Genomic DNA, 72,089 nt, shown 5'->3' on the forward strand with positions numbered 1-72,089 from the left:
AAGTAAGAAGGAGAAACAAAAAGAACATAAATGTAGAAAAAAACAAAGAGAGGAAAGTGGGGTCCTCTGTTTATTTCTCTCTTAAACTTTTCAAAAAAGATCACCTTTTTGAAGTGGTGAATGTTGTTGGAAGCAAGAAGCTCTATCTCTGGATTGTGGAAGAGGAATGAATAGTTAGAAGAATGAGAAGAATTGGAAGTGTTATAGGATAGAAAGGAGGGAGAGAGTTTAAGCAAAAAAAAAAAAAATAAGAGGGTTAGTTAGTTGTAAAGTGAGGGACAAAGAGAACAAATGGGGTGTTAATTTATAGAGCCAAAAAGTGTGTAAGAGAGAGAGGTAATAATAGATAGAAGCTAAGAAGCAGAGAAGAAGAAAAAAGAGCACAGACACAAAGGATGAGAGAGAAAGAGAAAGCGAAAGAACAATGGGAGTTGAAGAGAAAATTTGTTTCAACATTTAATTAGAGTAAAATAATATTTTAATAATATTATTCTTTAATAATATTAATTATAGAAAATATAATTTAACTTAATATTTATTAAAAATTAGATTAGTTCAAACATATTCTATTTTTTATGATTAAAACTATCAATATTTAAATTTTTCATAATTGAAATGTGTAATTACTCTGTTTAATTTTATTGATTATCAAAATAGAATAAATTGATTGAAATTTTAAACTTTGTAATAATATTAAATATGAATAATTTATTTATTTATTAAAAAAAACTATATTATTGTAATCACTAATTTAAAAATATATATTATAATATTATTATTAATTATAAATATTTTGAAAAAATAGGTATGAAATAAAATTGAAGATAGTAATAAGGATATTTTGAGAAGAAGGAGGGGGGACGTGCCCCTTCTGTGTCTGACACAACAATCATGCATGTGTAAGCATGGAAGGCGGCCGGTTAGTAAGCCTAAAAGATTTTATGTTTTGGTTCTTATGATCATCATCATGCTTATGGCGTCATGTGAATGATGATGGTTTCTTTTTTTTTTATTTGTGTTTGTGTTTTTTGTTCATTAACTTGTAGAGAGATACATGATAGGCTGTTAAAGTGTGAAGAATAACTTAGATTATCTCGTTAACTTGGACGAGTGGTCAGTTCAAGTAAGTATCAGAGGTTCAAATTTTATTTTGTGTATACAGTAATTTATTGACCAAAAATAAATCTTTAAATTAAACTCAGATCTACAATAAATTAATTCTTGACCTATCGAATTAGAGAATATTGTGGCCAACACAAAGTGCGAAAAAAAACTTGATTATTTCATTTAAGATATATAGTTACCTAACTTTAATGTGTGTCTAGTGTGTATAAGATGTTTCACTTACTATATATATAAATTAGGAGAAAAATGATAAAGTATTATCTTAGTTCTCATTTTTGGATTAAATTTTAATTTAATATTTAATATTTTAAACGTTTTATTTTAATTTAAAAAAATTAAATGTAACTAATGTTATCATATTTTTAAATTTAATATAAATAATTAATAAAATGAGTAATGTGAACGTTAACGATATTTTTAGTTAAGTTATATCTTTTTATTTTTGTGTATTAAAAAACACAACCAAAATTTTGTTGTAATACTTCTTTTTTTATTCTTTTTCGTATAAAATCTCAAACCTAAGCAACCAATCATTAAGGTTTCAAAATCTAAAGAAAATTATTTATATTGGCGATAGTCGAAGGATAAATTTTTTTTACTATTTTACGCACTAAAATCGAACGATATTGCATTTTTAATGTGTTAATTATTTGTGTCAAATTTAATAACGTGATAACATGAATCTATTTAAAAAATTTTGAGATTAAAATAAGATGTTTAGAACATTAAAGATCAAAATAATACTTTCTCCTATAAAAAATATTGACCATAAGTATCTTAAAGGCACCTCTAAGATTTTGAAAATGAAAAAAATATTGGACAACTAAATTTCTTGAAAGAATTTTGCTACCAAAATAGGAAAATATTAGCTATAATTTTCACATAAAAATGAGTATTATAAAATTTCTTTAGATATAAAAAAGAGTAAAGATTAATAGTTTTAATTTATTTTTTTAATTATTCTCCAAAAACAGAAAAAATTTAAAATTTTTATTTAAAAATTAAGAAAATAATTAAAAGTATGAGTTAAGAATTCCAATATTTTTCATAAAGAAAAAAAAATGGTGCCGAAAGAACCAAATATAACTTTTTTATGAAATATCCAATACTTGAATAAAATTGCTTCTAAGAGGATACTTAATTAGCATGGGATTCTACTAAAAAAACATAAATTTGATTTTGTTTGTTTGTATGAGAAGAGGTGGTAAGGGCAATATGGGAATAAAATGAAGGCATAATGGACATGAGAGGAACAATAATGGGGGCTTTCAGTTAGGGGTTTCTAAAATGATGATGGGCTAGGCCGTCCCAAGATATGCAATGATGGTTTGGATTGGGTCCAAAACACACCATCACTCACTCACTCACTCACTCACCACCCCCTCTCTCTATCATCAATTACTCTCTTGTTTTTATTATTATTTTCTTCTATTTTTTAGCCCTTCATAATTACTATTATATATTTTTTTCTTCACTTTCAATCATTTTCTTTTGTAATTTTTATTTTTCTTGTGTTGGGAAGTGTTGGTAGTAATCATTTTAGTTGCCGTAATGTTATTCCTTTTTCTTTTGTTGAAATAGGTGTTTTTTGTGTGCATTGAGACCTCAAGAGAAAAGGAAGACACTGCCACTTGTTTATGGAACGATCGAGTTTAATTTTGATATACTGACGGTATATCGATTAATTATTATTTTTGAAAATCATTTGTGCTGTTAATATATGATGTAATTATTTTTGTTGATATATTGTTATGTAATTAAATGTACGTGTAAAATTATTTTATATTAATAATTAATAAAAACTAAATTATATATGTATAAAATTTTTTAATTTTCCTAATATATTTAATGATTACATTACATATTTTTATTTTTGAAAGAAAAAACAAAATCTTTATGTGTGTGTAGAGCTGAGGTGTAGTGTTTGCCAAGAACCCTCTATTTATTCTTTGTTTCTATGTGGTGTGTTAGGATTAGAAATTTAGAGGAGTACTTTTCTTTTAAAAAACAAACTCAATGTGAAATCATTAAAAGGGTTCCGCCACAAAAAGGGAAAGAAAAAAAAAAAAGATAGGGAGGGTGTTGTGCATTGTCATTATACCACTAAAGCAAAGCTTGTTCCAAAGTACATGCTCCTTATAAGAATCTATTCTTACTCCTAATGGAGGGTTTTGCATTAACATCACTTGGAACCCAAAATGACCTATCTTTCTCAATAATAACATGTGACTTATGAGCTAATTAAATTATAGTAAAAACTCAGGTGTAGTCGATTTTACGTGAAGTTGATAATTGAGAGTCGTTAGATAATTTGACTGATTTGACTAAATTTTCATCTAACGATTCTCAATTATCAACTTCACATGAAATCGACTGCACTTAAATTTCTACCTTAAATTAATTAAACAATAATGTTTTAACCAATTAGCCTAGGTGTATAGTAGTTGTTTTAAAATTTTAACATAAGACAGAATTTGAACTTTTGATACTTACTTAAACAGACGAGTAAGTTAACTACTCGACTAATCTAAATTAATTATTTTATCGTCCTAATAATATAATTCATTTCGAACAAAATTCTTTTAAATTCTAATTATTTCTGTTAACACTCATTTTTTTTCTATTTCGATATTTTAAAATAAGAATTATTGAAAATATGATAACCTAGTTATCATTTGACTAACCCTAGTGTTGATACAATTGATGGTCATTTTACTTTACCTTAATACATAATCATGGTAATTATAAGGGAAACCCTAGTAGTATTATGTTAATTAAAGCACTCTATATTGCAAAATTGAGGAATAGGAAAGAAAATGTTGGAATAAGAGAAGGGGACAAGCAGCACCCAAAAACCCTCATGGGTTATGAGTGGCATAACGTGGAACATCATGGTTGACAGTTGGTAATATGTTGGATTGTGTCTACTAATATTTTCCCATGTTAGAGTGAATTTTTGTGTTAACCTCTTACCTCTTCTCTTCATGAGTGCCTTCCCCTGTTTTAGGACTTTTCTTGCATCAAACTATGTTGTCCCCTGTTTAGGGCTAGCTCTTTCCTAGATTACCCTTTGGTCCTTAAGGATTATGTTCCTTTATCTCCATATATAAAAAGAATACAATTATATTATGTTTACGTGGAATTAATTTGGGTTGATCGAGTGGTCAACTTACTCGTCAATTTAAATAAGTGCTGGGAGTTCAAATCTCGTCTTGTGTATATAGCAACTCATTGGCTAGCGATATACCTTTGCTAATCAATGACTTAGTATAAAAATATATATATATATATATATATTTAATATCTCATAATTTTTTTATTATATTACTGTAAAAAAAATTTAATTATCTATCTATTACATATTTTATTATTATAATATATTATTATTCTGATGGCTGATTATTTAGTTAAAAAATATAAAGGGTAATATGTATAAATATACATAAACATATAGTAGCTAGTTTAGTGGTTAAATTATAGTGTACATATAATATTTTTTTAAAAGACTACATAGGGAGATTAAAATGTATTTCTTAAAGAAAAAGTAAAAATACATATTAAAATCCATGATTCACCACAGAATCAATCAAAATGCTAATATATATAACATAAAGAGTGATAATATAAACTAAAATACTTTTCAGCCAAAAGACAAAATTCAAGAAATTAGTTCAGTTGATAAAGAGAGATTTGGCATCTCTTTCTTTAGATGATAGAGTAAGACAAATTCAGGCTACTATTAGGTATATGGTCCATTCATATGAAATCTTATATTTAAACTCAAATGACAACTCATATATATATATATATATATATATATATGCAAGCTACTATTAGGTCAACTAACTCATATTAGTGTGTTTGGTTTATATGACACATTGACACTTACCTTTTATTTTTTTTAAAGTAAATAAAATAAAACCATATATAAAATTAGATGGGAATAAAATGAATTATTTTAATTCCTATTTCATCCTTTTTTTTTCCTTAATACATGAGAGCTAATATAATAATTAATACATATGTGAATTTGCTTTAAGTTTAATTTATATTTTACATTTAATATTTTTATTTTCTACTATAGAAGAAGAGGAAATATAATTTATATCCAAAGGATATGGTTGAGATTCACTTAAACCAAAAACTTGTGTTAAAGTTAGACTTGTTGATATTTAAAATATTTAATCATATACAGAAATAGTATGTTGGAACCCGAAAATTTATGACTACAACTACCATGCACCTAAAATTATCTCTTATAATGATTATCTGTTTTGAGTTCTAAACTTTTTCTTGTGATGTTCCCTTTACCCACAAATGGAACATAACACATTAGTGCCTACCTAGCACCTACCCATATCCTCGTGCTCTGCATAACAAGTTTGCCCCAAAATTCATCACATTTTTTCAAGAACTTTTTGCTTGCATATACCAATATCCAGAGTATTTGCTGTGCGATTTGGATCAATTTTAAATTAATAATTTATTCGATTCAAATAATAATTTTATTTGTGATGCGATTTATATTTAATAATTTTTTTAAAAAAATTTGATTTAATTTTAAACGGTTAAAATTGGATTAAATTTGTAATTTTATAAATTAAAAAAATTAAATATATAACGTATTTTAACATTAAATTTTAAATAATTAATAATGTCATAACCAGTCTCAATAATATTTTAAAAAACAACTACAATAATATAACAATAAAAATAAATTATAAATTAATTAAAATAAATAAATAAATCTCATTTTAAATCTATAAAATATTTACTAAATAATAATAATACATGAATAGCATAAAAATTTATAACAAATTAAACATATTATAAGTAAAATTTTAAATATAATAATAAAATAAAAATATTATAACACATTGTGCAGTTTAAATTTGTTTTGAGAAGTAGATTCGAAATTTGATCTACCAATTTATGCGGTTTGCCAAAAATAAAATTCAATCAAATCCAACTTAATACGATTTTAATTACTTTTTTATTTAAATTGAATTGAATAAGCGGTTTAATTTGAATCGATTTAGATTTAAACACCCTTACCAATATCTAACAAATTTGTATATTATTTTATAATAAAATTGTTGAGATTCGCAAATACTATATATAGTCCCCATATTTTGAAAAAGTTTAGTAAGACTAAGTTATATATTATCAAATATAAAACGAGTTTTATTATAAAAAAAATAATTAATACAATTAATATTAAATTATATAAAATTTTGAGTTCGATTCTCAATGTTAAGATTAATAAGATGAGTGATGCCTAAGCTATCTAAGCTTTAATTTGAACAAATAAAAAAATATTTAAATTAATCTATAATTAATTTAAATTAAATATTTTAAATTTTAATAAATTTTTACTTCTATCCGACAAATTAATTTCTCTATTATTTTTCATGAAATTTAATATGCGTATTTGACAAATTAAATAAACAACTAACAAATTTTATTCTAAATCAATTTGACATTTAAAATGATGGAAATATCAATTTTTTTTGTTTTCTACTGGTATCCCTTAACCTGACAGGTTAAGGACTAATTCGTCGCAATATTAAATTCTATTTAAGGGTTTGTTGCTGGTCAATAAATTGCTGCATACACATAGAAATATCAATTTATCCGATATAAATAATCATCTAGGACTTTTAAACAATAAAAATTATTGAAAAAAAAAACAAAATGCACTATCTAAAATTTCTTGAATATGACTTTTTTTTTGGTTTCCCACGGTATTCCTTGTCCCGACAGGGCAAAGACTAATCTGTCGCGGTACTAAGCTCCATTTAAAAGTTTGCTGTTGGTCAATGAATTACTGCATGTACAAAGCGGACTTTAAATATGTAAATATATATATATATATATATTATATATATATATATTGAAATTCTAGGTCCATATTGCAATGATATGGGCCCTTCTTTTGACCTCAAAATGACATATATAGCTACCACCAAGTGTATGGTGAAAATAAGCAAAATCAACTCAAAGTTATAGCCTTCATGAGTTGCTATCCTAATTCCTATGATGACATGTTCAATAAAAACATATTCACTATCCCAACATGTGCTTCTGCCTTCTTCTTTGGTCAACAACTCCATATATCACATATCTCATCAAATTAATTTCATAAATCATAATAAATAATAATAATTATTATATAGTCAAAGAAAGAAATCATAGGGAGGCAAAAGGGTATCTCTTATTATCTAAGGCTAAGGCTAAAAAAATTGTGGCAGTAAATTGGTGTAAATGCGTGAGTGAATCTAATAAAAAAGGGAGTTATAAAATCTCGTCAGAAACAAACAATGATGGCAAAGGCCCAACAATAATGGTTCTCTTCTCCCTTAGTAGTAATAATCCATTCAAACCCCCCTCTTAAATAACCCATTTTCCTTTTACCCCTGCAAAATATTGAGTATTCACTATTCACTCACCCCTTTCCTTTTTTTTTTTAATTTATTATCAATAATTCAACACTTTTTTTAACCTAATTTAATAATCAAAAGTAAAAGGTTTTTAGGGAATAATAAAAAAGTTTAATTACTCCGTTGGTCCTATAGTTTCGTGAAATTTCCAATTAGATCCCTATATTTTTTTTTAATTGAGTTTCTATAGTCTATACTAATTTTTTTTTTCAATTAAGTCCTTCTTAGTAGTAATTGACTTAATTTTATAGGGACCCAATTAAAAAAAAATTGGTATAGAGACCTAAATAAAAAAAAAAAGTGTAGAGACCCAATTAAAAAAAAATTGGTACAAGGACTCAATTAAAAGAAAAAAAAATATAGGGACCTAATTGAAAATTTTGCAAAACTTAGGAACCAACAGAATAATTAAACCTAATAAAAAAACAAAACAAAATTTTCAATGATGATAAATATATAAATATATGAAGTATATTGAATAAAAATTATACTTTTGAAGTTTTAACAAAAAATGGTCTTAAAATAAAATATCTTTAATTTGAAACACTTGTTAATTAACAAAATCAATAATTTAATTAATTAGTGTTCTAAAAATATTGATTTTGAAAAATAATTATTTCAATTAGTATTATTAAGAAAAAGTTATATTTATATATATAGTCACATAAATATAACTGGCACTCATGAATACCCATCATCATACACCTTGCTTATAATTACAATTATGCAGAGTGGTAATGACCCATCTTTATTTTTCACCAAAAGGAAAGAAGAAAAAAAGAACAAAAAACATTAAAAGAGAATAGGAGATGATTGCATCAGCCCAGTAGTGATGAGAAACCAAAGCAAACTATTATTATTATTATTATTATTATTATTATTATTATTATTATTATTATTATTATTATTTTGTGGAGCATCATCAAGCTAAGGACCAACACACGTGAATGCCTTTGAAATTTCATCACCCTTACTTATATCTTTCTCATCATTCTTCAGCGTGTGATACTATTGGCAATTCAAAGATCTTAATGTGACCCACAGGGTAATGAGTTAATGTGCAACAAAATTAAATTTAAAAAAAAATAAAAAGAGGGAGAAAATTATTAAATTAAATTAAATTATTTATATTTTAATTTTTTTAAAGTGTGTAATTTAATATTCTAAAGTTATCAAATAAAGTAAAAAACAATCTTTTATCAATTTCTCTGTTAGAATTATAATTTAATTAAAGAATAATTTGTGTAAATTTTAAGAAAATTAGCAAATTGTCATTTTTTAAGTTATTTTATAACTTTATGAAGTCAAATCCAATTATTATATATTTTAAAAATTTTAATTTTAAATTAAACATGTACAAAAAAATAGTATTTTATTTGTAATTTAAAAAAAGTGAAGAAAGAAAGAAAAATTATATAATAGAAAAAAGATTACAATAGAGTATTTAATTCGCTTAAATAAGCGTTGAGAGTTTAAATTTTGTCTTTTACATGTAATAATTTATTAATTAATAATAAATTCTTAAATAGAATTTTAATTTACGACGGATTAATTTTTATCCTGTTAAATTAAAAAATACAAAAAAAATAGGGCATTTAACAAGGGGAAGGGGCAAATGGCATGCATGACTTCATCAATGAATATATATAAATATTTATATTGTTGCAAAGTAGAGCTTTTAAGTCTATCCCTTCATTACTTCTTTTTCTGAGGTCATTTATAATGATTTCACATAATACCAATCCCTGCACTACTAATGATGAATTTTTACATTATTACGGTCCGTAAGTGCATTGAACCCTACACGTGAGCTTATATATAGGCCTTTGATTTTTCTCTTTTTTTTTGTTCAAAAAAAAAAAAAAAACTAGGGTTGGCATACAAGACTCTCTCTTTGGGGGACCACATATGTAGGAAAAACATACTTCAACATATATTGTGTTCACACATGCAAATTGAATAAGTATATTTTAATTAGTTAATATATTAAATTTTTATTATAACTTTTTTAATTTTTATGTTTTTGAATAATTTAGAATTTAGAATTATGATAATTTAAGATTTAAAATTTAAAATAAAAAATAAATTAAAAAATTAATAGATATTAATTAAAAAAATAATTCTCTAGTTGAATTCTTCCAAATGTTACTAAGATCCTAAGTAAATTTATCATTTGAATATTTATGAATGGAAAATGATTGAGAGTTATAATTTATTTTTTAATTTTAAATAAAAAAGCTTTAAATATTTTTCTAAAAATTTAAAACTTTTATTTATTCAAATATTAAAAATATAATTAAAATGATAAATTAAGATTCTTAATTATTACTTTTTTATATGCTTTTGGTTTTTAAATTGTCATTACCAAATCAAATTTAATATATAAGAGAATATTTATTGGATTAAATTATTTTGCTAAAGTAAATAAGTATGAATAATGAGAGGATCACAAAAATTCTCTTTACTCAAAACTTTCATCTTATATTTTCTTTGTAAACAAACTACCAACTTGGTTGCATGTGTAGAAAAGAGAGTTTGTTACATTTGTAGATGAACTATCTATAAGTTCTTTTAAAAATAAAATGAAAGACAATTTTCTATATGTTTTTGTATTTTTTTTTAATTTTGCATATTTTAGGTAAAAACAAAATTTTGTCTTGTTCTCACCTAGATTTAGCCTTTTCAGATATAAGGCACGCTTTCTTTCCTTCTTTAAGACATGAGCCGCATTTATAGTACAACAAAGGATTAATCTATGCATCACATTCTTGAATACTTTCTATTAAAAGTTTGAACACTTATTTTAAAATTTTAGGATCAACGAGTTCAAAATTGCAAATGGACCCAACTGGGTCTAAATTCATGATATATAAACCCTTCACTCAACCAATTTCAATTCATTTTTTTCTCTTTTTGAGTAAGAGGGATGGTTAAAGAGAAGAGAGGTGGGAGCAAACTATTTTTAACTATTCATCACTATCTTCAATTGCTCACAACTTTTACAAATTGTTTCTGGGCACGCGTCATTCTCGACTCCCTCTTTATTTTATTTAACTTTTATGGTGAGTAATTTCAAGAACCCATCTCTAATTCTCAGTTTACTTTCGATTTTGAATTTGGGTTTGAAATATTGAAAGAATGGTGATTTTGATGTTTAGGAGAGGATTAATCTTGCGTCCTAGTAAAATTTTTGTCCAAGATTTTGTTAAAAAATATACTTCCGTTGATTTCTCCCATCATATGTGAAATCCTATGTTAAAATGTATGAAATTTGGTATTATTAGATTAAATTAAGATGATTGGGAGATTGGTTTGCAATGTGGAGCTTTAGTTGAGGCTAGATTGGATGGTAAAGGAAGTTCAAGAGGTTGAAAACCGCTATCAATAAAATAAAATAAGAATTGGTAAAGGAAGTTCAAGAGGTTGAAAACCGCTATCAATAAAATAAAATAAGAATTTTTCTTAAAACTATTTTATTACTAAAGATTGTTATAAATTGAAATCGATATGAAAATTATATTTTTGATGATTATGTGAGTCTCATGAATTGGTATGTGTAATTTATGATGTGTTTGAATGATGAATTAGTGTAAATATTGTGCTTGACAATAGTTGAGAATGTATGTTTGATTAGTAAATAAATATTGTGATTTGGAATGCTTTGTGATGAGCTATGAAATTGAGTTGAACGATGTTTGATATGAGAGTTTGGGCTAAGGCCAAAATAGGGTGAGGAATTTCCTATTTGATAAGTCATGATAAGTGGTGATTACCATATGTGAATTGATTGTTAAATTAATGAGTTTTGAATGAATTGAGAAGTGTTGTGTGTTATTATTGTTAATGGGTGTATTTGATGGAATGTGCTAAACGAGTTAGAATTGGGTTGACTAGGTTTAGAATGGTTTGAACTTGAATTGGATTTTGAAAATTGGTCAAAATGAGCGTCGTGTGAAATTTAGTAAAAATGGATTTTTGACCAACTTCGACTGGTCATAACTTGGCGCTCGGAGCATGAAATTGAATGAAATCTATCTTACATTAAAGCTAGTTAAATGATCTTCAAAACAGTCCAAGAACATGTGAAAAACAAATTTTGTACCAAAAGTTATGAATTTTGAAAAATTGGAATTTAGAACTAAATTCTACAGAAGTTGCAGAAAGTTAGGGTCTTGCATACGCACGACCCATGCGTACGCAAGGCATGCTTTATAGAATTGAATTTTTTTCGTTTGCGTCCCATGCGTATGTGCAAAAGTAAACTCGTGCTTACGGATAAGGCATGCGTATGCACGACTGTCCTATTTTTGAAAAAAATGCTAATTTTAACTGTTTTACCATTTTCAACCAACTTTTTGACCCATGTAACCCTCGTATGAATTTTGATAAACTGTTTTAAGACTTTATATACATTAGAGTTGGATTTTAATGAATTAAACTGAGTTTTCTATATAAAACTTGAAAAGGTCTTGAAGTTAGTTTTAACTTTTTAGTTGAGTAAAAATGAGAATTTAACTTGCCTTTTCAAAAAAATGAATTTAAAAATAGTTTATTTTTTGAATGCGCTAAGTTTTTAGGTAAAAGTAATTTTTTGGTTGAACCAAAAGTGAGTTTTATTCAATTAATTCTAATTAAGAGTTATGTTCTTGAAAATTTTAAATGAATTTGAAAGAATTGATTATTGAAGTTAGTTTGATAATCCAGTTAAAGAAAACTACAATATTTATGATTTTATTAATTTGGGAAATTGATTTGTGAGTTTCAATAATTATAAGGAAATGGTGAGGATCTTAGGACTAATTTAAGTTAAATCTGAGCAGTTTGAAAGTTGGGTTTAGTTAGCTCCTAAAATGATTAATTAAAGAATGATATATCAAAGTGAATGAGAAGAATATTAAAGTTAATTAATAATGACTATGATTATGAATTGAGTTTGATTGTGATAATGAAAATATGATTGATGTTGTGAGGACAGTAATTTTATACCGTTCACGGATAGAAAAGTTGAGGATGGAAGATTTCCTCTTTTGTTGTGGTGTAGATGTGAAAAAGGTGGAAAGACACACTCTTTTGATGTGAAAAGGCACTCTCTTTCGTATTATTTTTCCAACATCTCTCTCTGACAGCAAGGTAAAAAGACACATTCCTTCTATGTAGAAAGACACTATCCTTCGTTTGTATTCCTCTTGGGGATGTGAAATCTAGAGATAATGTTCGGGTTAACTACCAGATATGTCAGGTTCTGACATTTTAACCGACATGTGAGCTCATGACTAGTAGAACAGTAATGTAACATACTGCATTTGTTTGCATTTTCTTGGGTTTGACTTGGCTTGCCTAATTGATATCCTGTTAATTGCTAATTGTACTATTTGTCTTACTTGCTCTCTATGTGTGACTGTCTGCTTGTCTGTTTGATTACTTGAGTTTGTCACTTGTTAGTTTGGAGTGTGGTGGCATATAATTGATTATATGTTGGGTCAGAGGCTGAGATTTGACATTACTTTGAGTTGGAGGCCGAGAATTAATATTGATGTAGGCCATAGGCCAAAATTTGATTATTTGGACCAGAGACCATAACTGGCTAGGACAGAGGCCGTAATTTGATAAGTTGGTAAAGGTTGATACGCGCGTTAACTTGTGGTGATTTGTGTGTTGATTGATTTTGCTTGTAACAGGGGTCGTAATTGATTATGTGATGGGTTGGAGGCCGTGATTGATTTATAGTTACGGCTTGGTAAAGTATGAAAGATCAAACTAATTCAACATAGACTTAATGGAAGTATGAATTTGGGTTTTGAATAAGTAACTCTTGGTTTTTGAAAAGATTCATGAGGCGAGCGATAATCACTGTGGTTGAAATCCATTCTTTTTTTTACACATATCTTCTTATGACAATTCTAAACTTTTTGTTGAGACCGTGTGGTTAAGTTCTCACCCCTACAGACTTCTCTTTTCAAGAAGCGGACGAGAAAGCTTATGCTGTGATTTCTATACTTCATGGTTGTATTATTGTTGATGTCTTTTGCCTCCCCTTGTTATTGAGATTTATATTTTTGTAAAGAGATATACGAGCTATCATTATAATGATTATTAATGTTTGTAAGTTACTTAGCTTGTTTAAAAGATCTTTGTATGTGTGTGTGTGAAGTATTGTGATTGGTATTGTATGTATGCATGTTTGTAGAACGAAAGAAAAAAGTAATTTCGATTTTTCAAAGAAAACAGCGATATGGTTTCGAATTGAAGGTTCCTATTTTATTATTATATATGTATGAAAATGGAAGTCATCATAATATCTGCTCTGTCAAAGTAGCACAATCGAAAACGTGACATTCTGATAATAAAGATGTTACAGAAAAAAAAGCTTAATTATTAAATCATTATGAGTAACCTAATGGTAAAAATTTTGTATAGTAGCCTAATTAAATTTTGAATGGTATACCCGAATTATCTGATAGTGTATATTTTTTGTTTTTCTTTGATATTTTGTAATTTGATAGATCAAAACTTAATGTGTCGCGGATCGGAGTTTCAATAGACTATTATATACATAAGACGAGATTTAAAACTTCAAGACTTATTTAAGTGAATTAATAAACTAACTATTATATCAAGTCGAATTAGTTGATTTTATAGCGTATATAACATGGGTAAAAAATTAAAAAATATTAGTATAGGTAAGATTATAAGTTTGAATTTTTGTTAAAATTTAATTTTAATATATTAATAATGTAAATAAAATATTTCTCATAAATATTATATAAATAAATATATTTTAAATATATTAAAATTAAACTCTTTTATTATTGTGTTTATAGATTATCTGTATATAGATAGGCTTATCCATGCCCTAAATAATTATACTTGATGTGGGACTTTTTACCATGTTTATTTATTTCAAGAGAATATTCTTGCTTCTTTGAAAATGTTGTCCCTATGCTAGTTCACCACCAATTAATAAGGGTATATACTATGGAAAAGTATGAGGAGACAATAGTCTTATTGTACAACGCATACAATAGAATTTAATTGTAATTAAAATTAAATTATGGGTCATTATTTAATTTTAATTTTTTTTTAATTTGAAATTTGAATTAAATTAGAATTACCCTCATTTATAGAATCAAACCTACGAATCCCTCTTTCAAGACGGTGTGACCTCCGTTAACAACGAACTGCCGTCTGCATCTGTTTCAACCGCACAGCATAGGTCACCGGCAAGCACTGCGTCCCGTTGTTCTATTTCCACCGCCCTCTTGGATCGCCCAGTCCACCGCCCACCGCCGGCGCCCACCCTCTCTCTCTTCTCTTTCTTTCCTTGTTCCCCATTTCTCCCTGCCGTGTTCACTGACCCACGCCCCTGTTCGTGCCTGCCAGCTCCGGCGAGCAACACCCCGTGCAACCCAGCAGCGGCTAAGTTCTGTGCCGCTGCGACACCATCACTGCCCCGTTCTTCTTTCTCTCCTCCATCAACACAGGTTCCATCCCTTTCCTTGTCCTCGGTTCTTTCTATTTTATTTATTTCATTGCTTTTAATTATGGTTTCTTCATATAGATTAGGCTTAGGACTAGTTAATATCTGTTGCTAGATTGAATGTGTTTGCTGGCTGAATTTTATGGGTTGATTGCTGCTTCCATTGAACTTAATGCTTTGTTTACACATGATGCACACCATATGTTCGATGAAATGCCTAAAAGAAATCTTTTTGTTTAATTCTTATGTATGGCTAGCATTTGACTTAAATTCTATTCTCATGAGGCATTATAATTTACAATTGTGCAGTTTTATGTGATTTCTAATGATGTTGAGCTTGAATTTTGTTATGCACTTGTTTGTGATTTTTTTTATCAAAACACCAATTTGGTTAAAAATTCAGATGTTATTAATTGTTTGGTATATTTTTCATTATGGCATTACCATTTGGGTATATACATATGCACACGTCACCTTAATTACACATAATTATATTTGTTATATTATCTTTGTTTTCTTTAATCTATCATGCAGTCACCTTCACTTCTTTGTATATATTATGAATAATCATTGTATGTGATTCTTTCATTGTACTACAGGTTAGAGAGTGTGAACATCAAGTGCAAGAGTGGGAGAGCAAAGATTCTTGGGACATTGGTGTGCATAGGGGGTGCATTGTTGTTGACACTCTATAAAGGAAAGCCCTTGTTTAACTATGCTTCTGCAACTTCTATAGAAAAGACAGGAACAAGTAGTAGTAGTGGAAGATGGACCATTGGTGTTGTGACTTTGATTCTTGGAACACTGTTTTGGTCATCTTGGTACATAGTACAGTTAAGCATAAGCAAGAGGTTCCCATGTCAATACTCAAGCACAGCCCTGATGATCTTCTTTGGATCCATTCAAGCAGCTTTCAGAAGCTTGTCCATTCAACACCATGATTTCTCCATTTGGGTTCTCAATGGAAAGCTTCCGATAATTGCTGTTCTGTTCTTTGTGAGTCACTAAAGGAGATGTTCATTTTACTATGATTGTAGATGATTATTTTCATTCTAAAGTGGATGATTATTTTGAGTATACCATTTGTTGTATAATTTATTACCTTATTGTGTTGAAATAAACAAAAAATTAAAAGAAAAACTAAAATAGACCGGATGTTCATTTTACTAGGTAAGTCAATGGTTATTTGCATTGTAATTTAGATGTTTGTTTGATTTGGATTAGTTTTAACATAATTTTTCTGGATTAAAAGACTTTATTAAAAAATATTCTGGACCCATGTCTTGTCCTTTCTTTTAGTACAAAATTTGATCCTTTCACATCTAGCATCTTATATATATGTTCTATATATAAATAAACTAATTAAACATCACATATAAGAAAATTAATTTCTTTATGTAATATGTTCATAATAAAATTAAAGTAAGTCATATATGCGATAGTAAATATCTAACTTGAACTTCTTCAAGTAAATCAATGGTTAATGTTCCAAAAAATTAAACAAGTTGGTATTTTGCATATTAATATTATTTTTAATTTTAAAAGATTTAAGTGTAGTTCAGTCCTATAGAAAATTATACTGAGGGGTCACTCTGATGAAAAATAACCTTCCAAACCCTGCTTAAACTAACCATCCGATTTGTATGGTATAACCTCATGATTAAAATGAATTATTAGCCAATCCAAAAGCAACCATACATCTAATATTTAAGGCAACTTGTTTAAATTCAATTATCACCAAACAGAACAGCAAACTTATATTTAATTGATTCACTTATTCAGTCCAAAGCTCAACATGATGATCCTATTCACGTTTACAGTTATTGGAAGAAAAAAAAAAATTAAAACTAATCAGATACCAAGCTTAGTTATTTATAATGTAAAAACGTGTCAAATGACACGGGCTTCAAACATGCTAAAACTTTGTAACACAAAATATCAGTCCTTATAATATACACCAACCATCCAAGAACATACTAAAGTAACCATCCAAATAGTATCCAAATAGTGTCATGTAAACAACAATGGTCAATTAATTTACGTCAGGTTACATGTAAAGGTCTACACAACGAACGAACAATACTACACTATTTAAACCAAACTTTTGAATAACTTTGCGCGCCAACATAAAATCAACAGCAAACAAATACAACAGTAACTTATTCTACATGTTCCAGTCCCTTGAAATTGCAACAATGAAGTTTTTCCTTATGAAAAATCAAACAGCTTGGCAGATTCATTGCAAGTACAACTAGCAGCAACACAAATAGTTATAATCGCATTAGGAAATCTACCCACTAACCTCCCGTACATTCCCGACAACGCAAGGTACTCGTGGGTCGCAACAACAATGACGTTGACGTAACGGGCTTGGACGGAGGATGGAGGCCGCCAGGTGCACACACAGGGGTCCCGGTACTGGCGCCGAGTCGAGCAGCGACCCAGCCTCATGCGAGGCGCAACCCAGCCGACGTTGAGGCCGCCGGCGAACTGCACCCGTGTATCGCGACGGAGAACATCCAGGGGGGACGTCCTTGCTGCTGTCGGCGACCGAAGATGCTCGCGCAGAAGGGTGAGCAGTCGGCGGGTGCAAGGCGCTGAGGAAGGTGCGGGGTCAGTTGGCGCCGCTGCAGTGAGATGGTTATCGGAGGTGGTGACGGTGGGGTTGAGAGGGGTGCTGTCGGTTCACCAAGAAGGTATTGGGTGAAATTTGAAATTAGAATTAGATGGTTAGGATTAAAGTGAAACTAAAGGATTTTGTGATAGTAAGTTAAAAAAAATGGGTCCATTTTTAATTTTAGCTTTAATTGGGGCAAATAAATTGTTCATTGTATATATTGTATAGCTATCCCATTGTCTCCCTAGCGGGACTCATATACTATATACAAAAAGTCTTTGTAATTAAAGTATCCTAGAAACGAGCATGGTAGGAGTTTCCAAATGAAAAATAAATAAATATTTTTAATATATTAAAGCCATGCATAGGTGGAGGAGGAAGAGAAAATCACCTCTCTTTAATAAAAATGATTCACCCTTTTAATATTATTATGCTTCCGTGGGTCCAATGCAGATTATAATGTTACATTTTTATCCAATTATATTTGGTAGAGTAAACTAGTTGTCAACTCAAAAAGATTTAAATGTCACATCAACAGTTAAATAATGCTCAATAACAAAAACAAATTGAAGAACATCAACAATAATAATAATATATATTTGACTTATTTGCAAAACAACATCGTTATAGTACTAAAAGGAAATTTGCTAGTGTTTTAGGATGCATAAAGAAAGGAACAAAAATGCCTTTAATTAATTACCACATGGGAAATTATTATTGCAACCCTAGATAGCTATGAATGAATGAATGAATGGCATAGTATTACTAATAGGGAAGCAGGGGAATTATGCTTTATCAACTAGAAACAGTAACTATATTGATGAGAATAATTAATGAGATGAGTAGTTATGCTTCAAGTTTTATATTTTAGGGTTCAATAATATAATAATGCTTCATTCTTCATTGTTTAAAGGGATTGATATGCCATTTGCTAATTAATGCTTTGAGATATGTTAATTGCTCTCTATCCAAAAAGAACAGAGAAATAGTGTATCATCTTTTTGTTGAAGTCAACTCATTTTAATATAATATTATTGGAGAGGATGAGAGAACATTTACTTAATTTATATGTCACACTTTATCATTTATTTTATGTCAAATCATACAATCACCTTTAAATTTACCCCGTGAACAATAAATTAAATATAACTTCGTGCACATTAATATTTGTTATATATTATTTTTTTATGAATAATAGATTAATGAGAATATAAATTAGACTTTCAAAAAAATACACTTTATTATTATCTAACAGACTAAGAACTAATTCATCGCATATCTTAACTCTATTTGAGAGTCTGACCAAAAGATTATTGTACACACAAGACAGAATTCGAATTTCTAATATTTATTTAAAATTTAAACAGACGAGTGAACTGACTACTCGATCAACCTATATTGATTAAAAAATACACTATTGCAGTCTTGGATATCTCATCTATGTTGAGAGGGTTTTTTTTTTGTTCAAAATTTTCTTTTTGGTCTGGCATTTTTTGTTCAAGATGATTAGACCTCACCTTTATGCTATAAGTTGTATTTGGGCTTTTACCAAAAATTAAATGTCATGCCAAATTATTAGGTTTTTGTTTTGTACACAACCATGTCTATACCAGTATACCTATTCATTATTGGTAATACATACCCAAGAAAAAACATTATTTGTTATCATATATAGTTTTGTTTAAATTAGATTCGTCTAATAATTAGTTTATTAGTTCATTTAAACAAGGGTTGAAAATTTGAATATCGTTTTGCGCTTGCAGTAATCTATTAACCACCAACAAATTTTTAAATGAAATTCAAATTTATAACGAATTAATTTTTTACCTATCAGGTGAGAGAATACCAACAAAAAAAAGAAAAGATAATTTATGCAACAATATTCTCCTTTTCAAAATGTGAACTCAAAATTTTAATATATCAATATTCTAAATATATTAAAATGGACAATTTTCTACTCTAGCTCTTAGTCTCTTTCTGAATAACCATGTGTTTTTCCGGTTATTTATTTCTTGAAGTATATTCGGAAAGATATATGGATATTCCAACAAAATAAATAACGATCTTGTTGAGATTATGTTAATTAACATAGAATTTCCAAAGTCTTTGTTTACATGATACGTAACATGATCTTAAATACAATATTTTACAGTCTTTTTGTACATATGCTATTGCTACTTAAGCTAATCAAGTAACTAATTAAAAAAAATAACTAACACAAACTATCACTATATAAAAGAATTATATTTTAACGACGGTTAAAACCGTGGCTAATATACAATAATAAATATATAAAATCAACTTTTAATTAGTTAATATTAGTCAGTATTTTTTTATCATAAAATTAATTTTTTAACTCTAAGTTTTTTATAATCTGTTATTTAAAATTTAAATTTAAAAATAAAAAATAATTGATATTAACTGAAAATTAATTAATTTCCTAGTTATATTCATTATAACTTATTTAAAAATGATAAATTATTACATTTTTTTTCCAAAGGTAAGTTAACTTTTATTTTTTCAAAAAAGAAATAATATTGTCCAAAGAGGGACATACACATAGCAATTGAGAAATCCCACTCAGGATAACATAGCAAAAACAGATGGCTATTGCGATGATGAACAAAACATTAGGAAACGTACTAAATCCTTAGTAACAACTCAACAGTATCGAGCTACTACCTCAGTTATCTCCTCCACCGTCATCTTCTTTCCTTCAAACACTTCTCTATTCCGAGCTTTCCAGAGTTCCCAGCAGATAATCACAATTCGAACAAGTGTTTCGGTGCCCTGGTTTTTGGTGATGACGCGCATCCACCACGTCGCAAAATCAGGAGACCCATTTCGAGCAACAGTCTCAGCAGGGAAGAGGGTGTTCCAGGTTGCTGCTGCAGGGCCACAGCGATGGAGGCAGTGGGTGATTGTTTCATCTTCCACTCTGCATCTTAGGCACAGGGGCGATGTGTTTTCAAATCTGCGGTGGATGACATGCATCACAGGTAACCTTTCATGCATAGCCCTCCATAGAAATATCTGTAGCTTAGTTTGAATCTTTAATTCCCAAATCTGCTTCCAAATTACCTGATTTTGTAACAAAGGAAAAAGCTGTGCTGTTGGAACATGATAAAAATTGTAGGCGATTGTATACCCAGTAGCGACATCATATTACTTTCTTTTGTTCCAGATCCACTGTAGCTTGTCAACACCATCAGCATTCACCGGAATAGAGAGGATACGAGTTGCTGTCTCCGGAGGAAAAATTTCTTCTATCTGCTCTTTCTTCCATTGCCGATCCACTGTAAGTAAATTCTTGACCCAATAGACTTCTGTACCTATGTTGTTGCTGAAACTAGGAATAAATGGGTATGGGGGAGGTAACCAAGGGTCTGTCCTTATACGAACATTAGAACCCAAACCTATGCTCCAGCTAATACCTTTTTCCACAACTTTTCTTCCTTCTAAAAGACTTTGCCAACCCCAAGAAGGCTGTGATCCTTTATCGGCTGAGAGTGTGTTTGCATAGCGAAAATATTTTTCTTTTAGCATTCTGGTCAGTAGAGAATTTGGATTGATGGTAACCCTCCAAAATTGCTTTCCGAGCAGTGCTAAATTATGTACTCTTAGGTCTTTAAAACCCAGTCCTCCTTCTTTCTTAGGCCTCGACATCATATCCCAACTAACCCAAGCCATCTTGCGCTCTGAACCCTTTTGACCCCACCAGAATTGCATCAAGATCCGATGGATCTCCCCCAATAATGAATCTGGTAATCGAAAGCAAGAAAGAGTATACACCGGAATCGCTTCACCAACTGCTTTAATGAGTACATGCCTTCCACCTGATGATAGGAGATTTCTTTTCCACGCTTGAACTCTCTTCTGAACTTTATCTTTAATGGCTCCAAAAGTCGCTCTCTTCGAACGCTGGACCACTGATGGCAGTCCCAGGTATTTATCCTAGGCACCCACATGTCGAATATTAAGAGAACTTGCCAATTCTTGACGCGTATTAGTAGAAGTGTTATGACTGAAGAAAATAGCAGATTTATCGAGATTGACTTTCTAACCACTGGTTATTTCATAGTAATGGAGAAGAGTCAAAATGTTAGAACATGTCTCCTCTGAAGCTTTACAAAAAAGGATAGAATCGTCAGCAAACAATAGATGATTAAGACTTGGACTCCTCCTGTGAATCTGAATCCCCTGAATAGTCCTGTTTTGCTCTGCCTTGTGTAGCAGATAGGAAAAACCTTCTGCACAAAGAAAAAAAGATACGGTGACAAGGGATCTCCTTGACGAATACTCCTTGTTGGCCTAAAGAAGCCAAATGGTTGACCTTCCACCAGAACAGAGTAAGAAACAGTGGTGACTAACTCTTGAATCCAAGAAATCCACCTAGAGGCAAATCCTATCTTTTCCATGATAAACCATAAAAATTTCCATTCTATCCTATCATAAACCATAAAAATTTCCTGATAAATTATTACATAACCTAATACTTTGGAATAAATCATATTCCTATTTTATTTTGGTATATTTATATTTAAATAAATGGTCATTTATACTTATAAAAAATAAAAATGCTGACATATGTATTCATACTAAATCGAAACTAAACTTATATCCACGCAAGATGCCTTCCGTGTGACAAAAGTACCCTACATGTCACTCCAATCCTCCAAAGATAAAGTACTTTTGTCACACGGAAGGCATCTCGCATTGGTACAAGTTTAATTTCGATTTAGTGTGGGTATATATGTCAGTATTTTCATCTTTTATGGATACAAATGGTCATTTATTCTTTATATTTTATTAATCTCCTTGCATTAAAAGTTAGGGTTTAATTTACAGCAAAAGAAGAACATCATCGTTGGCATTGATTGGCATGCATCACATAATGTTATGTGTGCGTGGAAGAGAAGCAAAGAATAGTAACCCAATGAGGATTATTGATCTTTGCTGTAAGATTATCCAACTCATTTCACCATTTTTTTTTTCAAATTGGAAATTGCTTGACGCCATTGCAATCACACACCCTCCACACAAATTAAACTCAATTTTCAGTTACATTATTTTATTAATTTGATGATACCTTGTATCACTAATACAAGGCTACTACAACCTTATATATATACATACAAATTGAAGAGAAAGAATTGATTAAACAAAATGGAAGGCCAAAACAACAAAATGATTAGGAATAATAATTCTCTTCTCCTTCAATTATTTTCCTTCCTTTTATTATTATTATTCCCACAGATGATACAATCACAGGAGAAATCTTTTTCTCGCCAACCTTCTGGTCAATTTATTTTCACTCCTCATGAACGCTCAGATTCTGAACCTCAACAGGTTGGTTTTAATTTATTGTTAAAATTATAAACGATAATTAATCAACATTTCATGTGTCTCTCCAATTTCATGCATTTTTTTTGCTCTCTTGGGTGAGAATTATAGTTTTTAGTACTTTATGCATGTATGTATATCAATTTTTGACATGTGTTACTATATTAATTGTGTAAGTTTGTTAAATTTTTTCTATCTCTTACCTCTTGGCAAAAGTTTGCATATGTCAAAAGATTGATTTATATGTCTAAAGTAAGAAGTGTATTTCCAGTTAGGATCGGATTTTTTTTATATAAATAAATAATATATAAAATTGATTTTTTATAATATATATATATAAATTATAATTTATAAATTATGTTTCTATTATTTGAGCTAGCTCATGAGCTTTCGTTGAACCAAACTTAAACTTATAAAATAAGCTCGATTATTAATAAGGCGAGTCGTGAGTCAAGCTTAATTTTTTTTAGTTGAACTTGAACTTAATTTAGCTCGACTCAGTTTGTCTCATTTCTAGCCTAATTATAGATGTTGTCTTATTTCCCATCAAATTAAATAAGATTTTGATTGATTATGAAGTCATAAATATATCAACATGAGAAATCAATATGTCTCTTTTTTTTTTAATAAATATGGACTTTACACAATAAATTAAATATTTTTATTTTATTTTTTATTATAATATTTCATAAAAGTAGAGGATGAAGATAGTATTCTAATGAATAATGTTTAAATAAAATTAATCAAATTACGTATTTTTCAAATTTTAATTAAAAGACCGAAAATACTTTTTTTCCGTTTTAAAATAACTGTCTCTTTTACTTTTTAGGTTTATTTAAAAATTAGTGTATCTAAATAATAAACATTGATTTTTTAATAAAATTCAAAAGTGGAAACAACAGTTATTTTAAAACAGATAGAGTATTTAAATAGTCAAAAGTATTGGTAAACTATATGAAAGAGCAAGGATACTAAAAGATTACAATAGTATTCTTAGTATAGGCTTGAATCTAGGCAAATAAAAACCCTAATTGAACAAAACAAGAGCAATACACTTTTTATACACTTTAACAATTTATGAACAAACCAAACTTGAATAAGAACCCTAATTATTCATCATATTGTGATATTGTTATATGTTGTAGGTTCACATATCATTGGTGGGGAAAGATCACATGAGAGTGTCATGGGTAACAGAAGACAAGCATGCAAGATCAGTGGTGGAGTATGGAACAAAACAAGGAGGAGAATATGAAGCAAAATCAAAGGGGGAACACACTTCATACAATTATTTCATGTACCAATCAGGGAAGATCCACCATGTGGTTATTGGGCCTTTGAAGCCCAATACCAATTACTTCTATAGGTGTGGTGGTTTGGGCCCTGAGTTTTCCTTCAAGACTCCTCCACTCAATTTTCCCATTGAATTTGTGGTTGTCGGTAATTTATTTGCTTCATCCACACATTAATTTGTTTTTGAATCGTGTTATTTGTATTTTATTATATCACAAAATTATTTTTAAAAATTTAAATTTTTAGAGAGAGATATATAAATAATTTTAAGAAAATACTTTTTTATTCTTTTATTTATCAATTTGATTTCATAGGAAATAATAATTTTGTTTTGTATGGAATTTTTTAACATCTTCTTTATTTTTAACATGGATAATTGTTAATATAACAATTAAGCCTTTTTTTTCTTTATTCGGAGATCAAGCACTTAAATATTCCATTATCAAGTAAAGCTCCTAAATTTGTTCCCTCTAAAAAATAGTTAAGCTCCTAAGTAGCTAAGAAACTTCTTTTGTTTTGTTTTGTTTTTTTTTTTTTTTGAAAAAAAGGTTTTACGATAATTCTTAATCATTTAGATTCCTTAGAAGGGAGGTGATCAATGTCTGCTTAAATCCAAAGCAAATTAAGGTGGCCTTGGCATTTCAGAAAGGTCACTAGCTAGGACATAGGATATGGTCATCAAAGAATAATAACACTTTAAAGGCTTTAAGGTATTTGTCAGATCATAAAATTAGATGCGGCAAGTACTATATGTTACATACAATAATCAACTACTATAGTCATATATAAGTTTAATCCATTTAAATAAATATCATAAATTCAAATATTATCTAATATATACAATAATTTATTAATTAAACTTTTAAATAAAATTTAACTCTACAAAAAAATAGTCATTAATTTACTAAGTTCGAGATATGCTGGTGAAAAAAATCTATATGCTACTATTTTTGTCTAAGATAATGATTCATTTAGATAAATTAATATAAATTTAATTTTAAAATACTATCAGTAATTTTATATACGTATTCAATCACGTAATGTCACATCAATAAAAATAATTATATTTTATATTGACCGTGTGAATGATCATAAAAAAAAAACATATTACACGAGAGTGTAAAATGCATAAAAATTAAACTCAATTAATATCTTATAAATTATTTCAAATGTTTAACATTTTTTTAAAAGAAAAGAACTTGGATTGAGTAACATTGAGAACAAAATATTTTCATGCATGATGTAGGTGACTTGGGACAAACAGAATGGACAGCATCAACCTTAAAACATGTTAACAGCAAAGACTATGATGTGTTTTTATTACCGGGTGACCTATCCTATGCTGACACACAGCAACCACTATGGGACTCCTTCGGTCGCCTGGTGGAACCATACGCCAGCCAGAGACCATGGATGGTCACTCAAGGCAACCACGAAGTTGAGATCTTACCGATTACCGAGCCAACCGGTTTCAAGGCCTACAACTCCCGATGGCCCAATCCCCACAAAGAAAGTGGGTCCAACTCAAACCTCTACTATTCCTTTGAGGTATCTGGGACCCATATTATTATGTTGGGGTCATACACTGATTTTGATGACCAATCAGAGCAGTACACGTGGCTTGTAGATGACTTGGGGAAGGTTGATAGGAAGAGGACTCCATGGGTGGTTGTGTTGTTGCATGCACCTTGGTATAACACCAATGAAGCACATCAAGCTGAAGGTGAAAGCATGAGAAAATCCATGGAGGTCTTGCTTTTTGAGGCTCGTGTTGACTTGGTCTTTGCTGGCCATGTTCATGCATATGAACGCTTTGTAAGTCATAATAATCATACATATATTTCATATGCTCAAAACTCAGGTAAAGTCGACTTTAGATCAGGTGAAGTTGATATTTAAGAGTCGTTAGATGATTTAATTGATTTAACTAAATTTTCATCCAACGTCTCTTAAATATAACTTTACGTGAAGTCGACTTCATTTGAATTTTCACCATGTTATTTCAATATAATCAAAATAAATATAATTTTTTTTAAATTTTTTTAATTATTAGTTAACAATAGTCAAAATTTTTATTATTATAAATTTATTTTTTAAATACAATTTACTAATATTAACAAAAAAAGAGTAAGCTCTTTAGTTAAACTCATATAATATTTATTTATTAGGAAAGAATGTTTTAAAATGAGAAATTAATAAAATAAGAAGTTACTCACCATTAAATTTGTGATTTTTATTATGCGAGATTCATACAATCTTGACTCAAAGATGATATGATAATTAGAGTCTTATTTTTTTATTTTACTAATTTTTTCGAAGGAGCTTGATTCTATATATATTAATACCATAAAAAATTTTGTTGAAATGCCTTTAAATTATGTTTGGGTTATTATTTGTTTACAGACTAGGGTTTATGACAATAATGCGGATCCATGTGGTCCAATGTACGTGACAATTGGAGATGGAGGAAATCGTGAAGGACTTGCATTATCGTGAGATATTAGCTACTACTCTTGATTAATTAATAAGTTAATTTTCCGTAATTTCAAATGATTATTTTTATAGGGTTGTTAATTAATTGTGATTTTTGATGGAATATAATACAGGTATAAGAAGCCGGTAAGTCCACTCTCATTGTATAGGGAAGCAAGCTTTGGTCATGGAAGGTTGAGAATAGTGAACGAAACACATGCACACTGGTCATGGCACCGTAACAATGATTCTGATGCTTTTGTAGCTGATGATGTTTGGATTCAGAGCTTAATTAGCTTCAAAGAATGTTGGAACACACAACAACATCACCTTGTTGCTCATCAAGAGCTATGAAAAGATATATACACATAAGAGTAATTAATTTTAATTCTCTTAATTGTATTATACACAGCTAGCTAGGACTTAATTTATTATGTGTATTTTGTATATACACATCCATTTTCCTTCAATAATCACACTTAGCTTGTATAACCTTCCATATTTCTTTTTTTCTTTTTCTATTCTAGCAATACGTATTTTAGAATTGAAGAATAATCCTACCATCCTTGTATGTCCCAACTAACACAATTTCTTCCTTTTTTTTTGGATAAATAGAAGAGTTCTCCTTTCTCAATCATTTGAAAAATTACTGTATTTCAAGTATTTTTCCAATTTTTTTCAATAATTCAAAAAATAAAAAGACACTTTTTTGTGCCAATATAAAAAAGAAAACATATTAGATTAAAAAATAAGGAAATACAAAAATAGGTCAATCATAAAAACAAATAAAAAAAAACAATCTACGCATACATCAAAAAATCATAAAAACCTCAAATCAAATAGTATGAAATTTCTACATAAAAAAGAGTCATTAGACAATAGACATCATATTTTATGACATTTCTTCATGTTCTTAAACTCTAGCTAAATATCTCATATTTTTATTATTCCTCTTCACTTGATCAAATTGATTCAAAAATTTTGACTATTGTTAACTGATTACAAATTAATTTTTAAAAAATTTTATATTTATTTTGATTATGTTCAAATAACATTGCCAATTTATTACCATCAGTCAAATTTTTGCTATATCGGGAAAGGGGAGCACTAACCCACCAAGCCCAAGCCCAACAACATTTTCTCTCTAAACTTCTTTGTTCAATCCAACATTGACCGCTCAGCTCAAAAAAAAAAAAAAAAATCCAACATTGACCGCTAACATAGTTGTGAATCGTATTGTATCATAAATCATAATTAACAAGGATATAAAAGTGATGAAAAAAATAAGCCACTTGCGTGCAAATAGCCAAATATGATAACTTCACTTTCGCATTCATTATAGAAAGCAACACAAAACGCTCCACTGGGCTTTTGCCCACTTGTAGACCCAACAACAAAACCACCAAATTCTCATTTTCAACTACCTTTTTAATCCCTAAAGATGGTGTAGTAGTGGTGGATGAAACTACAATCTTTCATTCATTTTTTTCTTGCTTTTCACACTTTACAAAAGCTAATACCACATAAAAAATCCATGACTTATTCAACCTTTCTAGTGGAGACAGCCAAGCAAGCAAAGCAACCAAACTGTTATTATTATAATATTAAAATTTAATAATAACAACAAAGATAAGATCATTACATCATAATCATATTTTTTTATAGTACATCTCTCAGTTGCACCGGATGTCCAGGTGGACGGCCACGATTAACTCATCTAAGAAGGACTTACTCAACAATAACCATCTGCTTTGTGTAGGCCCATACGTCTGATCCAACGGCTGAGAAACAATTCCCATATTTCCCATCAGATCCTATCGAGTTTCTCCGCCTTGATCACGGGGTTGGCACGTGCTATCTCCTCTCTTCCCACCGTCTTAAAATCGAAAGCGCACGCGTGTTTCTCCGGGTACCTGTGGGCCCCGCAGAACGTGACACCGCACCTGCACTTGAACCCGGTCAACCCGACTCGTTTACGGCATGTAGCACAACGGTTCGGCTGAATCGGAGCTCCGGGATTCGAGCTGGTCGTTACAGAAACCGTTACGGAGCTCGAAGCTTCTAGCTCAACCGGTTGAGGAACAAAGGATTCGACGGCGGCTGGCGTTGGCGCCGGAGAAGACGACGTGGACGGTGACGGAGATGGAAAGGCGGCGACGCAGGAGGTTGCGGTGGCTGTGGCGGTGGAGAGAGCGTTCTCGATCGTAGATTTTGCGGATTCTTGTTCTCTGAAGCATTTGGAGCAGAGATTCATGGTGGCTGAGCTACCGAAAAACCCGCAGTTGTTGACACAGAGCCTGTGACCTTCAGGAGCTTGGCATGGATGTTCTTCCGCCATGGTTACGTTTCTAGATCTGAGCTTGAGCTTTTCGAATTTCTGCTTTTTCTTGTTTTTTTCTGTTTTAATTTTTTCCTCGTCTCCTTTCTTTGATGAGAAAATTCACAATCAGAACCGCTGTGAATGTTTTGAACCTGATCGGAATTTACAGAAGTTCATAAGAAACGTTAGCTATCTAAAATTTAGATTCAGAAAAATTTGAAAAAGCTTATTGAGATTCAGAGACTAGAAATATGATTTTGGTTATGGAGTGTTGGAAATATCTTGAAGATGAAGGAAATTTATAGAGAGAATTGAAGAGGAAAAACAATTGAAAACGTTGAGTTAGTTTGGATTCCGAGAAAATCGAATGGAAAAAATTGGAAAGATAGTTAAGAGTTATAACGAAAAAATACGGTATAAAAAAACTGGAAAAAACAAATACAAGTTGCAAAAACCATATACGGTTTTTTCTTTTTGGGTTATTTTTGAAAATTTTGTGGCCCGTAACCAAATACAGAAAATAAAGAGAACAAAAAACGACATAAATTTAAGAAAAAAGGGAAATTGCGATACCTGGTTGTGGTTTTGTTTGGGAAGAGGTTGAGAATTGAGGTTGAGAATGTGGAGAAAGAGAAGGGAGAAGGAGAAGATAATAAGAATGGTGTGAGAAAGAATCTTAATGGAGAAGGATTATTATTAACCGAGTGGGAAAAGGATTATGAGAGAAGGAGGAAGAAACGGCGAAACTAGACAAAATTGTAATAATTATTTTTAATTTATTAGTGTTAGTATTATTTAATTCTGTTTATATGATGTAGAGACTAGAGAGAATGGTTGATCTTATCAAAATAAAAGAAATGATAAAATAAAATAAATGGTTGATGATGCTGAGGTGAGGAAAATATGCATTATTGGCAATTTTTTTAATTATACAGTGTAAAAAAAATTAATTTTATTTGAGAGAAAGGGACAGGCTGGTTGTGGTGGTGCTCAATATGGATTTGGTCGCCACTTCAGCAACTTTTTTCTGATTCACAATTTCCTTTTTCTTCTTATTTTGGTTTCTAGAATAAATTCTGCTTTTCTTTATATGCTAATTTTTTTAAAGATGGGGGTAAAAGTTATAAAATTAATAAAAAAATATGATTCTCAGATTTTATAACAATTGAGTTATAGATTTTGTAAATATATAAATTAAAGAATCTGATTTTTGTTAAAATTTAGTGAAACATAAATTTAAGAATTAAATTTATATATTTATAAAAATTACAAATTCAAAACCATAAATTTAAAAGTTAAATTTGTGTACTAAAAAAATCTGATTTTATAATTTGTTGATATTCAACTACACATCATGATAAGATATATCAAATTCTAATATAGCTTAAAAACACAATTCATAGTTCTATTAAAATTGAAAAGTAGTGTTCTTTATACATATATGACTTTTTTTGGTACAGAGTTAAAAAAGAAAAAGTATATAATTATTAAGTATTTGAATAATTAATTCATTATTATACCAAATATATTCTCAATGTTCAAAGTAATTTGGAACACAGAAACAAATGGGAGTCGTTGCAGCGTGTCCGTGTCTGCCGCGTAGAGAGGCTGCGATAACGAAAGGATTAAAGGAATACCAGTTACTATTACTTTATTTTTGTTTAAAAATTAAAATATTATCTTTCTAGACATACTCATTTTAAGCATACAAAATTAATTTCAAATATGTAATTATCATGAAAATTTCCAGATCATAGTTATTATTATAAATTTAATTTTAATATATGTTATATCAGTAAAAATAATTATCTTTTATATTAATTATCTGTATAAAATATTTTATACGACTAATATATTAAAATTGAATTTTACTATTATATAATGTCTATCAGTATATTTAAACTTAATTTGGTAAAATTTTTATTTTTTAAAAATAGTTTATAAAAGTTAATTTTTAAAAGATGATTTTTTAAGAAGTGTAACATCTATATTTGATAAATTAAATTAAAAATAATTTTTAATAAATACAAGCAACAAACTAACAATAATTACGTTTAGTAAAATAATTTTTAAAATTTAAAAAGTAGTTAATATATAATATTAGACTTTTAAATTTTAAAAAGTACAAGCTAATTTTAAAAATTTTTATCTTAAATATTTTTAAAAGTATCTTAATCTTTTAAAAGTTACAAATATAAATACATAAATTTTTTATTTATTAAATATAAAATAAAAAATTTATGCTTTTAAAAAATATAAACATCTTTTTAAAAAATTTTACTGAACCAAATCTTAACTTAGTTTGGTTTGTTGGGTGAGAGTGAATTGTCAAAAAGAAATGGAAGTGTAAGGAGGTTAAGGTTCGATGAATACTGCTGTTGTTAAAGGGAACCACGGCTTTGGGTTTAGTTGTGCTTAGCTGGAAGAACCACATCAAATTGCATCCACTCGAGGTAGTGGCCCACACCTGTTTCTAACTAGTGTCTATTTCTCCTATTTTTTAAAATAAATATCTCTATTATTTTTTAAATTTATTAAAAATTTATCATATAGAAAAATCTTAGATAATTAATATTTTTATTTTTATCTTATATTTAAATTAATACTAATAAATTCTTTTTATTTTTTTATACTAAAATCTTTTATTGTGTAATTTGACAGCAAAATTACTTTTAGTTAATTAGTTCTAATGGATTCTGATTATTTATATTTTCATATTACACCTTTTTAATACAGATTTATGTAAAAACATTACGTTTATCTAAAAAATAAAAGATCTTTTCTAGGCTACTAAATATAACCTTTTGAGATAGATTTAATTAATTTATTAGTTTCTATAATTTTATTGATTTTTTTATATATTTACGGTTTACAAATTTAAAATTAAATTTTTTATATTAGATAAAATTTATAAAATAAATAATAATTCTAGATATTTATTTCATAATATTTTATAATTTTTTATATTTTATTTTATATCAAACACAAAAATAAATATTTCAAAAATTTGTATCTTTAACAAAAGATAATTAAAAAATTAATTGAAAATTTTTAATTCAATATAAAAAATTAATTACAAAATTTTAAAATATAAAAATTAAACTAAAAATTTAATAAAAAATATAAAAATTAAAATAATTAAACCTTTTAAATATCTATAGAAAAGAGATATATAATATAAAAAAATTTTCACATATATTAGTACATCGAGATTTTAATAAATTTTAATTATTGATCTTAATTATATATTTTTTATAATTAAAATTAATAATTAAAAATTACTAAACATCAGTATATCATAGACTTTAAAATTTTCTTATAATATAATTTAATCCCAAGTGTTTTATAAAATAAATAAAAATTATATTAATATGATCAACTATGATGCATATCATGATGATCCATGTGTCATGTGTGAGGGATGAAGATGGATCATGGGCTTTGGAATTGAAAGGGAACCGCACCTTGTGACTCGTGTTGTGTTCTTTCTGTGGGCTGGGGTCGGCCACCGTCTCCTAAACTTTGCCGCACCCTGTCTTGCATACCACCATGTCATTTCATATGCTTTCATTTTTCTTCCTTTTTCTCCACATAAAAAAAAAAGAAATAGCATGTTCATGTATTTGTCATCCAATAGCAATTTGACAAATTGTGTTGTCACTATTTAAAAAAAAAATCTCCACGTAAGATATATAATTATTGGTGAAAAATTGATATCTAAGAGCCGATAAATGAAAATTTAGTCAAATCAATCAAATCATTTAACAACTATCAAATATCAATTTCAGGTAAAATTGACTACACCTGAATTTTCACCATAATTATTTAACACAATATATATGATGGGTTAAGTTAGTACTTTTTTATTAAATGATCATGTGAAGTTTCTTTAATCTGAATACAAATAATTCAACGGAAGGTCTTTTTCTAATTGCAAAAATATATTTTTTGACTTCATTACGAGATGAATTGTTTTTTAACACGATCTTTGCTTCTGTTTTTTTCTTTAATAAAATATTATTAAATTTTTAAAAATATTTTTTTATAAAAATATTTTTTACAAAAATATATTCATATATATTTAAAATTTAATAAAAATACTTTATTTTTTATATTTTTTTAACTCAAATTAATCCAAACCAATACTAAGTAAGAACATGAAACTATATGAAGGGTGGTAAAGAAGTTCTCCATTAAGCCATTCAACTATGGTTATGTGAAACGAATCCTATTAATCGGTTTAATCGGATTAATTAATTCAAGTAAAATTTGATCGGTAATAAATTGGAATACTCAGTTAAAGAACCAATTAATTTGACCAAATCGGTATTTTTTAAGCGATTAACTGGTTTAAAATAATAAAACAATATATATATATATATATATATATATATATATATATATATATATATATATATATATATATAGGAAAAGTATAGGGTACCAACATATTATCTGTCAACTTATTGCTAATAATGATTAGTTATTATATTTTAAACACATATATAAAGAGACACATCCAAAAAATATATCTATAAAGACATTTCTATTAAACATAGTTATAAAAAAGATATTTTTATTAGACACATCCACAAAGACACATCCATTAAACACAATTATAAATAAGAGTTGGCAGATGTTGGCAGAAATGGTGTTGGTAACGTAGTGAGATTGATATATATATATAATTTTATTATATCCGATTCAATTTAAATTAAATTTTAATTTAACCTTTAAATTTTTAATTCTATTAATTCAATGATCGATTTGATTAAGAACTTTTGATTCAAATACATAATTAACCTATTTCGCAAGGCATACTTCTTTGCACTAGCTTCATTTCAAATGGCCAATTCTAATATAAAAACTTGTGAATTCTGTTAACCATGTCATTTTCTTAATATTTTTAAGTTTGTAATTTAAAAAATACAAAAATATATATAAAAAAATATGACATTAGTTTGTCAAAATTGTATAACTATAGTCTCCATTTTTGATCATACATTTTAAAATTAAATTGAAAGGTGAACTTAAAAATAATCTTTATAATTATACAAAATTATTTCTGTGTTTGTAGAGAAGAAAATTAGTCAAACAAAAAATTGAAACCTTCAAAAAGTTCTAATATACTTGTGCTTTTTCCCTTCAAACATGTTTACCAAATACACTCTATGAATATCTAAACGCAAGAATAACTAAAAGAAAATTTCTAAAAGAATGAACAAAGATTAAAAACTAAACTAAATTGTGAGTATTCATTCATCTTAAAAGAATGAACAAAGATTAAAAACTAAACTAAAGTGAATTTGACATATCATGCTACAATGATTTCTAATCGACTCGAATGAGTTGTTTGAAGATTTCAGTGTAAGCGTTGAAAACAAATCTATCTTTAGCTGCAGTTCTATGCAATTTATTGTACTTACAAAAATACCTCAAATCTTCTAAAGTGCAAAACCCTATGAACTCACCTAACCAAAGAAACAACCAATTAATGGAGTGATCCTTCCAACTTCCAATAACAGGTTTCACACTTTTTTCTTGGCCGCAGAATTTGCATGCAATCGGATTCGGATTCATCCACTCTTTTGGACATCGACTATGCATAGAAGCTCTGTGATCCTTCAAGAACTTTCCATGCTCTGTAGCCTTTTTCTTTAAATCGAACTCCATTTCGAATTTTTTGCGACAGCTTCCACATTGAACGTCTCCTTTGATTGTTAAGATCTTGTTTTGTTTCAGATATTGGAGTGTGTGGACTTTCGCCGGACGATCAGTGGCCCATGGAAAGGGAGGAGTGATGATTATGTCGAGGTCGTCGACGACGACCTGTGCCGGTGGTGGTTGTGGTGGTGATGAAAGCTCTGGATCCTGTGAATGATTGGAAGAAGGTGAAGATTGGAATAATGGTCCGGTAGGGAAGAGAGGGAGTGTCTGCAATTCTCTGATTTCTGGATCTTGAGGCTCTGGATTGGGCTTCGGTTTCACATTGCGGCGGTGGTGGTAGTTGGTGGAGGCCGATGAAAATTGATCTTTTCTCTTGTTCTCCATTGTTTTGGAGTTCTTTGATTGTTCTTGAGTTTTCTATGAACTTTTTTTTATGATTTTGAGTTTTCAGAGAATGACGGTGTCTAATTTAAAGTAATTAATTTGAAGATTGAAATTTGAACTCTAAAACCGTTTGTAACAACTTTTTAAATTTTAATTTAAAAGGATAAAATGAATAGAATAAGATTAATTATATTTAGCCAATGAATTATATTTTAAATGATATAGTCTCTTCATATTTATTCAAGAAATTACAAGTTTGAATCTCCTATCTTTGGTAAAAAAAATTAATTATATTTAGTTATATATGTTATTATTCATACAAAGTAGGTAATAGTAATAAATAATACATTAACTAGATAAATTAGATTTATAAATTATGCTTTAACAATTAAGTTGGCTATATTTTGCAAATTATATCATAACTGTAAATTATTATCTAATTATTTAAAATGTAAGTAGTCTAAAAATATAGAATTAATCAAATAAGTCAATCAATTTGAATTCATTTATTGGTTAGTTTATTTTAAATAGATATCAATAATTTGAATTCAAATCTAAATAATATTAAACAATTCTATAATAACAACAAATTTTGTATTTAATTTTTTAAATATAAATATTGAGATAAGACTTATTTTTTTTTATAAAAATTAAAACATGCGTATGTTACCGATATCATAAAGCACATCATAACATTATGTCAATTGAGTTTGGGCTTTGGCAAAGAATAATAAAGATAGAAATTAAGATATCGTGGAATAATTACTCAATATAATATCTGCATGCATATTTGGTGCATGTATACTATTTATTATGCGTTGCTATAATGTCAAACATGGTTTAGATTTTTTTTATCTACAAATAAAATAATTTAAATTATAAATATTAATAATAATTTATATTTCGTCGTGTATATAGAGCTGATAATATATATTCGGTATTTAATAAGAACCAATTCATTTTGAGTAGGGTTGTTTATTCGAACTGCTACAGATAAGATGAATTTTCTATGAATTTTTTTTAATGATTTTGAGTTTTTAAAAAATAAATGTGTTTAATTTAAAGTAATTAATTTAAAATTTAATTTAAACTCTAAATCCGTTTGTAACAATTTTTTAAATTTAATTCGAAAAGATAAAATGAATAGAATAATTAGTTATTTTTAGTTATATATGTTATTATTTATACAAATCGAATAAAATAGTAATAAATAATACATTAATTAGATAAATTATAGAGCATACCTTAACAATTAAGTTGGCGTATCTTTTGTAAAGATAACTTTATCAGATTATTATCTAGGCCAATTATATTTTAACTGAAAATTGGTATCTAATTATTTAAAGTTTAAGTTAAGTCTAAAAAAGATAAAAATAATCAAATAAGTCAAACAATTTGAATTGATTTATTAGTTAGTTCACTTTAAATAAATACTAATAATTTAAATTTAAATCTAATGATATTAGACAATTATATGTCAACAACAAAGTTTGTGTCTAAATTATTTAAATATAAATGTTAAGAGATAAGACTTACTTTTTTTATAAAAATTAAAACGTGTGTATTTTAATTTTTACAGAATCATAAAGCACATCATAATAAAGATAGAAATTAAGATATCTTGGAATAATTACTCAATATAATATCTGCATGCATATTTGGTGCATATATAATGTCAAACATGGTTTAGATTTTCTTTTTATCTACAAATAAAATAATTTAAATTATAAATATTAATAGAATAAAATTTGTTTATTTGATTATTTGCTTCTGAAATTCAATTTCGAGTAACTGCAGCTGCATCAACCACCATGGATCCTCAACCTCCGGTCCCCACAGCTCCAACAACTACCGCCCCAACCGCTGCCGAACCCTCACCGCCACAACCTCCTCAACCATCACCATCACCATCACCACCACCACAATCACAACCTCCACCTTCTCCTTCTCCTCCTTCTTCGTCTCTCCCTCCATCTTCTGCTTCAACTCCCCAAATCCAAACCCTAGCTCCGTACAAATGCCAACAACAACCTCCAAACCGCTCGCACCATCCCCAGCCCCTCCTCAGCCTCGCCACACTCCTCCTTCCTTCAGCCGCAACCCGCCACCGCAACCACCGCAGCAGCATCAGCCTCACTCTCACTTCTCGTCACTCCCTCCATCTTCCTCTGCCGCTGCTCCTCCTCCTTCGCAATCCTCTGCCTCTCCGTCCGTTTCTGCCGCTCCGCGTGGCGGGATGGCGATCGGTGTGCCCGCGCACCACCAGAGCCCTTCCCCTCCGCCATTCTCCTCTTCCTTTGGTCAGCATTTCGGTGGTTTGGGCCGAACCGGAGTTAGCATCTGAGAATCTGCCTCCAATAATGCATCTTCTCAGGTATAGGCCCCAAATTTTCCCCCAACTGTTTGGAAATTTTGGTGTAGAATCTTCGTGAAATCAATGCTGGTTTATTGATTTTATAGGCACATAACTAGTTATAGTTAGCCTGTTAGTTATTAATCGAACAGTTAAAGGATTGGTTGAGTAGTTAGTACTTAGTATTGAGTGGTAGTTGAATAGAACAACTATGAATACACTAGTCACTGGCAAGATCAAAACTCATAAGTGTAGTCCTCAATAATTAGAGATAGTATCATATTAACCCTGTTTAAGGGCTAATGTATTTGGTTATTTGGTAGTTAAACACTCAAAAGGATTGATTCAACCTCTTTGTAGAAAAACAATCAAACTTAGAATGGGAAATAGTTACTGGGATATAGATTGGGGAGTTTAGTTCGATAAATTTCACAAAAGTAGAAATAGGAAACAATGAGCTCTTGTTTTTCTGGAAGCATATAGAGTTGCTTGAGCTTGAGTTCCTGCATTTTACTTATATTAAAAGATTTTTTCCCCTTTCCGTATTTAGGCAGTTGTCCAAATGTGCCCCATTCTGTTTCACTAGTTGTTTGAAATGTTTAGGTGAGACCACCAATGCAAGGAATGGGAATGTTGGGTTCGCTTGGATCTGGATCACAAATGCGGCCAGGTGGGATACCTGCACATCAACAGAGACCTGTTCAATCATCTCTCAGACCACCACCCCCTGCACAGAATAGTCCAACTACTGTTTCGCAAGTTAGTCTTTGCTTTTTCGCTACATTCCTCTGCAGCTTTGTAAAAGTGAATTTTATGACTTTGAGCATGCTTGTATGCTTTTCACTTATTTGTTTTGGTAGTTTTTGCTTTTTCTAGTCAGAGAGATAGTGGCAATGGGTTTTGAGGAGTGTGATATGTTTCAAAATATAAGCAACTGATTGATATTGTACTACGGTGATTTGTGAGTGTGCGTATAGCTATATATTAAGAATAAGAATATCTCTTTTAGCTGTTTCAACTCATGTTATTTAAGAGGATTTCTCACTTCATATGTCTTCTGTTGCAATGCCTGAGCTTTGTATGTAAACATACAGAAAAATAATGTTGGTCAGTGATTTTGCAATTTGTCTTGTTTTCTTTAGAGCTTCCAAGGGCATGGACTTATAAGAACCTCATTAGTGGGAACACCTGCAACACCATCTCCAAGTGTACCTCAAAGTATGCAGTCACTTAATCAGCCGTGGTTGACATCTGGACCACAGGGGAAGCCTCCTTTGCCGACCTCTTCTTATAGGCAGCACCCGCAGCAAATAAACCCACCAGTGTCCTTGCAGCAAAGGGCCCACATTCCTCAGCAGCTGCAGTCTACACCAACAGCATAACAGCCGCAGCCATCTTTGCCATCTAATCAATCACAGGAGCATTTTGGGCAACAAGTTCCCCCATCAAGGGCTTCACATGTCCCTCAGCAGCAGCAGGTTACAAGGCTAGAGGTCCCAGAAAATCAGAAACCTTCAACTCTTGTGGCTGCTCAATCTGCTGCAGCTCAACCAGGAATTCAAAGTAGATTAGCTACTGTGAATACTGATGAACCTTGTAATAGTGTTCTCAGCAAAAGAAGCATCCATGAGCTAGTCAGTCAGGTCTGCAATGCTTCTCTATTTTGTTCAGCGGATAAGTCAAAATTTGAATCACGGAATGCAATATGGCACAAGGCAGTTCAATTTTGATAGTTTTACTATAAATCTGTTTGGCTGTTCAAGCCCTAGTTCCATGAATGTGTTACTTTTGTTTCCTATATTTACGCTTCTACTTTATTGGCAGGTTGATCCAGCTGAAAAGTTGGATCCTGATGTCGCAGACATTCTTGTCGATATTGCAGAAAATTTTCTAGAGTCTGTGAGTAAATTACCTTTAACTTAATTGTGTTCAATGAACTGTTGGAAAACTTTGTCCAAATTTTTGCAATTCAATAAAATTTGTTAAGTCTATCTGTTATTGATTTATTTGTTTATTTATTTATTGTTCTTTGGATTCTCTATAAAGCTGATTTTTCCATCTCATTTACTTGAACCAGGAGTTATACAAGATTTCTACGATATATGCATATGAAAGTAGATCAGATATTTAGTTTTGCATTACATATTTATAGAAATAAACTAACCACACAAGCAATCTTGTCTTTTTCAGATGATCCATTTATCTTGATTCATTTTCCTCTCCTTAATACTAGTTATATGGTTTGGACTAATGATTTTCTATCCTTTCAATAGATAACAAAATCTGGTTGCTCCCTAGCTAAGCATCGGAAATCAACAACTTTGGAAGCAAAAGACATACTTTTACATCTAGGTTAGTGATTAGAAAATTTCTTCTTGCTCAGAGTTTGGTTTCAGCACATTTCACATTTAACTCCACATCTTCGTCTTTGTAGAGAAAACTTGGAATATGATACTTTTTGGATTTGGTGGTGATGAAATTAAAAGCTACAAAAGACCGGTAGTCTCTCTCTCTCTCTCTCTCTCTCTATATATATATATATATATATATATATTCTTTTGAATGTCATATTCTAGACTTGTACTTATCATGCTTTTGCAGGTTGCAAGTGATATTCACAAGGAGCGACTAGCGGCTGTAAGTATTTTTTCTTTCTTTCACTTTAATCTAGTAATTATATTTTTTACCTGTTAGATGATAGTTGTGATTATTATTATTATAACTATTATTTTGTTTATTTGTTATATGTTCAACAGATAAAGAAATCAATGGTAGCAGCAGAGGCAGCACATGCTAGGGGTTCTGCTGGCCAAGCATCCGGTGGCGCAAAGGGTAGCGAGGCAAAGGCACCCTTGAATGTCCTTGGCTCTCCCAACTCTAAAAACTGATGAGAGATGCAGACTGTTTATGTATTACACAATTAAGGAGAAACCCCTTCGAAAAGGTAACTAAAATTATATTGAATTGAACCAAGCAAGTTTTCCTGTGTGCATTGTAGTCACAAATGACATTTACAATCATTATTTATCTTGCCACTTGAATTGTAGTTCTAGGAATGCTTTAAAGGGGTTTTACTCAACCAAAATTGTGACAAGAAAAAGTGTTGCTTTTTATTTCTTTGATCATGAGGAACACCCTGAACTTTGAGGCATTTGAGTATTTAGAATTCTCCTTCTTTTGTATAAATTATTTTTTCCCTTTGAATTCATGTCTTGGATCTAATTTTCGTTGCAAGTGTCTTGCTCCAAGAAGCTCGCTGCTCTTCCACCTCATGGAATCAAATCATCACAAAAGTTTATTTTATAGTATTTATTTATTGATTTATTTCCTTTTTGTAAGCATCATATGCCCCAAAAAGAATCTAGAAACATTTCACAACATTGTTACCTAAAATGCTCATCATCCACTCTCCCACTTCATGGCATCAAATTATCACAAGAGTAAAAAATAAAAGATTTCTTCTAACTTATAATAAGCATTTCCCCATCTGTACATTCTCCTTTTAACAAATATTTTAACATTCAAATCACCTTGAAATCTTGAATAGTTTCTTCTGATTTTCTGTTCATATAAAGTAATGTTCGTACCTCATAACCTCTGTGGGAAAGATCATATATAAATAATCATTTTTAAACTTTTTTTTTGGTTCAACACTAAGTTTAATAAACTAATTAAAACAGATCGCACATGGACAATGTTAAACTATGGTTCACTCAAGATAATTATTCGCTGTCTAAATTATTGCTTCACTATATATTATTATAATTTCAAGTGGGATTGGATTGTAGGATCATTTAGGCTCTCAGCTGGCATCAAAACAAAAATTGATCATTTCTACTATCATTTTTTAATTCCTTTCCAAATATTATGACACAACAAGGATCCGTAATTAGATTTAATTCTTATCTTCCAAGTCATCCTTGGCATGGAACGGCCAGAAGCTTATGCCAAGAATAAAGCAGTTTAAAAAAAAACAAATCTAAACAAAACTCCTATACATTTTGTATTTTGGCCACAAAACAAAATTAATTTAATTTGAATATGATCCTTGAGTTATCTGTATAAAGTTTTTTTTTTTTCACATGATCATAGAAATAGTTATTCATCTAATTATGTATAACTATCCCATAAAGAATTTCTTTTCACTATTACCATAATCATCTAAAAAGTTACAAATAAATATAAAACTCGCTACACTTGCGTCAAAATTAATCTAAATTAGATTGAATTATATGTTACAAGATATTCGACTTTTCAACTTGATGAATGAGTTGTTTCACTTTTATGCTTCTATTATGTGTAAATTAATCACATCATCAAATTTAGTAAAGCTTGAGAATCAAAAGAAAAGCTTAAATTAGTTTTTCTTTAAGATAAAATAAAATAAAGAAGCTTAATGTAAAAGCTGTATCTTTTCTGGGGAAGATTATCATTAAACTTCTGAAATTCAGATAAAGTTCGTCGTCTTATCATTAAAAAAATCAGAGATAGAGGATTTGTTGAATGCTGACAAAGCCCATACTGTCACCAGCTCAACATATACATATTAATACGTTAAAGGCTTTTCCTTTTCAAGACCAAAAAAAAAAAAACTTTTCCTTTTGGGGTAGTAATTTTAATGTTTTTTTCATGAAAGAGCATAAATATATTTAATTATTCCTTTTATCTTTATAATTTTATTAATTTTTTAATTAAATTTTTATATATATTTTTTTAATTGAATCCCTACATTGCTTTTAATTTTATAATTAAATTCTTTTCATATAAAAAAACGTTAAAATTAATAGAATATTTTTCTTAAAATATAGATGTCGTCAAATATCTAGTTAGGTTTTTAATTATGAATACTTTTAATTTACGAAAAAATATTCAGTTAACTCTAACATTTTTTACACTAGAAAGAACCTAATTATAAAATAAAAAATAGTATATGGACCTAATTAAAAATTTAGTGAAACTATAAAAACTAATAGAATAATTAAAGCTTACAAAAATATATATATAACATTATGTTATCTTCTCTAAAACTTCAAACATAAATCTAATCTCTTGTTAAGTCCATAAATTATATTAATATTAAATCATATTTTGATAGAGATTTGAAAGCGGCATCATAATATTCAACAACTAACATATCTTCACATGTTTGATCTAAAGTCTGTAAAGGAAAATAAAATAAAATAAAATAAAAGGCTAGTGACCTAAGTGCCTAACTTTGTCACTACAATACATCCTCATTTTTTCCTTTACTTTTTTTTTATTATTATAAATGTTATTATATATATATTCATTATGCTTTCTGATACACACATACAATGATACAAATCATTCCCACTTTCCTTCACAAATTATCATAAATCTCTTACCAACTCCCATGGCGAATTCTCTACTCCATGAACCTCAGAAGCTCATCATTGATACTGACCCTGGAATTGGTGAGTTCATTCTCTAACTTCTATATATGTCTATCTAAAATTAATATTTCATAAATATTAGCAAATGATATATAATTTTGGGGGAAATGATATTTTACTACACAGCACTTATTATTAGATGGACGACGCAGTAGCATGTTTGGTTTTCATTAAAAATTTGCAAAATTTCTAATCATGATTTGAGCAAAAACTTTCACCATAGTACCACTTTATATGTATATGATTATAAATAATTTGATTGATCCAATAAATTAGTGAGATTTCTTATGTCAAATTCTTAGACCAAAATAACAATGTTGTGCTTATAAGTAAAAAAGTAAATAATAGAATTATTTTTGAAGTTGATAGTTGGTAGACCAATTATAATATTAGAAGAATCTCTCCAAATAATTGTCATGATGAATTTTGGCTCCTTTTTTTTTTTTTTTAAATATGAAGATGATAGCGTTACAATTATGATGGCATTTGAGAGTCCAGAGGTGGAGATCATAGGCATGACCACCATTTTTGGTAATGTTACTACACAAGGTGCCACACACAATTCTCTTCTTTTGGTATGTCTTCATTTATTTTCAGCCTCTAATAATTCTGAAGCAGATCATAATATAAGGTGCATGTTATAGTGGCTTATATCATAATATTTTGTAATATTATTTAATATTTAGAACTACTTTTTAGTTTTAAAAAAAATGTTATGATAAAAAGGTAAAAAAATATTACTTTAATTTTAGTAACACTTTTTAAAGTGTTATAAATTTATGTAAGCACTATAACCACCATAATAATAGTCACTATAGATTTCACCAATATAATTAATTAATTATATTTTTGATAGTAAACAAAATTGTGCAGTGTGAGCTTGCAGGACATCAAAATGTTCCAGTAGCTGAAGGCAGCCCTGAACCACTTAAGGTGATTAATTATATTTTATAATTCATATATTTGGATTGGAATTTCAAAAGGGATATATAATTAAGTTTATGGATCAAATTTTATACTCACGCTAAAACCCTTGATATATGGTAAAAACTCAGGTGCAGTCAACTTAATGTAAAGTTGATAGTTGAGTGCCGTTAGATGAAAATTTAATCAAATCAATCAAATCATTTAATAACTCCCAACTATCAATTTCACGTAAAGTCGACTGCATCTGAGTTTTCACCTTGATATATAGGCTTCATCCTTCAGACATCTACTTAGGTTTGCATAATATAATTTGTATAATTATTTTATTTTATTTTCCTTTTTGTTTTTCCAAATTTAAGTGAAAATGAAATATCACACCAATTTGATAATATTAAGTCTTTTATTGAATTTTGAATACCAAGGTTGAAACCTTTTTTTCTTTGGTAACATTATTATATATCTGTGAGATATGGTTTATTATTTTTGTTGTCTTAAATAATGGTTTATTATATTATGATAAAAGGGTGGAATTCCTAGGGTTGCTGATTCAATTCATGGTTCTGATGGATTGGGAAATATGTTCCTGGCACCACCAAAAGCTAAGAAAATTGACAAGTTTGCTTCTGAATTTTTAGTGGAGAAAGTTTCAGAATATCCTGGCCAAGTATCTGTTCTAGCACTTGGACCTTTAACAAACTTAGCTTTGGTAATTATTGATAACTAATTAACTAGTGAATTTTTTTTATGGCCTCTGAATTTTTATTTTTATTTTAAAAAATTAACTTTTTATTTTCAGGCCATCAAAAGGGATTCTTCTTTTGCAAGCAAGGTGAAGAAAATAGTTGTTCTTGGTGGTTCTGTTTTGGCCTTAGGAAATGTTAATCCTGCTGCAGAAGCAAATGTGAGTGATCATATATTATATCTATAGTTTTTAGAGTTTAATTTTGATGCACTAACAACATAAATAATTATATACGACCATTTCATCAGATTCATATATTTAAATTATTTTTTAATTAATAAATTTAAAAATTCGTTATTTTTGCTTATATGCCAATACTCGGTCAAATTTTTTTTCGATTTAATTACTCTATTGGTCCCTATAGTTTCGCAAAATTTTCAATTAGGTCCTTATATTTTTTTCTTTTTAATTAGGTCTCTGCACCAATTTTTTTTTCAATTAGGCCCCTCTTAGTAGTAATTGACTTCATTATATAGGGACCCAACTAAAAAAAAAATTGGTACAGGGACTCAAATAAAAAAAAAAGTGTAGGGACTCAATTAAAAAAAATGGTGCAAAGACTCAATTAAAAGGAAAAAAAGTATATAGACCAATACAGTAATTAAACTTTTTTTTTTTCATAAGTATAATTTTTTTTTCATATTGTCTATTAATGCAATGGGTATTTGTAGGTAAATCATCATAAAAAATAAAATACACAAAAGTAAATTTGGTCAAATTTCATGTCCTCCTTATTCTATTTAATTATTTGAAGATCTATGGAGACCCAGAAGCAGCAGATATTGTGTTTACTTCTGGAGCTAACATTGTTGTTGTTGGATTAAACATTACAACCCAAATCAAATTCACAGGTGATGGGATCATAAATCACAATAATCAATATATATAATTTATTTTCTCTAATTTAATTTGTATGGATCAATATATATTTTTCACTTTTCAGATGCTGACCTCCTTGAATTGAAGGAATCCAGAGGAAAGTATGCACATTTATTGAGTAACATGTGCAAATTCTATAGGGATTGGCATGTTAATTCTGATGGTTTCTATGGTAAATTCACAAAAATGTTGTTTTGAATTTTTTTAAGGGACAATACATTTTTAATTTATTCATTAATAATTTATTTATTTTGTTCTGTGGTTCCAGGAATTTTCCTTCATGACCCTGTCTCTTTTGTGGCACTTGTGCACCCAGATTTATTTACTTATAAGAAGGGGGTAATGAGAGTAGAGACACAAGGCATTTGTGAGGGACATACAATTATGGACCTAGGACTAAAAAAGTATGATCAAAATTTTTTTCTGGTCTTGAAATATGATCAAATTTAAAACTAGTATACACTTGAATAGAGTGGGCCTTCAATTGGGCTGCACCTACAGAGCCACAAATTTTTAAATTTTAGGGTTTATAATTTAAAATTTAAATAGAATTATGTAGTAACAAAGATAATCCAATTCAAACCAAGTTCAGTTGATTTAGTGGTTAGCTCACTAGTTCGCTTCAGCAAGTGTCCGGATAAATCGTTCAGATTTACTTAAACAAGAAAAATAATGACTCCCATTTTTAAAAAAATATTTAAATAATTCATTCATTATATAGATTAAGCCAGCTTAAATTCTGATCACTTTGAATTAAGTTCTTATTTAGAGATAAAAGTGTAAGTCGACCTAATATAAGATACAAAATAATTACAAGTATCATTATTTTTTAAAGTTTTTATTTTTTATTTTTTTCTTACATGCAGATGGAATACAAGTAATCCATGGACAGGTTATTCCCCAGTTTCAGTTGCTTGGACGGTGAATGTTGATGAAGTTCTTCGTTTTATTAAGGAAAGACTCATGAAATCATGATTATATGAAGAATCAATCAATAGGCATATATATATATTAAATCATTGGAACTACTTCCCTTCTGACACAAGTTAATTGAAGCATGAGGATTTTAGATTCTAACACAAAGATAGAGCTAATAATCACTTCTGAGTTTTAATGCATGTGACAATGAATCTTAATGTAATGACTTCTAGTGATTTTTTTTTTCTAAATGAATATTTGTTTAGGGTCAATCAAATTAAAAAAAAAAATTGACACTTACATTATTATTTGAGTGTTTACGAAATTAATAGAAAAATATAAATAAAGAAAATGTCAAGGCTAAGGTAACCACTTAATTAATTATTGCAAAAAATGTTGTTTAAGGTCATATTTTTGTTTTGTTGCACTTATATTTAACTACAAAAATATTATGCGTACACAAAAATTTAGACACTAATTAAATTAATCATCATGTGTATTTGTGTTTAAATATACAATCATACAAAATATATATTAAAAAATAGTTATTTATATAAAATACATATTAAAATAAAAAATACATTAAAAATAAATTAAATTAAATCATATATATTTACATATAAATATAGGATAATTGATTCAGTAACTAATTTTTGTATGTGAACATAATAATTGATAAATATATTATTTTTTATATTTTAATTTATTTTTTATATGATTAATTAATTTAGTAGCTAATTTTTGTGTGTAAATATAACATGGATGATTGAAGTCAACTAACCTTAGTTCAAAGATGTCAAGGGTTCACTGATGGTTCTCACCCTTTCAATGTCAAAATTTTCTTGTAATAATAATAATAATAATAATAATAGATTACTTAAACAATAAGTAGGTTACCTACAAAAGAAAGTTGTTACAACTTTCAACAGAATTTTCAGACTAGTCATAAATTTTTAAAAACTCTTGCCTTTAGTAAATAGTAACTATAACTATTAATAATGAGTACTATAGATTCAAACCCAAAATTTGCAGCTAATTAATTATTCTAACAGAATCTAGCTCTAATTGCGATGAACTAATAAAACAATTGGAGCATATAATTAAATTATAGTCTTAGTTCAAGTATAATATTATGCAAGATTTAGAATAATAATGAAGTCAACGATGCTTATGGAAGAGTTAATTAATTGGGATACCCTAAATTGTGATAATGTCATTTTCATCCAAGTTCCATTAACCTATCAATATGTTATAATTAGAAATATTTAATGTGTACTTTGAAATTGAAACATCTTCAACCACTGCACTAACAGTTGGGAAAATAGGTTTTATTTTATGATAAATGTTCCATAATATATATATATATATATATATATATATATATATATATATATATATATATATATATATTTTAAAGTTGTTTCAAAATTTTCTTTGATAATTAAAATTTGTTGGATAAATTATTATCACAATTTTGATGAACCAAACATTTAAGCTTATTTTCTTTCTAAATTTGAATTTGTATGTATCCTTATCCTAGCTTTATGGAAGACCAAACCATTTCTACATAAAGGGTTTTTTTTATTTTTTATATTTTTTTTAAATCAAGATTATTTTGGTGTATATATATATTTTTTTGGTGACTATTTTGGTGTATATATTATTATACAATAGTTGACCATTTTGGGTAAAAATGCAATTAATATAATATGTAGAAAGTTAAAAGAAAACATAAAGAACTTATCCCATAATAAGCACCCTTAATTATTCACTAATCATAGTTAGGAGTATTGCTATATGATATTTTCATATAGGTCTTGGTCTTAAGATTTGTTTCCTAAGCAATGGAACCTTTATCTTTATTTGTCAATGCCAACATTAATAGCTACCTCCATTAGACCTACCACTACAAGTAGTTTTAAATTTTGTTGGAACTTTACAGAAAATTATTCAATAATTACTTCTGTAATAATTATTTATTATTTGACTATTTCGTTCAAATTCATATATGACGCTTCTTAATTATTTGATCTTTTTTCTTGGTTGTTTGCAAATTTAAATATTAAGATTATTTTTTTTAGAGTAAAGTATCATTTTTATTCACGAAAGTTAAAAATATTGACAGATTTATTCATAAAAAAAATATTTTTTGTATTTATAAAATATGAGTTTTATATAACAAAATTATCCAAATACTAAAAAATTACATAAAAATCCTAAATATCCTTATCAGCATCTGTATCAACTTTTCTCTCTCCACTAATCACTCCATCATCTTCATCTACTCATCATTTTATTACCACCACCACCACCACTAATCCCATTCTCTATCTCTCACCAATAATTAATTGATTTTCAAATAATTTTAACAGCAATCTTTTCAGCCGCGCGCCACCTCTCCTCCTCAGTGACAAATACCACGGCCTCTATTTCCGTTCCTGCAGCTTCTAGTGTCAACGACCACCGTTGCCATCCTCCTTCTGTTGTGGCCACCTCTCTTCCTCTTCTTTCCTGTCTCGCCCTCATCGACCAGAGGACCTTTGCACCGGTCCCTACTTCGCCGCCGCTAGCAACCCTAGAGCCGCAGTGTCCCACCTCTCTTCTTTTCACCGTCGACCACCCTCACCTACTATGGTTACCTTCTCCTCATCACCGAATCAGTGCTGCTGACGGGCCACTGCGCCAGCCGCCACCACCGTCGTCCCCTTTGCAAACCAAAACAATGGCGAGCTCTCTCTCTCTTTTTCTATCTCTTTCGCCATCTGTTTTAAACCACCGAACCCTAATTCAATTCTCCTTCTCCTCTTCTTCCCTTCTCTGTTTTAAACCACCATCACAGCCCTGCCATCATCATCGCCCGCACTTCCAGCCACTAGAACCGCTGCGAATCACCGTCGTCTCCATCATCTGCGACGAACCCAAGCCACCCTCATTGTCCCAGTCGTTCTTTCTCTCGGTCCAGACCACCGCCAGTGAGCCACTCACTAGTCTCACACCTCTCCACCGAACCCTAATTTAGCCCATGTTCTCACTCTCTCTTCTACTCCAACGAGCTGTCGGCGACGTCACCATCATCATCAGCTTCTCAGTTGCCAAACCTTTAGAACAACTACCGTAGCTAGTGTCTCTCTCACAGAAACAGAGCTGAAATAGAACAAGCTCATTCCTGCCTCTCAGAGTTTGGCTCAGGTGAGGATTGATCAATTCGTTCAATTCTCCACATGGCTTGTTTGAGTTTGACAATTAATTTGTTGCAGGGGTATTAGGTGGTAGCACTCTGTTTTGAGTTAATGAAAAGTTGAAATCAATTATAATAAGGGTAATTTAGGATTTTTATGTAATTTTTTTGTGTTTTAATAATTTTGTTGTATAAAATCTAAATTTTATGAATATAAATGATAATTTCTTTATGAGTAGATCTATCGGCGTTTTTGTGGATAAAAATAGTAATTTATTCAAAATCTGACGATAAGACATTTAATTGAAACACACCGTTTGATTAAAACGATTTGTCCTTATTATTGAAAATATTCGACGGTAAAATATTTTTGTCAATTTTTTTTTTCGGATACAATCTGATAGTAATAATAATTTTCTTTGGATTTATATTAAAAATTCACAGTAAATCAAACGATAATTAGAGAATATTTTTTGTGATTGTAAAAAAAATATACAAGTTAAAAAAAATTGAATCACTAAATGCATGTCATTATGTTATTTAAGTATATGTTACCGGTATTATATATCTATTTGATGTTTCACTATTTCTGAAACTTACCTAAGTAATCATAGGATTCATAACATCAACATGTTATTCCTCCACATAAAAAAAAAAAAAAGAAAAGAAAAAAAGAAAAACATGTTGTTCCTAAGTTGGTATAATTCGATGCTTTTAGGGCTTTCTTTTGGTTTTCAAGCTAAGTCAATCTGTCTATAATTATAGTTGAGAAATTGATGGTGTTATTTATATATATCTTAATTAAGAGCCTAGTATATAATCATTTTTTGTACTAATAAGTTTGAAGGACAGGTGGGTGGATGAATATTATTTGTGATATATTCTATATACCTCCTTATCAGTCATTTCGGTTATAGCTAGGCTCAACCAATTACTAATAATATGATGCTTTCAAACTACTCCAAATTATATATATGCTTTAATTTGATTCAACCTTCTTTTGTTCACACATTCATTAATATTGGACTTAATTATATAAATTTAATTTCCATATATACTGTTGATATAAAAAAATTTATATAGACAACCAATTATGTATTATCATTAGTAAAAATAAATAATTTTTTATTTTATTATTTAAAAATTCATCTAAATACATTAATCAGATTGAATGAGTATCTAAAACTTAATACATCAAAATTAAACTTAAAATATATTTCAAATTCTACTAAATCAAATAGATACATACCTAGCTACCATTAATTTTATGCTTTCTCATTTAGCATAAATGAATATTAATTATTGAGGGTATTGAATTTAGCTTAACATTAACAATTAGCCATGTTTAACTTTTGCAAAGTTATCCTTATATATAGTTGTATATGGATATGATCATCAATTAGTAAATATAAAGTATAATTAAGTGGATCCAACTTTCAATTTGTATATTTAGAATTTCAATGAATTATGTGATGCATGTTAAAATTACTAATACAAGTTGAAAAACTTAGATGATTGACACCCATATACTTAAATAAGAAAAGGTAAGTCAAACCAAAAATAATAACCCATTTAATAAATTAGTTAAACCAACTCTTTTCCCATTTTAAATTAAAATTTTTAGTAGGTTTACAACTTTCTGTGCACTTTGACAACAATCACCAACTTCACTTAAAGTACAATTTCAATTTTCAACACCCTCCACATCATAAAACTACTTCACCCACCCCAACAACCAGATAGAGGAAAACCCTATTCTCCTAATTTAATTATATATATATAATTTCATCCAAAACCAATTAAGGATATGGCATTGTGAGAGCTGAGGGATCTTTTACTAATTAAAACACACAAGCATACATACATGCATATATATACCCTATAGAAAAAATATTAAAGAAATTGAGCTAACAAGAAGAAGAAGCAAAATTAGGGTTTGCACCAAGTTGTTGTTGTTATTAATTAGTATTAGTGAGATTGATGGGAGAGAAGATTTGTTGGAACATTGGTGTGTTTGTTGCACTAATGCTTGTGTTGATGAGTATGAATGAGTCAAGTAGTGGTGGTGATGAATTGAACAACAACTTCAACAACAAGTTCAAGATGAAGAACAAGGTATGTGATGAAATATATGTGGTTGGTGAGGGAGAAACACTTCACACAATAAGTGAAAAGTGTGGTGACCCTTACATTGTTGAAGACAATCCACACATTCATGACCCTGATGATGTTTTCCCTGGCCTTGTTATCAAGATTAACCCTTTCTCTAATTCTAGATCATAGAACTACTCTATTTTCAATTATATATATGTAAATTACTTGTCTTGGTATATAGGCTAGGATGAGCACATATATACACATACATGATTTTCTTTACCTGTTCTTTTTTTTGTGACAATATACAGAACTCGTATACATGCATGAATGAATGAAGCTTTTTAACCAATGTTCTACATTTATCAGAACTTAGTATTAAAATATCACTTTTAAAATTAATTATCTAAATATCACTCTTCTTATATTATGATAATTAATTATCGTGGAAATTCAGGTGCAGTCAACTTTACGTGAATTTGATAACTGAGAGTCGTTAGATAAAAATTTAGTCAAATTATTTAAATTATTTAACGGCACTCAACTATCAATTTCACGTGAAGTTGACTATACTTAAGTTTTTACCTTCTTATAATAAATTCCAACAAAATAGCACATTAGTAAAAAAAAAAAAAAAACTCATGAATGAGTCTATGTTAAATAAAGTTATTAGTTAATGATGATATAATTTAATTTGATTATGAGTGAGTCTGAACCATTTTATTTTTTGTTTTCACTAGTATTCTACCATTGGATATTATATATATTTTTATTTAAAAATGCTTCGTAGCATGCTAAAAATTGGCAACTACGTGCTTATATATATATATATATTGATTCATATATATATATTTTTCCAATTAAATAATTAGTCATTGAAATAATTAAATATGTATAGTAGAATAATTAAATCTATAAAAAACGAATAATTAAATTTATTTGTAGCAGTATAATATATTTTTTTATAAGATGTCAATATATATTTTTATACGCGATGATCAATGATTAATAATCGATTTTTTGTATACACATAGTATGATAGTATGATTGATTTTTACTTTTAGTTTAATGACTACAATGATATTTAAATTAAAAGCTCATATCTATTAAATACACTAACAACATTAGCTAGTTTTTTGAGTTTGAAGTATGAATTATATATCCTACATTTTTTTTCTTTATTTAAAAAAAAAAACAAGACAATAAGGATCAAAGCAAAACCTTTTTAATGATAGAGGAAGTTATCACTAATTTCAAAATCTTAAAATCTTAAAGCTAAGATAGATCTAACAGTTTCATAAGTACAAGCTATGTTATCAAATCGAGTCTCCAACCACCGCATGAATTCTTTTTTTTTTTTTGGTCATGGACTTGACTCTTTTTATTGGTTAGAATGTTGGGCCCAGACACAACAAAAGAAAACTACAAAAACTTTTCGTGATGGGTAAGGTATTTCGGAAAAATAGAGGATCCAACATAATAAAGGAAACTAACACTAAGTTTGTTTTTGAGAACATGACAGGATAAGACACTGAGAACAGAATGGGATAAGACATTGATGGATAGAGACACAAAATTTTGTATTCTTATATTCTGTTTTGTGATAAACTAGAATAAATTATGAAAATCTAATTTATTCTCATTTTTTGTTCATTCAAAAAATTTGAGATGAAAAATATAATAATAAAAAATATAATTATGAAAAATTAACAAGAATAATAAAAGAAAACATAAAAAATAAGTTGTGTCTTTGTTAGTATTTCCGTTTTCTTCTTATCAAGATGGACATAAAATATACTAATTCATGTCTCTGGACACATTATCTCTGTCCATATCTCTTCTGCCAAATACGATGTTTTGTCTTTGCGTCCTTGTTTCAGTGTCCTGTCTCTGTAAACAAATACAACCTAAGGTCCAACAAAACATATTAAAAAAATATAAAAGATGAATTTCATAATTCTTTGAGTAATGAAATTCAGCTATTTTGCAAAAAACAAAACATCGGCAGTCCAATATTAATTAAAAAAAAAAGAATAAGGTTGCAAGTCTTGTTCTTATTGTGTTTTTCGGTATATTCTTAAATTTGGTTTTGCAATGCAATTTTTTTTTTTAAAGTAGAACTTGCTTTGTCAATAGTCTTGATTCCACTCATGATTTTTAATGAGCAAGCGATTGTGACTACTTTAATTTACTTTATTCTATATTGATGATTACATCACTATTAAAAAAAAATTATTGTACTTAATTAGTAGTCTAGAACTCTCTTTCAAGTTTCAACAGCCTAGATCTTACATTATCTTAATTAACATTATCTTAAAAATGATACACAACGGAAGGAAAGTAAAATTACACATGATTTTTTTCCATTTTGTACCAAATATTCTTATAAATATAATTATTTATATGGTTTTACTTAACAATTTAAAGTTCGATTCATGTTATATTTCATAAAAAAAAAAATTCAATATGAGACAAATAATGATATATAGAATTCTCAATCTCTTCTTTTTTATTATTATTATAAATTTTGTATTATTAGTATTAAAAAATATAGTTAACCCTTACTTGATCATATGACAAACTAATAATTAAGTTAGTGTGGAAGGTGTATAATACATAAAACAAAAACTCATTAAATTAGTCATTATATATTTATTTATAAATATATGATGTATTATTAATTTATTTTTATTGTATATTTTATATTTTATTGTATATTTTATACGAGTAACTAATTTAATAATTAATTTTTCTACATGTAATGTAATGTAAATATAAAAAGAAACAAAGAAAAAAAAAGAGCGAAAAAGAAGAGAGAGATTTGTTTGATGAGTGTATTGAAAGTAGGTGGAAATTTAGGTGTAATCGAGTTGACTTTATATGAAGTTGATAATTGAGAGCCGTTAAATGATTTAAATGATTTGACTAAATTTTCATCTAACGATTCTCAGTTATCAATTTCACGTGAAGTCAACTGCACCTGAGTTTTTATCTTGAAAGTATGACAAAATCAGTTACAACTCACATTATTGCTATATATAAAAATAGAAGTGAGGTAATTAATAAGCTAACAACCTCTAACACTTATAACAAACTAATGCTTTCTTATAAACTAATTAAGTACTTATCAACTCTACTCTTGTGTAAGCGATCTTTATTATCGATCTAAGCAGTTTGTTTTTAAACGATGATCTATTAATGTGTTAGGGATCACATTAACTAGTAATAGAAACCTATTAGACCACCAATTACTTAGATAATTAAGAATTGATTATAAATTTTTGAACTATAGAAGATTATTTTGTCTTTTAAATTAATAGTCATGGATGAAAAAGAATATTTACTCTTATTTTAATTTTTATCTCATCTTACTATATTAATAGTGTGCACACTTGTTACTAGTCAATATTATTTTGCATATTTTTTATGATTTCTGATAAATTAATTCCCATCTCCATATACACAAGGTTACTTGCCGTATATATTTTTTTTAAATACATAGAAAATTTCGATTCTCCCAAGTTTCCACTGGAAAAATAATTGTGCCTATGAACAATAAACATAAATTAGTATATGAATATTGGGTTCTAATAAATTTTGTATAAATTAGTATATGAATATTAGGTTATAATTTCTCATTAAAAAACAAACTAATATATACAAATCTTAATTTGCTGTGAAACTATTTATCACAAAAGCTTAATATTGTGTGAGTATATGAATATCTAACACGTTTTCTTAAGCGATATTTATATCTACTTGCTAGCTAGTAATTAAATAATTAATTTGCTCATCATATTTATATATGTAACAATAATTTAATTAATTATAAAATTTTCATGGGATGCATGCAACTAAGTATTTGGGAGTAAAATCAGCAGTGCCCTACAACTTGAGGAAAATGATGCAAAATAATATGGAATATGGAATAAACTTTGATACCGAAACCACACCAAACATGACAACAGAAATTGATTTCTTTGAACAACTCATCAAAGACAAAGTTTACAATGCCTCAGATCTCACCAACTCTTTGGCTTTGTCTCCGTAGCTGGAAATTATTACAAATATTACTTGGCTACACACACTAATAATCATTCCATTTCGGTTGAATTGAATTTTGATGCATTATCGGTGTGAAACTATTTTATATGTACATTCAATTACATAATGTTATATTAATAAAAATAACTATTTTTTACATTAACTACATAAATAATAACCATTTAAGAGAACAGTTGTGATTGCACGATTTACATTATCCGTATATTGAAATTGAACTCTAAATATAATATCTTAATATATCACCCAAGCAACATATATAATTAATATATAATTTTTTTTTTTGAGAAAACAAGGTTGTTCTTTCAGTATATCTTTTTTTTTTTTTGGAAATTAATAACCAGGATATTTAAATTATGAGAGAAGAATAATAATGTTGGGCGTAGCTAGCAATATAATAAAACTAATTTTGACATACATTAAATTAATTAGAAAAAGAAAGATGCCTTGTAAGACTGGGCTGGAACAAAATGCGAACCTAGTTTTTGGATTTTCACTAATGATGATTTTTTTTGTACTGCTAATCTTGTTTGAAAGTGCTTGGACTTGTGCATGCTATTATTATTGGAATCATATCACATATAACTACTAATTATTAATATTAAACATATAATAAAATATTTTCCTTCAAATTACCAAAAAAATATATTTTTTTCTTCACGCTCTTCTTTTTAAATGTACTCCATTAAATTTATATTTTTATCCAATTGTATCATCATGTGAAGCCACAATTAATTATAATTATTTTTCTTTTTTTTGTTTTTTCTTTCATCTCTTTAGTCAACAAATAAAATAGTTATATTATTCCATTGCAATTTGGTGATTTACTTTTGTTAAATACTAGTGCTTATACACTACAATCGGTCTAACAAATTGCGGCGATTTTAGACAAATTTAGCGACAGTTAATACAAAACTGCTACTATATAAAATGAATTTGGCAACATTTGTTATTTTCCGTCGCAACAACCGCTGCCAAACGGAATTTAATTAGTTAGGTAGTTTTTAAAAACCGTCACAAATAAACTGCCCTCATATGCTAGAATTGGTGTAGTGTTATGATAGGTAAATATTTTTTTTTCTAACTTTATACTCTTGTATTTATTTAATTATATTCATGTGTAGAGTATACTACCATTAATTCACTCAGTGTGGTTGATCAATTTAATCCGAATCCACAAATTGGGAGTGCAAAAAATTGTTGTTGGTCTCACAACCAATTGTGTGCCTTACCCTAATGACATCCCAATCCTCATTCCAACAATGCAATGACACAATCAAGTTCCTTGTGAATTTACAAATTAAATGGGTCAACTCGTATAATTTGCGAACTTAAACTAACCGAATTTGGGTTATTGACAATGCTTATTATTAGTTTAGTACTTGACTAATGTTTATTAGAATAAGCCGGCAAAATTTATTTTTAAAATGATTAAGAATTATATATACACCATCTATTGGTAGAAAAACAAGTACTTTAGTTTTCTTTCTTTTTCTTTATAAGTTAGTTGGAATTTGAGAATGAAAGTAGGTCAGAAAATTTGTTTATTTATTTTGTTGTGTTATTATATATTAGTGTGGGGTTTGAATCGACCAATTCATTTATTTAATTTGGTTAAAAACTACACAAAAGAGAAATGACAATATTTCCTTCTAAAAGAGATTCTCAAAAAGAGATAGGCCACAAATAACAATCATGGCGTGTATATATATATATATATATATATATATATATATATAACCGACCAGAACAAAAAAACAAGATAAAATCCAGAACCAAATATGTTGACCTTAAAAAATAGCAAATAACTAACTCATGCGATCGACAATGAAGTATTTGGGAATTAATTAACCAGAGTAACATGAAAATAACTAATTAACTTCATTTCTCATATATAATATAATATTATTTCCTAAAAAAAAATTGTAATAAATACCTCTTTGGATAGCGCAGCCCTTATTTAGTTATATAACTTAATAAAAAGCGCTTATTTAATATAAATTCAATATATAATATAATCCTGTAAAAGTCAACTAACAGGCATAACTGGGGATACCCAAAATAAATAAATAAAATGTTTCTGAAATTATTTTAAAAAGTCAATTCATATATTATAAGTTGTCTTACATTATATAAAAGATATTTTTCACATCTAAATAATTTTGGCATCCAAATTTATCCAAGCAATTTTAAGTCACGTACTTTCTTCTCTTTCTCTTTCCTCACGCTTCTTCTCTTCTCCCTCGCGCTTCTTCTCTTCAGGCTCGTTTACGCACGGAGCATCTTCTTCTTTAACTTCTTTTTCGCGTTCCTTCTTCTTCACATATTTTCTCCTTATTGTCATTCTTCTGTTGTTGTTGCTGCTATATTTTTTGTCTTTTCCTTCTTCTCTCCCTGGTGAAGAAGCAGTAGAAGGTTCGCTTTGGTACACAAGACCTTACGGTTTTGTCTTTGACGATAGGGACGATAGCCGAGACCCCCCACACTCACTCGTCAAAACGCGTCATGCTAGGGAGAGGTATCCACACCCTTATAAGGCATACTTCGTTTCCTTCCCAACCGAACATGTTATTATAGTAAAACAATTGCATATTACTAAATGAATGAAACATTATCCATTATATAAATTCAATTTTGAACAGCTTTCTGCATAATGAACCGAACACATACTCACGGTGAAACAATTGTATAGTATTGAATGAACGAAACATAATCCACTATATAAAATCAAATTCAAACAGCTTTCTGCATATATAATAAACCGAACGTGTACTCATGGTGAAACAATTGTATAGTACTGAATGGACGAAACATAATCCATTATATAAAATCAAATTTAAACAGCTTTCTGCATAATGAACCGAACACGTACTCATGGTGAAACAATTGTATAGTGCTGAATGAACGAAACATAATCCATTATATAAATCAAATTCAAACAGCTTTCTGCATAATGAACCGAACACAAACTCATGGTGAAACAATTGTATAGTACTGAATGAACGAAACATAATCCATTATATCAAATTCAAAACACCTCTTTCTACAATTTAGAGATTATCAATTCAATCCAGATTCAGAACACCTGCTTCCATTCAATTTAATTCAATTCAATTTAGCAATTGCATTCCATTCAATTCGATTGAAAAAATAATCCATTATCAAAATGTTGGTATTGTTGGTGATGACGATGACGAAAGAAGAGAAGAAGAGGAGAAGGAGAAGGAGGAGAAGTAGAAGAAGAATCTGCATGTACGAAGAAGGAGGAGGAGGAGGTATACGTGAATTTGAAAAAAGAAGAAAATAACGTATGTGTGTATGTATTTAAAAGAAGAAGAAGAAGCGCAGGAGAGAAGAAGAAGGAGGAGGAGGAGGAGGAGAAGCGCGAGAGAGGAGAAGATGATAAAGCGCGTTAATGAAGCTCTTTTAACATTTTTTGTTCTCATTGTTTCATTTATTTGTATTATATCAATTTTTTTATAATTAATAAAAATTAAACTTGAAATCTTTAAATAATTAATTCTTTGATATTATGTTATTAAATTTTTCATTTTAAGAATTTAAATTAATAAAAAAATATAAATGATTATATATTAGTTACGCGTTTATCATATAATAATCACCAATCTAAAATCCATGAACATTAAAATGATGACTTGTTCTATATAGGGTATGCCATTGATGACCACAAAACGCAGCCCTAATTTTAATTTGAAGCACATGTTCCGCGTAGTATAGCTTAGCTTTATCCATATATTTATCATCATTTTGAATGTTCAGTTGCCTTTCTTACATGGCATTGGAGATAGTTAATTAATGAGCATCAAATATTACATTCCTTTTCAATTCAACGATTACAAAGTGTACTTTATCTCCTTGACTTTCCCCTTCTATCTATATGAAAAACTAAGTTTTAAGGGTACTGATATACTAATATTTTAATAATTTTTAGTTTTTAATCTTAATTATAAAAAATATATATAATTAAAATTAATAATTAAAAATTATTAAATTATTAATATATTAATATATTTAAAAACTTTTTTATTTATATATTATTATTTTTTAGTAGAAATTCTTTAATTAAATATTGATTTTTTTAGAGAAAATACATAAGTCATACTTTCTTTAAGCTTAAGAAAATATTTTTTATTTAAAACTTTCATAATTAAAAAATATATGATTACATTTTTTTACTATTTTTCAACAGGATTATCAACTTATCCATCCTGAGTTTCTATGCATAATGTTTAATTGAAAAATACATTTTTTCCTTTTAAAATAATTTTTACCTATTAACAAAAGAAATGAAGACATGCTTATAAATTTTTATGAATTTTTTTATTATTTTTCATAAAATCAATTATTAAATTTAACTGTATAAAATATATATTAAAAATAAATTAAATTATACATGTATTTATACAAATACATGATAGCTAATTTTAGTAACTAATTTTATTTTATATATAAATAATATTTTTAATTTATTATTATTATTTTTTTTCTAATTGGTGGTCATAATGGACCAGGCCATGCTTTTAGACTATTCTTCCCTTTTATTTTCCTTCCGTGTTTAAACTTTAAACCATATAGCTCAACGACAAATTTAAACACATTATTCTTATTAAAATATTGAATTGGCGTTGTCAATTGTCATCATTAATTATATGTTATAACATTTTCATTCTCGTCACTATAAAAACCCATGTCTCCATGCTTCAATTCATCAAGCCACTATAAACTCATTCCTCCTTTCTCTCTCAACAAACATATATATAATCATCATTCCTTCTAAATATAATTCTAACTTCATTAATTAAAAAGTAGCATTGGAACCAACCCTACTCTTAGCTTCTTCATATTCAATTCACTCACCATGGAGTTACCCAAGCAACTCTTTTTCTTCTTCCTCACACTTATATTTCTCTCAGGTACGATTATTTTTTTATCAAAACTATTTACATATAGTATTATCAATTCTACTATATTTACATCCTTTATAATAAGGTGGAAACTCAAGTGCAGTCGACTTCACGTGAAGTTGATAACTAAAAGTCGTTAGATGATTTGACTTATTTGACTAAATTTTTATCTAATGACTCTCAACTATTAATTTCACGTGAAGTCGACTGCATCTGATTTTTCACCTTATAATAAATACTGTTTTAATATTAATATTTTATTGTCAACTAAATATGCATTTTTTTGTTTTATTAATTAAAAAATAATTTAAATACACAATTAATTAGTAACAATCATATTTTTATACAGGTATCAAAAGTATTTGGTACATTATTATTATTATTATTATTATTATTATTATTATTATATGACTTGGTTTCATCATTTCATGTATTAATTATGCTTGACTAGTTCATGAAGAACTCATCAACAGATAAAATTAATAATATAAGACTTTTAATTATGAAGTATTATTGATTAATTATGATAGGAGATATAGGGTTGCAAGCTGAGGCAAGGGTGCGACATTATGGTCCAACAAAGTTGTTTGTCTTCGGAGATTCATACGTTGATGCTGGAAACACAAGAAAAGATCAACCGGGTTCATGGAAACAGCCTTATGGCATCACCTTTCCCGGTAAACCCGCCGGAAGATTTTCCGACGGCAGAGTTTTCTCCGATTACATTGGTAAGTACCGTACTTACTATTACAAATTTGACTAATTAATTAAGTTATCAAAAATGGTTTAGAGTGACTAGAAATTTGAAATATATATTATTTCTTCACTTTGATTTTGTTTGAAGAACTATGATTGTCTCTTATCAACAAGTTATAGCTTAAATGGCATAATTTTTTCATACTTTTATAAAAGTTGTAGGTTCAAATCTCTTTATTTTTAGTAAAAAGAAATTATGATTGTCTCATAATATATATATATATATATATATATATATATATATTTAGAAAAATCTATTCGATTTAATGTTAATGTACTATTTATTTTATAAATATTTATAAATATTCATGTTTATTTTTGGATATAAAAATGGTATATTACAAGTCTTTTATCGCTCAAAAATAAATTTTTTAAATAATTTATAAATGTAAAAAATCGCTTACTTTATAAGTTAGTATGTTAAAATTAAAGTAGATCTATTTTATCTCAATTCTAATAAGTTAAACTCATAACAATTGAAAAGAGAGATAAATTTATCTAATATTTAATTTTAAATTATTTCGTAAAAATTAATAAAAATTATGAATTTGAGGAACTACTGTAAAAATTTAGTCTCGTTTTATATATTAAAAGGACTCATATGTAGATCAACATTGCATCACTTAAATTGTGTTAATTTAATATATTATGATACAAAATAAATCACTCAAATAATTTTATTAAATTATTTGAAGCACAATTTCTCTTACTAGCTAATACAAAAAGTATAAACTAATTTTATATTATATCCTTAATTACTTTGCTTACTTAATCAAGGAAAGTGATGTTTTTTGGAATTTAGATGCGTTGGTTTAACTGCTTGTATATTAGTTCTCATTACTAATAATTAAAGTTTATGAAATATTAAAATAGTGGGGTTGGTGATAATATTGGTATATTTCTGTGCTGGCTTGTTACTTTTTCTTTCTTGTGATATTGTCTATAAGATTTTATGTTTGTGTAGTTCTCTTTTGCTAATAAAATTCTAAATTATCATTTTCAAAAAAGGAAAATTAAAAGAATTAAATATTCATGTAATAATGTTTCACCTTTTGATCTGTCCTAGATCACATGCAATATAATATTGTTCCTGAATGCATATTCATTTTTAATTAATTAATCTCAATTCTCACGTGGTATCAACTATTGATCAGGCTTTTAACACCGATACTTCTCTCTTTATATTACTACTATTATTTACTTATTTATTATATATTTATTTATTAGTCGTTTATTTCGTATAATGCACTCAAAAGTCAAAATAAGCTAACTCTATGCATCATGCATGTATTTATATAGTGGCGCTTTTTTTTTTCTCTTTTATTTCAAGAAATTAAAACTTTTATCATCACATACATTACCTTTAATTTCTGAAATATTATAAAGAAAAGCATTGCCGTTATATAATGTCAGCTCTATTAAATTTTTTTAATGCGCTTAAATAATATTTTTTATTTTTTTATTAGAATTTTAGTCCTTGTTTTTCAAAAAAAAAGAATTTATGAAAAATTCGCACAAATTCCAAAAAAAAACATTATTATGAAACCATTTTTTTATGCTAAATTTTATTTTTAAGGTTAACGAGAATCAACATCTAGACCTTCTAATGTAAAAATTTTGATAGCATCACATATTTTAAAATTATTTTTCTAAAAAATGTAAACTAATAAAAAATATATAAATAATTATATCTCTAATAATTATTATTCTATCCTATTCTAGCCTTTACCGATTATTAATAATTTTTAATTAATTCATTTTTTTAATGTATATGCAGCCAAGTATTTGGGGTTGAAATCACCAGTGCCATACAACTTGAGAAAAATGATGCAAAATAATTTGAAATATGGAATGAATTTTGCTTATGGTGGCACAGGTGTCTTCAACACAACATCTACAAATCCAAATATGACAATCCAAATTGATTTCTTTGAAAAACTCATCAAAGAAAATGTGTACACTGCCTCTGATCTCAGCAACTCCATTGCATATGTCTCTGTTGCTGGAAATGACTACAATTATTACCTTACCATAAATGGCTCTATTCAGGTAATTAATTAAATTAAGTAGATTTTTTTTATTTGTGTGGAAAGTGTATGTTTATATAATAATAATAGGGGTAAATCTGTAATTTAAATTTGGTCTTTATATATACTTCACCAAAAATTGTTATCTCTTGACTACTCTTATAATAAACCTAGACTTTTTGACAATCAAATTAAATATTGAATAAATAAAAACTCTGATCTATAATAATAATTCAATTAGCTTAATTAAGTGATTAAATTTATAAATAATTAAACCATATATGGTTATAAAAAAAACAAGAGTTTGGTTATTAAAAAGTACTAGTATTATTTGTGGTCCCAAATTTGTTAGAATTTCTAGCTTACCCACTTCTATCAAACAAGTACCATACTTGAATATCTAAGGCTAACAAATAATAAAGTATAATATAATAGATTTCCATAGTCATCCCTAGATATGATGACACTTGCTACTATGCCAAACATATATAAAATATTTAAAAAAATGAAGAATGTAACATCGTTCTAATTAATAAATTTTTTCAACAAACTTTTGTCCGTTCAAGCAAGCAAAAAAAATTAATTTTATATATAGTGATATATATTCAATTATGGCCTACCACAAAATAAACTAGTTGTTTTTAGATGATTGATATAAAATTCAAGCATTCAACCACTTTTACTTATTTATAACATGTATTAATTGATGAATATTAAATATTAGAAATTTAAACTCTTTTAAGATTTGATTAGTGTTCTAAACACTACTAGAAATCAAACAAATTTTGGGATAAAATTAAGATAAATTTTGAACAAATTAAGGATAGATATTTTATTTAAACAAAAATTTGAATAAATATTTTCTATTTCAAAAGTTTTTGTTGTTAATTTATATTTTGTCTGAAATTTTGTTGAAAATCTTTTTTGTCAAACAATTTTTCGATAATCTTTTAATATACATTCATCTATCAAGTTTTTACTTATTAAGATATATTTTAGACGAATTTTATACAGATTGATATTGTTTTTTTTATTTTTTTTGCGACGGTTATCGAAGATAAATAGATCTTATTATTAACTTCTTACTATTTTTAATTTTTTTTTTAGGGTTTTCCATCATACATTGCCTCAGTGATTAATCAAACTACCAAAGACCTAATCCAAATCAAGAACTTGGGAGTAAAAAAAGTTGCAATTGGTGGCCTACAACCACTTGGATGCCTCCCTCTAATCACATCAACATCCTCATTCCAAAAATGCAATGAAACCTTCAACAATCTTGTTGCTATCCACAACAACCTCTTGAACCAATCCATAACCAAATTGAACCAAAGTTACAAGGGTGGTTTCTTAATCATTGACCTCTTTGACTCTTTTACCTCAGTCCTTAACCACCCTAAAACCTACAACCTTCACAATGAGTTAATCCCATGTTGCTTAGGAACAAGCCAAGGTTTTACTTGTGGAGATGTTGATAACAACAATGTGAAGAAGTATAAGGTTTGTGAAAACCCTAAAACAGCTTTCTTTTGGGACCTTTTTCACCCTACACAAGCTGGTTGGCATGCGGTTTATAACAAGTTACAAAACATGAATGCTCTTTCTCAACTTCGGAACTAGACGAAAGGAATTGAGTTATTGAATTTAAATATATCAATTTTTTTTAGTTGTTTTGTTATTTATTAGTTAATTGAAAAATGTTTGATTCTTGTATCGTTAAGAGAAAATTAAAGAGTATCTGTCACTTTAACCGATTTGTTAATGTATTGAATTTTTTTTCTTTTATGTATTAAAAGCTTTATGAATAAATTATTCATACAAAATGACCGATGTCTAATTATTAATGTTTTTGGTTTTTTTTTTTTTTTTGGACCTGGCCCAGGTCACAAAACTGACCCGGCCTATCAAACAGAACCCGATTCGCCCCCCAACCCCATCTCCTTCACCCTCGACCCTAACACTACTATCTTCTTCGTCTCCTTGCTCTCTGATCGAGTCTCTTGTTGTATGGTACAACCATGTCTATTCTCCTCATCCATCTGATGCTGCCTCCATTTTTGGAGTAACCCCACTGGATCATCTGGGTGGGTTGTCTCTGCCTCAGTCATCCTCTGCCTCGAGTCTTCCCCCCTATGATCATAGTCTTCTGCACTCCTTCGTCTCTCTGCTCTCTCATCTCTACCAATGTGGTTGCTCCTCTCCATGGTTCGCCGCTGCAACACAACGGATTGATGGTTCTCTGCCCGTTCAGGTAGATGCATGGCTTGATTATCCCTTCCTCCCCTCAGAGGTATGTTCTGTTCTTTTTGCGTTCTTTGCTGATTGGTATTGGACAAATGCCCACTCTGTTTATTTTGCGCCCTTTGATCATGGTGAGAAATTGCGAATCTGGCTTCTGTTTTGATTGAATTCCTAACTGGATTAGGCATATTGTAAGTCCACTGGCTCGAGAGGACATTCCCCAATGCCATCGCTGCCAATTGGTGAGCTACTATGTTGCCATCCCTTGGAGTCCAGGTAGCTCCTGCATTTGGCGCCTCTACAAGCAATTGCAGAATGTCTCTGAGAATTGCGTCTGCCTCTGCTATTGGTGTTCTCGCCTTAATAGCTTGGACCAGTTGTAAGCAATCTGTTTCAATTATGCATTTTTCTATTTGTAAATTCTTTATAAGTATTAGAGCTTCTCTATATGCCTGAGCTTCTGCTGCTAGTGCTGAAGTTGTGGTGAATTTTGTTGTTGTCCCAGTGATGAACTTGCCCTGCCAATTCCTAATGACGACGGCTGAAGCTGCCTTACCTGTATCTTTCTGGAACGCTGCATCAGTATTAACCTTCAATCTGTCTTGTGGTGGGGGTCTCCAGGTAATTCTCTTCGTATCCCCAATCCTGCCATTGCTTGATTTGTGTTGTGTGCTGCTCCCGCTTGTTGTGTTGTGATATTCTGCTGCTAGTTGTTCTGCATTGATTATTGCCTGTTTTGGATTGATTGTTGCCTGCTGGAATATGTATTGGTTTCTTGTCTTCCAAATGTACCAACACACACACCCCAGCTTACATAGTATCCTTTCCTGATCCTTCTCTGTCTCCCTTCTTATTTTCTGTACTGTATCCCATATCCATCTTCCAAACGATGCGACATTATAGGCTGTAGGTATTATTTGTATACTTGAACCGAACCAAACCGCCCTCGTCCACGGACATAAGAGTAAGGCATGTTCAACTGTTTCATTCTCATTCTGGCATATGCTACATGAAGGCTTAACTGCACATCTGCGCTTATACAAATTGCTATTTACTGGTAGAATACCTTCCACTGCTTTCCATAAGAACATTCTGATCTTTTGTGGCACTGGTAGTCTCCATATAGTTCTCCAAATCTCCCTGTGATTCTGACTTGAAGAAGCTTCATTTAATTTTATCTCTTCTTTTGCATCTTTCTCATCTTTCGCAGCCCGGTAACCTGACTTCACTGTGTAATGTCCTTCGGTTGTGTATGGCCAGATCAGATTATCCTTTTTGTTAATCAGACTTATAGGTGTTCTTATGATCGATTCTGCTACGTTCCCCGGAAATATTTCCCTGATTCTGTTCTCATTCCAGCCCTCTCCATGCTTTATAAGATCACTAACTTTTCTAACTTGTTCTTCTCCATATCTCCTCAATTTCCCAATTCCTGCCACCCAATTATCCTCCCATATATCTATTTCCATTCCACTCCCTATGCTCCAACTGCCTTTCTTCCTAATAAAATCCCTTCCCTCCAACAAGCTTTTCCATATCCATGACGCATTTCGACCTTCTTTCGCTTCCCATAAGCTACAATTAGGGTAATAAATTGCTTTTAGCGTCTTTGCCCAAATAGCTTCCCCCTCTTTTAGCAGCCTCCAAGCCTGTTTCGCAAGATGCGCAATGTTTTGACACTCCAAATCCTTGAACCCTAAGCCTCCATTTGTTTTACTCTTAGTCAACTTTTTCCAGCTTTTCCAATGGATACTTTTTTCCCTCCCGTTGTTTGCCCACCAGAATCTTGCTATTGCAGCCTCGATTTCTCTGCAGAACGATTTTGGGAATTTGATTATGTTCATAGCAAAAGCCGGGATCGCTTGAATTACTGCTTTTATTAGAATCTCCTTTCCAGCTTGGTTTAGCAGCTTCTCTTTCCATCCTTGCATTTTGTCAAATATTTTGTCCTTTATCCACTCCAACGCTCTATTTTTGGATCTTCCCCATCTTGCAGGCAGCCCTAGATATCTTCCTGGGTCATCCCATGACGCCATTCCAGTTATCTCTTCTATGTTCACCCTCTTTTGTATAGATACTTGGCTTCCAAAGATTATCCCGGATTTTTCAGTGTTGATTCTTTGTCCTGATGCCTCCGTGTATTTGTTTAAAATCTGGATTAGCTGAAATATCTCCTCCTCTTCCGCACCTGCAAAAATTATGCAGTCGTCAGCAAATAACAAATGTGTGATGACCGGTGCAAATTGAGCTAATCTTATTCCAGAAATCAGCCTATCCCTTCTCGCCTTTTCCATTAGTATAGTGAAGCTTTCAGCTGCCAAAATAAAGAGGTATGGTGATAATGGGTCTCCCTGCCTAAGTCCTCTTTGTGGGGTAATTCTATTGGATAGCTTCCCATTTATTTTGAATCTGTAAGTGACGCTTTTGACACAGCTCATAACCAGCCTCACCCAATCATTACTGAATCCCAGTTCTTCCATGACCCTTTGCAAAAAATTCCACTCCAATCTATCATAAGCTTTATTCATGTCCAATTTTATCGCTAGATCCTGACTTCCAGCATTTCCTTTTTTATTTAGCATATGAAAAGCTTCTTGCACTATAATTATATTGTCTTGTATGAGTCTTCCTTTGACAAATGCACTCTGAACTGGAGAAATAATTTGATCTAACACTTTCCTTAGCCTTCCCACCAAGACCTTAGTCACTATTTTATATGCAAAGTTGCAGCAACTTATTGGTCTGAGCTGATTTAGGCTTTCAGGCTGGCTAACCTTGGGTACCAACACAACAGTAGTTTCCCCTAAATCCCCTGGTATACATCCTTCTTCAAAAATTTGCTTCACTACTCCACAGACTTCTTCTCTTAAGATCTCCCAGTGTTGTTGGAAGAAGAGCCCATTTAGACCATCTGGCCCTGGAGCTTTCAACCCTCCCATACTGAAAACAGCCTCCCTTATTTCCTCATCTTTAATTTTTGCCATTAGCTCCTCATTCATCTCCCTAGTAACTCTTTTTGGTATGTCTTTTACCCACCCTTCCAAGTTTCTGACTCCTTCGGAAGTGAATAAATTAGTGTAGTACCTTTCCACTAACCTCATTATGCTTGCCTCTCCTTGTATCCACTGACCTTTTTCATCTTTCACTTTGTCAATTCTGTTCCTAATTCTTCTCTGAATGGTTGTAGCATGAAAGAATGATGTGTTTTTGTCCCCCCATTTTAGCCATTTCAGCCTTGATCTTTGCCCCCAATATTTCTCCTCTTGTTTCCATAGTTCTGATATTTGGTTCTTCAATTCCCTCTCTCTTCTTTGATCACTTTCTGACATATCGCTTTCTTGGATGTGATGTAATTCTGCTTTCTTCCTTTCTAGTTCTTTATCTGCTCTCTTAAACCTTCGTTTGCTCCATTCCATCAGCTCCCTTATACATCTGTTTCTCTTTCTTATGAATTTGCACCACCAATTCCTATTTCCCTCATCTTGTTGCCAGCCCTTCTTGATCACCTCTTTGCACTCCTCATGCTCAGCCCAGTACGCCTCAAACTTGAATTCTCTTTTTATCCTCCCTCTCGGTTGTAAATCCACAATGAGCGCACAATGATCCGAGCTTATGGCCGGAGCTACTTTTAGGCTAACGTTCTGGTACATCTGCAACCAGTTCCAATTCACTAACAGCCTATCTAATCTTTCCCTAGTTATGAAGTTGTTTCTAGGATTACTGAACCAGGTATATTTGCTTTCCTTTAAGTCGACATCCATCAATCCATTTTCATCTACAAACTTCCTAAACGTTTCTAAACAGATTTTAGGTTGTGGGTGCATACCTGCCTTTTCTTCTTGGTTTAGAATGTCATTGAAGTCCCCCAAATAAACTTGAGGTTCCTCCTTGCTTATATTACTTACCGTGAGCTCCTGCCATAGTTTCCTTCGCTGCTTAAAAACAGGATTTCCATACACAAAATTGCCCTGCCATTTCAAATCATTATTAATGTTAATATAGGCTTTAATATAGTTGTCACACCATTCATAAACATTAACATTCACATTAGATTTCCATAGGAGACATAGTCCACCGGACAGGCCCCGGGGTTCTACACAAAACATATTATCAAACTTCAGCTTTCTATTAATCCTATTCATTCTTTCTCTACTCGCCCTAGTTTCCATTAGATATACTATAAGCGGCTTTACTTTTTTACACAAATTGTATAGCTCAGAAATTGTCGGGGCAGCCGCTATTCCCCGACAATTCCAACTTATAATACTCATGGCTGAGGTTGGGGCATGTTAAGGCCCGCCTCCTCAGCCTTCTGTCCTTCTGTGAGAATTTCAGGGTCTTGTGTTGCTGGTTGACACTTCCATGAATCCCGAGCCGTGTTGCTGCTTCTCAGTTTCTTGGCTTCCTTGTCCTCGCTCTCCTCCCTCCCTTCTGTGTACATTAGCAAAGGCACGTGTGGTAGTTCTCTTTTCCTTTTCAAATTCAGTTTTATTTCCAGCTTCCTTGCAAGCTGTGTTTCCCAATCGCCCTGAGCTTCCATTCCTTCTTCTTGATCTTCATCACTTGCTAGTTCAACATAGTAGTCATTCCCTTCTGAGTGAGCATGCTGATTCTCATACTTATGATCCCTCCTCTGTGTTTCCTTTAACTGCTGCTTTTGTTTGTCTTCTTTCCTGTCACCCTTCTGCACGGCTAGATTATCATTGCCTCCTAAGCTGTCTTCACATATTTGTTTGCCCTTGTGTCTTGCTAACATCAGCCTTTTTAATTCCTGGCCTATGGTCTCCTTTCTTACTTCATTTTCCAGGCCCAACCTCCCCTTCGCAATGCTATAGCTGTTTACTTCCCCCTCCTCTACAATATGTTGTTTCAGCCCATTAGCGTCCCCATATTCTCCTTGTAGCATGTTTGCCTCTGTATTTGCCCCAATTTCCTTTCTTGGGCCCTTTCTTCCTAGCCTCTTTGGCCCAATCATATCCTCTTCCTCTTGGGCCTTATTGCTGTTAGCCCATTCATCTTTCCTCTCCCTTATCTCTTCAATGAGTCTTTTGAATTTATAGGCAGCTTCTAGGACATTCTGCCTATTCCTAATTCCCTTAAAATCAGGGATTTGTTGTACTCTCTCTACCTGCTCTGCTGCCTCAGCCATCTCTTCCTCTCTCTCAGCTTGGTTTTCCCGGACATTTTCTTCCCTAATTTTCTGCTGCAACGTCTGCTCCTCCCTTATCCTGCTCTCCTCCGATTTCTGTTTCTCCCCACTCTCCCTTTGCTGGTTTTGTTGCTCACGCGCCCACCTCTCTCCCTCCTCATTCCAACTTTGTTGTTTTGAGCTCCCTCCCTCCGCCGTTGATCTTGATTGTCCATTTCCCGTTCCTAGGCCTGGTGCATACCTCTTCTTGGTAGGATCCCAACTTGCCATTGCTGTTGGGTTCTTGCAAGTCTTCTTTTCATGTCCTAAGATTCCACAGTTAAAACAGTAGCTATCCGGTAGCCTTTCGTACCTGAAGAAAACCCACAGAGGAGGCAGATCCTCCCTGTCTAACCAGAATCCTGTTGGTAGTGCCTTGGTGATGTTGATACTGACCCTTATCCTCAGGTATGATCTCCTCAGAATTCCATCTATCCTTGGGTCTTCCGCCTCGGCTAGAACTCCCAGCATGTCTCCTATTCGCACTCCTGTTTCTCTAACCATGAGGTCAAGCGGGATACCATGTATTTGGATCCAAAATTCCATGAAGTCATGATCTACCTCGAATACTGATTCTCCCTCCCTCCACAGTCTCAGATTCACCATATTTCCTCTCACATTCCATGGCCCGTTTTGCAGTATCTGTAACCCTTTCTTCCTGTCCTTGAAGCTGAATAGCATCTTCTTCGAACCAATATCAACTGCTGCCACTCCCTGTGGGTTCCCCCACATTCCCAGTAAGGCATTCTTGCATGTTTTGAAGCTTATTTCTTTTTCACTTATCACCTTGCCTACTACATTTAAGCACTCTTTCTTGTATCCCAGCTCTCCTGGTTTATTCAGCTTGATAACTTTTCCTTCTATGCCACTCATGCTGTACGTTGCTCTATGTTTGTTGTGTTTTGCAGGTCTTCTAGCTGTTTATAAAATGAGGGGGTGGTAAGAGATATGTTTTGGGTGTTGAGATTGAAAAGAGCTCCCTGTTGGAGAAGAACCTGAAGTTCTAGGACTACTCTCCTGTTGAGAGAAGGATGCTCCCTGTTGGAGAAGAACGCTGTCTACTTTATTTTGCCCACAAAACTAGCTCTTTATAATGTTTTTGGTTTAAAAGATGATACACAGATTTTTTTTTTTGGTCTGGACATGTATATAAATTGGAACGGTTGATCCACAATATATAAATTGGGTCTACTAATTTTGTTATGCTGCCCAATTTATAGATAGACTAGCTAGTGGAGTTGGGCTAA

At 29.8% G+C, this 72,089-nt stretch overlaps 6 protein-coding genes and 1 pseudogene across 9 annotated transcripts; 5 read left to right on the plus strand and 2 right to left on the minus strand.

Moving 5' to 3' along the window:
• Nucleotides 1-14,435: 14,435 nt before the first annotated feature.
• Nucleotides 14,436-16,050, plus strand: LOC130963632 (WAT1-related protein At3g30340-like). Its single transcript, XM_057889737.1, has 3 exons — nt 14,436-14,506; nt 15,464-15,493; nt 15,642-16,050. The coding sequence occupies exons 1-3, from the start codon at nt 14,436-14,438 to the stop codon at nt 16,048-16,050; spliced, it is 510 nt and encodes a 169-aa protein (XP_057745720.1).
• Nucleotides 16,051-22,834: 6,784 nt separating this feature from the next.
• Nucleotides 22,835-27,259, plus strand: LOC130961698 (purple acid phosphatase 22-like). The gene is made up of 5 exons (XM_057887679.1): nt 22,835-23,008; nt 24,148-24,442; nt 25,542-26,110; nt 26,699-26,787; nt 26,902-27,259. The coding sequence occupies exons 1-5, from the start codon at nt 22,847-22,849 to the stop codon at nt 27,119-27,121; spliced, it is 1,335 nt and encodes a 444-aa protein (XP_057743662.1). The 5' UTR covers nt 22,835-22,846; the 3' UTR covers nt 27,122-27,259.
• Nucleotides 27,260-28,335: 1,076 nt separating this feature from the next.
• Nucleotides 28,336-29,916, minus strand: LOC130961054 (zinc finger A20 and AN1 domain-containing stress-associated protein 4-like). Its single transcript, XM_057886698.1, has 2 exons — nt 29,661-29,916; nt 28,336-29,239 (listed from the first exon to the last, which is right to left on the minus strand). The coding sequence occupies exon 2, from the start codon at nt 29,103-29,105 to the stop codon at nt 28,575-28,577; it is 531 nt and encodes a 176-aa protein (XP_057742681.1). The 5' UTR covers nt 29,106-29,239; nt 29,661-29,916; the 3' UTR covers nt 28,336-28,574.
• Nucleotides 29,917-34,418: 4,502 nt separating this feature from the next.
• Nucleotides 34,419-35,138, minus strand: LOC130963633 (uncharacterized). Its single transcript, XM_057889739.1, has one exon. The coding sequence runs from the start codon at nt 35,136-35,138 to the stop codon at nt 34,419-34,421; it is 720 nt and encodes a 239-aa protein (XP_057745722.1).
• A 1,781-nt stretch (nt 35,139-36,919) lies between these two features.
• LOC130960605 (transcription initiation factor TFIID subunit 12-like) lies at nt 36,920-41,499 on the plus strand (annotated as a pseudogene).
• A 1,280-nt stretch (nt 41,500-42,779) lies between these two features.
• Nucleotides 42,780-46,642, plus strand: LOC130961434 (probable uridine nucleosidase 1). 3 transcript variants are annotated; one of them, XM_057887324.1, is made up of 9 exons: nt 42,780-42,926; nt 43,365-43,480; nt 43,779-43,838; nt 44,356-44,538; nt 44,629-44,733; nt 45,329-45,425; nt 45,518-45,625; nt 45,722-45,857; nt 46,320-46,640. In XM_057887324.1, exons 1-9 carry the CDS (start codon nt 42,866-42,868, stop codon nt 46,426-46,428), a joined length of 975 nt encoding a protein of 324 aa, XP_057743307.1. In that variant the 5' UTR covers nt 42,780-42,865; the 3' UTR covers nt 46,429-46,640. The 3 variants fall into 3 exon arrangements, with proteins under 3 accessions (XP_057743307.1, XP_057743309.1, XP_057743308.1); XM_057887326.1 differs by having other exon boundaries at nt 43,365-43,454; XM_057887325.1 differs by lacking the exon at nt 42,780-42,926 and having other exon boundaries at nt 43,375-43,454; nt 43,762-43,838; nt 46,320-46,642.
• A 13,800-nt stretch (nt 46,643-60,442) lies between these two features.
• Nucleotides 60,443-65,208, plus strand: LOC130961795 (GDSL esterase/lipase At5g03610-like). 2 transcript variants are annotated; one of them, XM_057887803.1, is made up of 4 exons: nt 60,443-60,639; nt 61,161-61,358; nt 63,164-63,435; nt 64,521-65,208. In XM_057887803.1, the coding sequence occupies exons 1-4, from the start codon at nt 60,585-60,587 to the stop codon at nt 65,031-65,033; spliced, it is 1,038 nt and encodes a 345-aa protein (XP_057743786.1). In that variant the 5' UTR covers nt 60,443-60,584; the 3' UTR covers nt 65,034-65,208. The 2 variants fall into 2 exon arrangements, with proteins under 2 accessions (XP_057743786.1, XP_057743787.1); XM_057887804.1 differs by having other exon boundaries at nt 61,170-61,358.
• The last annotated feature ends 6,881 nt before the right edge of the window (nt 65,209-72,089 follow it).

This window comes from Arachis stenosperma, chromosome 2 (assembly GCF_014773155.1).
Source record: "Arachis stenosperma cultivar V10309 chromosome 2, arast.V10309.gnm1.PFL2, whole genome shotgun sequence".
Classification (NCBI taxonomy): domain Eukaryota; kingdom Viridiplantae; phylum Streptophyta; class Magnoliopsida; order Fabales; family Fabaceae; genus Arachis; species Arachis stenosperma.

What these genes read in the sequence shown, in the direction of transcription:
- LOC130963632 (XM_057889737.1), top strand. Translation starts at nt 14,436, where the DNA reads ATGTGGGACTTTTTACCATGTTTATTTATTTCAAGAGAATATTCTTGC. An exon ending in TTTGAAAATGTTGTCCCTAT is followed by an intron (nt 14,507 to 15,463) that starts GCTAGTTCACCA and finishes TTAATTGTTTGG; the next exon opens with TATATTTTTCATTATGGCAT. An exon ending in ATTATGGCATTACCATTTGG is followed by an intron (nt 15,494 to 15,641) that starts GTATATACATAT and finishes ATTGTACTACAG; the next exon opens with GTTAGAGAGTGTGAACATCA.
- LOC130961698 (XM_057887679.1), top strand. Translation starts at nt 22,847, where the DNA reads ATGATTAGGAATAATAATTCTCTTCTCCTTCAATTATTTTCCTTCCTT. An exon ending in CAGATTCTGAACCTCAACAG is followed by an intron (nt 23,009 to 24,147) that starts GTTGGTTTTAAT and finishes TATATGTTGTAG; the next exon opens with GTTCACATATCATTGGTGGG. An exon ending in CATTGAATTTGTGGTTGTCG is followed by an intron (nt 24,443 to 25,541) that starts GTAATTTATTTG and finishes TGCATGATGTAG; the next exon opens with GTGACTTGGGACAAACAGAA.
- LOC130961054 (XM_057886698.1), bottom strand. Translation starts at nt 29,105, where the DNA reads ATGGCGGAAGAACATCCATGCCAAGCTCCTGAAGGTCACAGGCTCTGT.
- LOC130963633 (XM_057889739.1), bottom strand. Translation starts at nt 35,138, where the DNA reads ATGGAGAACAAGAGAAAAGATCAATTTTCATCGGCCTCCACCAACTAC.
- LOC130961434 (XM_057887324.1), top strand. Translation starts at nt 42,866, where the DNA reads ATGGCGAATTCTCTACTCCATGAACCTCAGAAGCTCATCATTGATACT. An exon ending in TGATACTGACCCTGGAATTG is followed by an intron (nt 42,927 to 43,364) that starts GTGAGTTCATTC and finishes TTAAATATGAAG; the next exon opens with ATGATAGCGTTACAATTATG. An exon ending in CTTTAACAAACTTAGCTTTG is followed by an intron (nt 44,539 to 44,628) that starts GTAATTATTGAT and finishes TTTTATTTTCAG; the next exon opens with GCCATCAAAAGGGATTCTTC.
- LOC130961795 (XM_057887803.1), top strand. Translation starts at nt 60,585, where the DNA reads ATGGAGTTACCCAAGCAACTCTTTTTCTTCTTCCTCACACTTATATTT. An exon ending in CACACTTATATTTCTCTCAG is followed by an intron (nt 60,640 to 61,160) that starts GTACGATTATTT and finishes TAATTATGATAG; the next exon opens with GAGATATAGGGTTGCAAGCT. An exon ending in CCATAAATGGCTCTATTCAG is followed by an intron (nt 63,436 to 64,520) that starts GTAATTAATTAA and finishes TTTTTTTTTTAG; the next exon opens with GGTTTTCCATCATACATTGC.